Here is a 72,089-nt window from a genome sequence, read left to right as displayed (position 1 = left end):
AAAGAATTTAAATAATTTATAAAATAATTATTTTTGAAATATAAATTATTAATAAAAAATATATTTTTATGTATATTATTGATTAAAATATATAAAATTAAATGGATTTGGGTATTATTTGAATGATAATAATTAGATTTAGGATGAGTTCGGATAATTTAAGATAAATTTCAATCAAGTTTGAAATAAATTTAATTATGAAAAATAATAATCGAGTTCAGATTTGAGTATGGTGATTTTCATGAGCATTATACTTGTTGCTATCCCTAGGATTGAGTAGAGATGGATCATAAATAAAATTAAATTTAAACATTTTAATTTATTTTTTTAGTTGATTCAATTTGATTAATACTTTTACTAAATTGCATCCCATTTAATCAATTTTATCCTTAGAACATTGAGAAAAAAAAAAAAGAGGGCTAAATGGCTCTTATTCTTTTAAAATCCCTTATCCATTGTATCAAAATCCCTAACACTCTCTCAATAGCCAAAGCTGAGATGGTTATAATCAATGGGGTGCATCTATTTCGTATGCCAACTTCTTCCCCCAAGAATGTAAGGAAATTTTAGAAATTCCTTTAGGTTCTGCTCCTCGAGAAGATTCACGGGTATGGCACTTCTCCCATACTGGATCTCCATCAGTGAAATATGTCTACCGTCATCTAAAAGGTGCTCAAGCTGCTATCAGTCAAAACAAAGTCCTCTTCTAGTGTGATTCCTAATGAAGTGTGGAAATCTATTTGGCACCTGCAGGTTCCCCCTAAGCTTCAAATGTTTCTTTGGAGAGCTTGCAAAGATTCTTTAGTCACAAGCTCAAATTTATGGAAAAGGAAGTGCTGCTCATCTTCAATTTGCTTACTTTGTAACCGTACGGAAGAAACATCGAAGTACCTTTTTATTTTTCTGTGATCATGCCAAAGCTTCATGATTTGGGTCTAATCTGGATTTTTTTCCTCACGAGATTGGTTTTGTATCTTTAGCAGAGTGGTGGAGAGCTCCGTCAGATATGGCTTGGTCGGTAGACCAAATGCAACTAAAACTAGCCTGTCACATTTGCTGGAATATTTGGAAGACAGGGGACAAAGTTATTTTCGATTCTAGTTCTCCAAATCTAGCAATCACAATTGCTAAGCTCAGAATGAGTTTGAAGAGTTGCGTTCTTTGGCTATTCAATAACCTCATTCTCTGACTCTTTCATGGTTCTTCATCCAACATATCCTCTCATTGGTCTCCTCCAGCTGCAGGGGAAGTTAAAATCAATGTAAATGCATCTTTTGATAGGTTATCAAAATCAAATGGTTTTGGTATTGTTATTTGTTTGTTCTTCCCCCCTTGTGGCAGAAGGCTAAGGCCCCCAATTTTTTTTTAAAAAAAAATAGATATATTAATTGAGCCCAAAAATCTAATATTTTAAGCATAAAAATTTGTTTCTTACTATTTATTATAGTAATTATAAATTATTAATTTAAATATTAATAAAAATATCTATACATACACTTAAACTCTTAAAATTTAAATTTAATTTTTTTAATGAGACTTTAACTCTCAAATCCTAAATCAAAATCTTAATTTTCTAACCTACAGCTAAAAAAATAATTGGGGTAGAAGGCAGAGAGGTGCAACTATCTAAGTAGCCTTCAATCTCATCTCCTGTCCTACAAAAGAAGATTAATAGGTATGTTTTTTATTATAAGAATCCTCATATTGTTAATTTGTTATATAAGAATCAATGTCAATTTCTAATCCCAATGTTTACTATACACTACAAGATTTGCAACGGCTAACATGGAAGCTGTTCATGTATTTTTGAGGATTGATCAGAATTTGGTTAATTGATTTCAAATTGTAAATCTTCTTTATCTTAGGCTTCTAATGTGTATTTACTTTGGGTTAGGCAACAAATCAATAAAGTTGCTCACGCCTTATCAAGGGCAGTTTTATCACACGTTAGTTTTATATTTTGGGAAAAAGCCTCTGAGTTTCTCATGTTGTATTTTGTATTATAATATCTTTATACTGAGTTTTTGCCCTGAATATTTTACGTCCTAGATTAAGTACATGGGATGTGTCTGTTGACTTAAGTGTAGTATAGACTTTGTTATGTTTTTCTCAATTATTTAAAATTAGTAAAATATATGTCTTATAAAAAAAATGAATGTTAATTATTATTTGACAAAATTACACTTTATAAATTTTATTAATTATAATAATTATATTATTATTTAAATTTTAACTCTATATTTATTAAGATTCAACAAATCTCTCAAATCCTAGTAACGGTCATAGTAGAGCAGAGAAAGTTGCCTTCGTTAAGGTAGAAGAACTAAAGCCTAGCACCATCGGCTTAAGGGTCTATTTAATTTAACTGTTACATACAGTTAATAGCTGTTATTGTTAGCTGTTAGCTGATAACTGATAATGGCTGATTTATGTTAAGCGTTCGGTAAAATTATATTTAGCTGTTGACGTGTAACATGACTAATACAGTACATATTATATAATTTATTTTATTATTAAAATAAATATTATAAATTTATTATATTATATTATTTATTTTATTATTAAATTAAACATATAATTATTAATTTAATATATTATGTCATTTATTATATTATTAAAATAAATATATAGTTATTGATTTATTATATTATATCATTTATTTTATTATTAAAATAAAAAAATATGTTAAAATATAAATAAAAAAAAGACAAAAGTATTAATAATATTAATTCTAGCGTTAAATGAAAAAGATTAATATAGTTTAAATAAAAAATAAAATTAAATTAACCATTAATTGATGAGAAATAATTCTAAAAATAGAATTGATATAAATTATAGCTGATGTATATCATATTAATTATTCACCTATTATTAACTTTATTTTTATTAAAATTTATTAAATATTTCAATTCACTTATTTTGGTTATCTGTTAACTATTAACCCCACCTAATAAGTAAATCAAATACCCCTAAATCTCATCGTCTAGGTCATCGACTCCAAGGCTAGCCCTGTCCTTAAGTTTAGCCGTATCCCTATGTCTCCCTGTGAACATCCTGTCCTTGAGTTTTGCTTATCATTCAGTAGGAGATAATTGTACCATATATATATATATATATATATATATATATATATATATATATATATATATATATATATATATATATATATATATATATATAAAGAGAGTTTGCATTCCTGTGAATTTAAAATTATACTTTCATATTAGCATAGAAAAAGGTACGAATTCTAGAATTTGAAGATTCTATTATTAGGATAACTTAATTTTGTTGATGAAATATTAAATTTGAGCCTTTCTATTTATTATTAATTGTTTTCAGTAAAAATGTGATTATTTAAAAATAAGTGTTAGTTAGAGTTTATAATTATATTCCAATTAATATAATGTGTAATTAACATAAATTTAATTAAATATGTTTACAATTAAATTGGATAATTTATAAATTTATAATTTGTTAAAGATTGTATTATATGTAATATGTCATTATTTAAATTCTAACGAGCTAATTATTTTTAAAAATTTGTAAAGTATATTAAAAGAAAATTATATTATATGTGTAAAATGCACGTGCTATAAATACTAATGAATACAATAAAAAATACCTTGAAAAGCCTCAATGACAACTTCACAAGTCAAGTCACAATAACTAGCTATAAATTGGATGAGATAAAGGAGGATTAATTAGTTACAAAATTAAAAAGATAAGTGAATAATGAAGGCATTCTCACTCTTAACAATATATTTGGTATGAATTAATAAAGAATAATTATTATTCTTATAATTTAATTTTTAATCTGTTATTAATTTTATTTGTATGTTATAAGAGAATAAATTAATTTTTAATCTTCTTAACGTTTAATTCAGGTTAAATGTTAATCTTGAAGAATTAAGTTAATAAAAATTAATATTATTTAACAAATAAAATAACATCATATTTTTATTTAAATTTTTTTATTAACTACATCAAAGTATTATTAATTATTTTTTATTCTCTTAATAAATATTCTTTTAAAATTTACAAAAATAACATTTAATGCCTAATTTTTTAACATCTTATCAAACATTTCTTAAAAGAAATTATCATTGGAGTTTAGATTACACCAGAACCTAAAAAAACCCCTAAATCAAATCTTCCATTATGAGTTATTAAGAGCCTGTTTATTGTTGTTAAAAAAATTAATTTTTTAAATATACTAATTAGAGAGTATTAAATAAATAGTTTAAAATTAAATTTGATAAGTTTTAATTATAAAAATATTAAAATAATAAAATAATTTTTTTTTTAAAATTATTTTTTACAACAATATCTAAAATAGTACTTTTATAAAAAAACAGTTTCAATTTTTCAAACGTAATCAAACATATATTAATTTTATATAAAATTTCAAATCATATAATCGAATCTAAATAAAAAAATTCATAAATTTATGAAATTTGTGGCATTGTCCTTGCATTGGGATAATAAAATTTAATTTTTATTTTCACTTTTTTATTTTACTTGTATAATTTACTTTTATATAAGGATAATAATGAATTGGGCACTTACAATATTTGATATATTTAAATCATAATAAAATAAATTTATATAATATATAATTAAATTTGAAATGAATTTAGATTTAAAAAATAATATTTATGATGAATTCGATTCTGAATTTAAATTTTATAAATTAGATATTTAAATTTATTTATATAAATAATTAATTAACTATAAAATATATATTTTTTATAATAATGTTCATAAATTTTTATATATATTATATTTTAAATAAATAAATAAATTTTAAATAATTTATAAAATTATTAAATTTTAAAATATAAATTATTTATAAAAATTATTTTTATATAAATTATTAATTAAAATCTATAAAATTAAGATTTGAATAATTAAAAATAAAATTTAATAATAAATTTAAATATTAAAAATATTAATCAAATTTAAACTTGAATAAAGTGGTTTTCACCTGTAATCAATCCATTGCCGCTCTTATTTTTATCCCTTCGCTTCACAGCCGTGGATGCGCGGCGCTATGGAAGAGTTTAACTGCGGAGTGCGAAACCGAAGCTGTGGAAGACGATCATCAATCAGCCAAATTGAAAGGAGGATCCAGAAGCAGCAGAATAAATAAATAGATAAATAAAGACCAAGCGAAAAAAAAAAGCCCTTCGTCCAATTTGCCTGGTGAAAACCCAGGCAACCGCCTGGGCCGTCTAATAATGCAGCTCTCTTTATCCACGCCACAAAGGCAGCTTTTGCGCGGCACTATCACGTGAAGGGAAGGAAGGTTTTTCAACAGATATTGATAATTTCATCAGACATATAAAATAAGATATTAAGATAATGTGACCGCTAAACTGAAAATCTAATCAATCCAATTAATTCAAATTAAAATTAATAATTTTCTATATTTAATATTAATTATGATATAAAAATAATTATAAATTAAATACAAAATTTAAATTGAATAATACATTTTAAATTAATATATATATATATATTAAAAAAATATGTGTTTAAATTTATTTATTTATTATTGAATAATATATTTTAAATTAATATTTATTTTTTAATTTATATATGATAATATATATATATATTAAAAATTTAATAAGAGATTAATTATAAAATATTAAAAAAGCTGAAAAAAATATAAGAACTAAACCTAATCCACTTAATATAAAAATTAAATATATCAATTTGAATACTATCAAAATTGATTTTGTCAATTTAATTTTACGAAATATAGTGAAAAAATTCAAATTGATCCATATACAGTAATAGTGGCCACCTAGCAACATTAGCTACCACCACTCTCAGCCAGATCAATTTCCTCAAAGTTGAGGATTTTGAACCAAACTTACCCTAAGTATGCTCCCAAAAATTTCATTAGCCAAAGGTAGTGCTTAGAACCATAAACAACAATTTATATTTGAATACATTTTGACACCCACTAAATTACTCCATTCGGCTTTCTTACATGTACGCACAGTTCATGGTCAAACTCAAGTTATACCATTTCTAAGCTTGTCCAAATAGGCTGTGTCAAAAAAATATTATTTCAAATATTAAAATAAATTAATTAGTAAATTAATTTTTAATTAACAAATTTAAAAAACTTACATCTAAGAGGCATTTAATACATGATTAATAAGTGATAATTATTATACTTATAACTTTAATTTTTCATCCCATTAATATAAAATGTTAATAATATTTCACTTTAATTTTCTAACGTTTTAGTATGCTAATACGACGTCGTTTCTGTAATTGTTAACACGACGCTCCACATCACCTCACCGCTACCACTTCTCCAAGGGCAATTTTCCAAAGGGTGGTGATAAAAAAAAAAAAAATTTACTAAAAGAGAATGACTTCAAAATTACTTATTAAAAGGGGGTATTTTAGCTGATGTGAAGGAGAGAGAGCTGGTCGCTAGTATGGATAGCATTCTGTAAATAAAAAATTAAAAAAAATATATAATTATTGAAAAAGTAGCTGATCAATACTTAAAGTTGCGTTTGGCTATTAGACGCTACTTTAAGAAGCGTTTAACTATTTTTTAGTTTTTAAATATATATATATTAATTACTTTTGTAACACTCCTAATTTTTAAATAATTATTTTATATATAAATATTAATATTTTATTGTATTAAATATTATGAGAATTTATTTAGAATTTTTTTGAATTTTTAAAATCGGATTTGATTTTTAAAGACGATAAACTTTGTCAATCTCAAAAAAATTAAATTAAAGATTACGTGACAAAATTAAAAATATATTTTAACTCCAAAATTTTTTTAAAACTTTTTGAAAATTTTTTGAAATTTTTGGGCCTTGTTTTTTGTCTCAGGGTAGAGTAAAAATTCAATTTTGGATATCTTGAATCGAACTGACTGAATCAAACTGAACCAAATTAGACTGATCAAATCGGACTGGTCTTCTTTTTCTCCTCGTCCCTTCTCCCGTGTCGCGCTACCTTTCTCCCTTTCCCACTCATTTTCTCTCTCCTCTATTCTCTCCTTGCCAACCAGTCGCCGCCCCTCCCTCCTCATCTCGCTGGTGCACCTCCAGCTTCCCTCCCCGCTGCCAACTGTAACTTCAGTGGCCAAAAAAATGCGCTTGAAACTCCCTCCATGCGCGACACGACTGTTCAGCTTCCCAGCCAAAATTCGGTTGATTCGGCCACCAATTGGACCGGATCTTATCCCAAACACCTTATACTCCTCAAGAGCTTTCCATAGACACTAAGAACACCAATTTTATTGAGCGATTTGTTCAATTTTTATCTAAAAAGTTTTAACCCATTTTGACTTTTGAGCTAAATTTTTCCTAAATCGAGAATCTCATGGGAATTCCGAAAGTAACGACATGCTCTACACGACGAGAGTTTTGCGGTAATATAAATTTCAAAATTTTATAACATCCAAATTACAACGGTCAGACTCCAACCACTAGCGGAATTATCCGCTTTGGCCATAAGCCTAACGGTTTTGTCCCATAGGTGGAATGGAGAACTTCCCTAACTTCCCAGGAGGTCACCCATCCTAGGATTTCTCTCAAGTGATCACGCTTAACCCTAGAGTTCTTTCGACTCTCCAGGCCATTCTACTAAAAGGCACCTCTAGTGATTAGTTTCCCCATTTTATATATCAATACTTTCCACTCCCATTCCGATGTGGGATGTGTTTCCTATTTTTTAGGGAGCTTTTCGTCGCGTCCAACGGAATCACTGGGGCACTGCCTTAGGGCCTTGTGGCCCACCAGCTTCCACCACAAGTGTCCTCACTTGTCACACCGTACTGAGGGAGCTTTCGGCTCTGATACCAATTGTAACGGTCAGGCTCTAACCACTAAAGGAATTATTTGCTTCGGTCATAGGCTTCACGCTTTTGTCCCATAGGTGAAATGGAGAATTTCCTAGGAGATCACCCATCCTAGGATTTCTTTCAAGCGAGCACGCTTAACCCTGGAGTTCTTCTAACTTTTCAAGCCATTCCACCAAAAGGAGCCTCTAGTGATTAGTTCTCCCATTTTATATATTAATACTTTCCACTCCCATTCCAATGTAGGACGTGTTTCTCATCTTTCAGGGAGCTTTTCACCACATCCAACAGAATCACTGGGGCACTGCCTTAGGGCCTTGTGGCCCCATATAATGAATAACCTAAATAATGACAAGAAAAATTAAGGGAAAATTAAAAGAAATGAAATGGAGATAGATTAAATGAGCCGAAGCTCTAGCGATGGGTAACCCTAACAGGAAGAGACTGTGAAGACAGTTGGCAACCCTAGACTATGGAGAACCCTGTGAAATAATTATTTAGGACTTAATTAAAGGAATTTCTATCAATTTATAAATCAAGAAAATGAAAAGAAATAAGCACAAAGTAAAGGAATACAAGGAGTTATCGGGTATTACAGGAAAGACAGACATAAACCCGGTAAGAGCCAAACTTGGTCAATTAAATTTAAAGGTCCAATATTGACAAAAAAATGAGGGTTATTAATTTAATGAAGCTAGATTAATTTAATTAATTGAGATTATGAAAATTAAATAAAATTATTGAAAAGTCAAAATTTTAATGATTATAAACTTTAAAATAATTATAAAATTACCATTCTGTTTATTTAGAAATTTGCCATTTAAGATTTAATTAAGACATAAATCAATAATTGAGATCAAAATTCAAAATTGTCTTCTTCATTTGGCTAGCACCTTGCTCTCTCTCTCTTCTCTCTCAATTTTCCTCCATTGACACACTTACCCAAAGCTTGAAAACCCTAAGTTTAACCAAAATTTCCTTAGAAAATCCCCTAAACTAAAGCCTAAATTGAAGAAAGCTCCTAAGAAACCACAAGAATTTTGAAGTTAGAGCAAGAGAAAATTTTAGCCAAGAGGGTTCCAATAGGGGGAGTGAAGATTTGATTGAATGGAAGGTTGATTTAGGCTAAGGAGAGCTTGAAGACAAGGTTAGTGCCAGAAATTCTCTTGGAATTTAAAGTTTATGCAAAGTTGATTTAGGGTTTGCTGAAATTGGGGATTTTAATTGTTATGATCTAATTGATGTAATTATGCCTAAATTTAGTCAATTTGGCACACAATTATTGATATGTATTGATGAGATGACCAAACAACTGAATGGGAGCAATGTTGTGTATTGAGATAGAATCTGGATAGCTTGAGTCCAGTAGCTTGATTTGCTTATAACTTGAGCTAGGTAAATTCAATTAAGGTGAAACCAATTTCAAAATAAACCTAAGACATAATACTACAATTTTCATGTAGGGTACTTGACCTAGAAATGGCTGGAAAAGATTGGAATTGGGGCTAGAATTCGGAAGTGAAATTTTGGAATCCAGGAAAATGATCATACGAACAGTAAATGTTCAAATGGCCATACCTCACTGTAGGAAGGTTAGAATGACCTAATTTTTGAACTATTGGAAAGCTTAGATGTAGGAGAACATTTCCTATGAGGAACTTAGAGCCCAGTTCTGAACCTAACCTAATCAAATTGTTAACCAAAGTTAGTCCAACAAAACTGCTAGAACCAAACTGATCAAAAAATTCTGGACATTGACCATCCTGACCAGTTTTGGCAAAAATGCCATAGCTTGGTCTACAACACTGTAAATGAAGTGAAACTAAAGACAAAATTTTTATAAGACCTAGAACTACAAATTTGGTGTTCTGACCAAAACTCAGAACCTAATGGAACTAGGAGAAATTGCTAGGACAAGTTAGTATTCCAAATCCTGAAATTTAACCAAATAGACACTTGACCCAAGAATAGTATTTAGATCATATCTCTCACTAGGAAACTCCAATTGAGATGAGCCAAATTGCTCTAGAAACCTAAGAAATAGGACTCCAACCTTGATTTAGAAATCATCCTCAAATTTTGAGTGCAAGTACCCTAAAATGGGAACAAAAAATGCTAACTGGAACTTGAAATCCTGAAGGTATATGGTTTAGGAGTCTAGGTCAGTTAATTGGCTATAACTTACTCTGCATAACTAGAAAAATTATGATTTTTGAACCTGAGTGATCCTAAGACATAGGGTAACAACTCATATGAAGGATATTAGACCTAAAAATAATTGTAGCATGCCCAAATAATTAGACAAAATTGGACTCTAGAATCTACCTGGTTCTGGAACCAAAAAGAGTCAATGAACTAGTTATGGTAAATTGATCATAACTTGAGCTATAAAACTCCAAATGGAGTGATTCAAAAAGAGAATTAAATTAAAGACATTAGGGAACAACTTTGATGAAGAAAATTTAGTCAAAATCCCACTGTAGATTGGTTCAATGGAACAATAAACAAATGTGACAAAATCTGAAATTTTGGAAATAATTCTAGGAAGCTTTGAATTGCAATTGGCAACTAATGCCAACAAATTTAGAACCGAAAATGTGGTATGATCATGTGTTTAGAACTTATATACCTATTATTTATGAAATAGTCAAAATTTAAATGAATAGTAATGTGAATAGTAATCACAATGACATTAAATGCAAAGAACCATAACCTAAATTGCTAATGGTATCCCACTTAATTGACTTAATGAACACTTAAATAATGTGAATAGGTAGTTAAGACTTGTATTCCCATCATAAATAGAACTCATGATACATTATCAACATCACTTAAAATATGAATTATAATCACCATAAGTGAATTGCTGAATGTGTAAATGATGTAGAAATGTCATTTGGGACTTATGTTCCCATTATGAGTAAAAAAATGAGAACGTTAGATAAGCAATTGTAATTGTTAAATATATTATGTTGTAACGCCCTTACTTTAGCTAGTTCGTATATTCTACTGTTTCGATGACTAATGTCTGTTCAGACAGTTAAGATGTTTGAAACTACACTCAAACTAGAGTGAGGAGGCATAAATTGACCGAATAAAGACCATGAAAAATTAAGGAAAAATAAAAGAAATGAATTGCAAATGAGTTAAACGAATCGGGGTCACAGCGATGGGTGACCTCACCAGGAAGCGACTGCAGAGATAATTGCTGACCTCAGACCCGAGAAGAACCCCAGGGAAATAATTTTTAGGACCTAATTAAAGGTTTATTGAGGTATAAATGATATTAAAAATGTCAAAAAAAATTCAGAAAATTTATTAATCGGTGCAGATAAAAATAACCCGATAAGTATAATGAAGGGCATTTTGGTCATTTTAACTCTAGAGTTGAATTTTGACCTAAATGCCAAGTGAAATGAGAGAGAACAAAACTTTAAAAAATAAATTTAAAACATGAATTATTAAAGAAAGAAAAAGAAGAAATAAGAGAAGAAAAAGAAAATTTTTTTTATGACATAAGTAATGACATCATTAAAATTTGTGACCAATAAAATATTAACAAATGATTATAAAGGGATAAGAGGGGAGTAAAATGAGACAAAAATTTGACTAAAATTTCAGCTCATCTTCCTCACTCTTTCTCTCTCATTTGGCTGGCCACCATTAGAGCTTAACTCCTCCATTTTTATCAAGCTTTGAGCTTGATTTCCCTAAGTTCCTTACTTCAAAACCCTAATTTACCTTCACCAAAATTTACCCCCACACCAAGAGGAAGCTTTTGATTATCATAAAGTGAAGAAATTCCAAGGTTTATACAAGTGAAGAATTGAACTATAAGAGGTTAGTGCAATAATCACCCTATCTCTCGTCTTTAACTGTTGTAAGCATGTTGAAACAAGTTAGTATAATATAAAAATTGAAGAAAATAACAAGTATATGAGGAACTAAATTTTTGGCAGCCATGATGTGAAGAGGAAATTGATATTCTTAATTGATATAAATTAGCTTAGTGATATTGATTGATAAGTATATATACATTGCAAGTGAAATTACAATTAGTTGTACGGTGTTGGGAATATTGAGTTAGGGTTTTGACCTAATTTGGTACTTTTTCATTATGGCTTGAAATTGAGCATGTTGAGATGAATTGTTAATCATCTGAAGTGCTATGTATGCCAAATTGAAGTATGGGAGTTGGAGAAAATTGAAATTGGGAGTGTAATTTTCTTGCAAGAAATTCAGACATATAAGTCCAGTGTATTGTTTGTGCTATAACTGAAAGTGTGTGGCTCCAATTGGTATGAGGCCAATTGGAGGTGAAACTAGACCCATAACACTCCATTTTTCTATGAAGAAACCCTATCCAAATTTTGTCTATAAGTTGACCAATTTACTGTTCCAATCCAGATGCCCATACACTGAACCCAGGAAAATGACCATGTTTATTTGGCCATAACTTCCTCTAAACAGGTCCAAATGACCTGATTTTTGTAGCATTAAGACTACAACTTTTATGAAGAACACATAACCCAGAAATGTCTCTAACTAAATCAAATTGCTAGGATAAATTAGGTCAATAAAACTGTCCAGAACAATAATGTCCAAAAATTCTGGATTAAAGCTCACCCGACCAGTTTTGGCAAAATGACCATAACTTGGTCTATAAAAATTCAAATATAATGAAACTAATGGCAAAATTTTTATAAGACATAGGTCTACAATATTGGTCTTTTGACCAAAACCCAAAACCCAAAGGAACTAGGTCAAATGGTTAGAAGAAGTTAACACATCAAAATTTGGAGTTTGACCAAATTATATTTGACCCCATAATAGTTTTTATAGTATATCTTCCGCTAGAAAAATCTAATTGGGATAAGCCATACTGCTCTGGAACCCTAAGAAACAGGGCTCCAACTTTGTTTCAGACATTGTCCTCAAATTATGAACATAAGGACCCTAAAAGTTGAGTCAAATCTATTGACCTGAACTTGGATCCTGAAGACACAGGGTACCTGAGTCTAGGCCAGTGATTTGGTCATAATTAATTCTACAAAACTTGAAAAATTATAATTTAAATTTTTGAGTGACCATAAGACATAGGGTAATAATTTCTATGAAGAACACTAGGCCTAATTTTGGCTGTAACATATTTAATTAATTAGGTAAAGTGTAACTCTAAAATCTGCCTATTTAAGGAACCAGAATTAGGAAATGGACCAGTTATGGTTATTTGACCATAACTTGAGTTCTAAAACTTCAAATGACATGATTTAAAAGGGAAAAAAAAAAAACAAGACATAGAGGAACAACTTCCATGAAGGAAGTGTAGCCAAATAAGGGTCACATCTTAGCCAAATTGCTAGGTGAATCTAAGATACTAAACCTGGACCTTGAGAAAGGTTCATAATATGATTTGGCATATGAGATGAAATAAATTACAATAACTTGCTAAGCATGAAAATGACATGAATCAATGAAACTATGAGTATTAAATAACATTATTTTGCCCAAAGTATACCTAGACTCATTTATATAGCTTGGATCAATTGGTATACCAGTTAGGCACTACAGATTGCAGTACTGTCTACATGAATGATCATCGACAGACAACATATGTCTGAAATGGTTGTTCTACTGGCTTTATGCCTATCCGATGGCCATAGTGCCTATTATTATTGTTACTGGCTTATGCCTGCCTACTGGCCTAGTGCTTGACACGACCGTTGTATACTGAATAGACATACGAATGTCTAACTAGTATACTCCCGTGTATCAAGTCTTTATAGTCTATCATAGGTTACTTGGGCACAGATAGGAGTAACATATCTTAAATTTAAATAAGTACATGAAGAGATCACTGTCATGGATTTAATAAGACTGAATATGAAATATATGAATAAAAAGATCCCTATAATCTATTGCTTCTAAAGTTTCATAAATATGTAATTAATTCAAAAATTTAGTAAATTTTATATGGACAATTATTTTAATCATTTTGTTATTTTTATTTCAAATTATTGCACCACTGAGCAGAAATACTTAGCGCGTTAATTTTTCCATCGTGTAGGTACAGGAGAGCACCAGCATCCACAACAGTAGTAGGAGAGTACAGATAGAGAGGATCAAATCTGCTACAGGGTCGGTGTCACCTCATCAGTTCATTTTGGGTAGGGCCCATGTGTATTTAAATTTTGCATTTTGGATCACTGTACATAAGTAGATGTTGTAAATCATGTTGTGATATGTAATTAAATTTTGGATTGTAAATAATTATACATTATTGTATGTAATATTATATGAATGAAATGAAAATTTATTTCTTGAAAATTGAGATGAGTAATGAGAAATAATGTGATGAAATGGGTATAAATTGTTATTAACAGGTAAATAAGAAAACCCGTTATGCACTAATAAAACAGATGAGACTCTGTCTGGGTCTCCATAAAAATAAAATGGGATAAAAAAAAATTTTCTACACGTAAGATAATATAATTAAATAGACAATTAAATTAATTTTGTACACGACAAGAAAGGACAAGGTGCTTCGGCACTGAATGTAGCACGCCTTACTCGGCTACACTGTAGACGGGTGAGGGGTGTTACATATGTAGTTAGTAAATTGTGATTCGCAGGAATGAAATCCATGAATGTATGTATTATGTGAAAATGAAATTAGGCGTTGTGTTTCCGCTTATAATAGATTGAAAATACTATAAAATATAAATAGAACTTATAATTAAATACTGAAATATATGTACATTTAATGGTACTATTGTGCCCATGTATTGCCTAGACATGTGTGTCAGATTGGATAGATTGGCATGCTAATAGGGAATTGTTTGAGCAGTACTGCGTAAGGCTTTTATGCCTGTATTTATGGCTTTATGCCCGCATTCATGACTTGTATGCTCGATTATTTGTTATCATGGCTTTTTAGCCATATTAATTACATACGTGGTTGACGTTCTGTATTTCACATCCCATGGTATGACGGCCCGAGACACCACGGTGTCCAGTGCCAAGGACCTGCTTATCCAGTTTAGTCAGCCTGTCATAGATTACTTGAGCAGTGAAATTTATTAAGAATAATGAAAATTAAATAAATGAGTAAGAAGACCTGAAATAAATTAGATTAACTCTAAGAATTTATTTATTAGGAAGACCTGAAATGAACTAGATTAATATTAAAATTTATCTATTATGAAATAACTCTAAGAATTTTTAATTATTATGAAATGATCTAAGACAACCTAAAAAGTATTGAGGAAGTGATAAAAAGATTAGTAAAGGAATTATAACATAAATAAACATTGCAAATGTGTCTTACATAATAATATAAGCATAAATTTAACATTTTTAGATTATTTTTATATTGTATATTATTATTATAAATTTATGAACTAAGCATCTCTAATGAGGAATAAACAAATTTGGATAAAAGGTCACTTAGGCAAATCCCACATCGGCAAAGCACGGGAGAGATCCTGGACTTAAATTGGGTGGTCTTGGAACACTGGTTAGCGCGCTTTTGGGTGTAAAAGCCCAAGGGATAAATCTATGAGGCCTAGTATGGGTTGGGCCAAAGCGGACAATACTAGCTAGTGGGCCTGACCGTTACAATTGGTATCAGAGCACTTCGCGTGGCCTTTTGAGAGATGGTAGGGCAAACTTCGACGAGGATGCTGAGTCCCAAAAGGGGGGGGGGGGGGAGAAAGGTCCCTTAGGCAAATCCCACATTGACAAAGTACGAGAGAGATCCTGGACTTAAATTGGGTGGTCTTGGAACACTGGTTAGCGCTCTTTTGGGTGTAAAAGCCCGATGAATAAATCCGTGAGGCCTAGTATGGGCTGGGCCAAAGTAGACAATATTGGCAGTGGGCCGGGCAGTTACAAAAATTTTAGTGAGCCCCACAAACTTTGCAATGATTTTTGGAGCTTTAAATGAGCTTAAATAATTTTGTAAATATTTTATTCTAATCCCTTGTGTTGTGGTGTGTATATGGGTATGGGTAGAATGGATAGACGCGGTTGGAGCTTCACTCGCTGGGATCCAATCCTTATTATGGTTAAGTCAGGGTAGGCACGTTTTTTAGTTGATATCACTGGTTCTCACATTTGGATATTAAAAGAAAGTCCGACTTTGAGTTGATCTCGTTGGCAGATGTTAGAACTAAGAGAGCTGTATAAGGGATCAACTCTCATATATATGTGTGAGTATGGATGTTACACATGGGTGTGTGAGTACTCTAGATTGCCTTTGATGTGATTTTGACTTGATTTATTGGAAATGTGTGAAGATGTTGCATTTCATTCTTAGAGATGCACTAGACTTTGATAGTTATAAAAATTGTATGTAAAATCAATATTTTACTCCATGAGTCAAACGCTCACTCTTGTTTACCATATTTTTTTAGGCTACAGGAGGAGTTTTTTTCTAGAATAACCTGCTTCATTTCTCGCAGGTTTATTAGCAGTTATTTATTTGTATTATTATTTTCTAAAATTATAATCTAAAACTTCACATATGTTAGCACTAATGATAATATCGTAAAGTACTATGTAAATTTAAGTTTTGGTGTTTTAATAAATCCAAAATTTTTATAATATTTAACATGTTTGCAAATGGTGGTGTCAGGATTGGGCTGGGCTCCTCTGACTTTAATTTTTATATTTATCGAGTTGAGTTGACCCGAATAAAAATGTAATATTTTATTTTATTTTATTCATATGTTGAGCCTCAACTTTTGGCCTTGGTTATGGATTTGGGAACAATAAGGCTTACTATGAACCTCAGGGATTTTATGCTGGCCTAGGTCCTAGTGTTGGTTCAGTCCATGGGATCAGGTTGTGACAACTTTAAGGTCCCTAAAAATTTTTTTAATTACAAAACCATTCATATATTTTACAAAATAACCCTAAATATTATAACTATTTGCAAATAAGCCTTTATATTTTTGTAATTAATAAACAGATTAATTTGTAAAATTAAAAATTAATATTTATTGTATATAAAAAATTTGAAAATTGTACATAAAATTAATAACTATATAATATAAAAAATTTAAAAATACAAATATTATTTATATGTAAAAGAGCATTAATATTTAGTTAGCAAATTAATAAAATTAGTATAGTGAATGAATTATATTAAATATTTTATAAATATTTGAAAATTGGTATTATTTAGTTACTATTGATTTAACAAAATATTAAATTATGATAAATATTATTAATATGAATTAATAAAAAAATATGAATAAATAATTGTTTAAATAAAATAATTCAAAATAAATAAAATAATAAAAGATATATATATATATATTATTTCTTTAATTTATAATTTATCAAGTCTGGACAATATCACAATCTTATGGGGAGTCTGAATTATATAACAATTAAGAATTAAATAAATAAAATAAATTAAAAAATATAATCAAGTACCATAATTCGATTACTTTTTTACGTTATAGTGTGCAAAAACACCTTCTCACCTACTGTCTTAGTGATATTCTGTATGATATTATGGGTTTATTCAAATTATTTGTCTAACTTTTTTATATTTTTATTTAATTTTTTTTATAAATACTTTCTTATGTTAATTGTGTCACTTTATTTATTTGTTCAAAAAATAACTAAATCCTAATATATATCAAGATAATTAATGCAAATATTTATTTATATTATTTATATTTTATTATCTAATTATCAATTTTTTCTTCTCATATAATTTGTTAATTAATAATTATTAAAAACTATTTATTATATACTAATTTAATAATTTTTTAATTAATAATTATTAAAAACTATTTATTATATATTATTAAATTTTAAGTTATTAAATATTGAAACTATATTTAAAATATTTATGCATCACTATTTTACTTGTTTTTATTTTTTAATTTCATATTTCACAAATATTAATTTAATATTTATAAATTATTTTATTTATTTTTAAATAATTTATTTCAACAATTATTTACTCATATTTTTTATTAATTCACATTAATAATATTTATCATAATTTAATATTTTGTTAAATTAATAAATACTAAATAATACCAATTTTTAAATATTTATAAAATATTTGATATAATTCACTTACTATACTAATTTTATTAATTTGCTAAATAAATATTAATTTACTAAATACTAATTTGTATTTTTAAATTTTTTATATTATATAGTTATTAATTTTATGCACAATTTTTAAATTTTTTATATTTAATAAATATTAATTTTCTTAATTTTATAAATTAATTCTTATATATTTATTAATTACAAAAATATAACAACTTATTTATAAATAGTTATAATATTTTAAGTTATTTTATAAAATATATGAATAATTTTATAACTAAAAAGAAATTTTAAAAACCTTAAAATAATTGGTTCATATATTTAAGAATTAAAAAATAATTAAATACTTATTATAGAATCGAAATAGTCAAACGTAATTTTAAGTAACATCTAATTACTTTTCAGTAATTATATATATTTTTTAATTTTTTATTTATTAAATACTGCTCATAAGATGATATACTCTCTCTCTGTTACGTTAATCAAAACACTTTTTTTAATAAATAATTTTAAAATTATCCCCTTTTAGTAAAAATTTTTTCAATCGCCACCCTTTGCACAATTGCCCCTTCTCTAGGGCTTTTCATAAAAAGCGTAAACACTTGCCTAAACAACGTGATCCCGGAACACGGCCTTCAGTGGCATCCTCGTTATTTACTAATCTTTTCGTGGCCAAATTCCTAACCTCCCCGTATTTAGTTCACCTTCCCCAACCCACCTTGTCATTTAACTACTCCCACTTGATCACAAAAAAAACCGCCAAATCCCGGTTCGCTTTCGTACACACTTTTTGCTTATAGAGACAATTCTTCTACTCTTTCTTATCAAGAGCAGTTACCATCTGTTAAGCTTTCCCGGCTTTGTTGCAGTAGTACTGTTGAGGGAGCTTCGGAAAATGACGTTGGGAACGAGAATGCCGACGTGGAAGGAGAGAGAGAATAATAAGAGAAGAGAGAGGAGACGAAGAGCGATCGCCGCCAAGATCTACGCCGGACTCAGAATGTACGGAAATTACAAGCTCCCTAAGCACTGCGACAATAATGAAGTCCTTAAAGCTCTCTGCAACGAGGCCGGTTGGACAGTTGAAGAAGACGGCACCACTTACAGAAAGGTAAGTTCCAAAGTAACGATTATGTATCTGAACATTAACTGGTTTTAGCTTGCTGCAAGCTGGTGAGGATGGATCCGAACGTTAGATTTTTATTTGCTGGTTATTATTAACGCCGTTTTAGATACTTGAAGTAGATCTAATATTTGCATTTCTATTTGAAAAATATTTTCCGGTGACCTGAGCTGCGAAATCAATGTTTATTGGGGCTGCCATGGCTGCTGGCTTGTTTACCGTTGCTAACGTGTGCCGGGTTAATGGTGGCGTATAAAAGCGAAGGCAAGAATCATCGCCAGAAAAAGAAAGTAGCGCATACTGATGGACGGTTGGGATTGGTTTTGGTTAGTTCCGTATGACGTTAGATCGTATTGGTTCTACTTTTTGATTTTCTGTTTTTTGTCTTTTTCAAAGCGCGAAACACAATTTTCTTTCTTAAGATTCGGTCTGGATTCGATCCTTGTATACAAACACGGTAAACAGTAACTCAGACATGGCGCAGACACTTTTTTCAGACGAACATGTCCATTTCTCTCTCATCGGGAGGCACTAAGTTCAGTAAATTCAAGGGGCGGTTTCGTCATTGCAGAGCATAATCCATCTTCTTGATTGAACTTTGGCTTTGCATGCTTTAACGCAAGTCTGATGTTTCGTTTTTTGCTCTCTGCTTCAACTCCTGATCTTCTGACTTTGTTGCAATTTTTTGTGAATAATCTTTTTCTAGTTCTCTTTTGCTAATTATGAAATGCAATAGCCATTTTTGTCATTCTCATTCCATGAAAAATTGGGTGTAAATGTAATTTACCCCGATATTCCCGGCGTAATTTTAATAATTTATTTATTTTCACTGTTAGGGCAGGGCATATGACGTTTTTTGTGGTGATATAGTTGAAAATTTGTGGTCTAAGTTGAATGAATTATGGAGAAAAGAGTTTAGAGATCGAATCCTTGGATTCCCTTTTATGAAATACTCCAATTTGAGGAATATTTTAAAAGGAGTAAAGCGTGTGGGGAGAGTGTTTGATTAGCGTAGGAACATGTTGGGGGGAGATGGCATGTCGTGGGTGCAGTATTTTGATAACGCTAGTGTTTGACATTAATTATTGCTTTAACAAAGTTTTTGTCGGGTTTCAATTACCATATTGCCCTCCTTTCATTTTGTCCTTTGCTTTGATTAAGGGTACCATGGATCAAGCTTGTGGAAATGGTGGCTCAATGGGTCACGCAGTAGCACATGGTATGCCGTGTGATCAGTTCATATGGTTCCGCGTAATTTGCTTGGGCGAAAGGAAAAGGGTAAAAGATAGTAGGTTCGCATTGGTGTCCTATCATGAAAGGCTTTCATAGATTTAACTGTAATGGTAAATGGAGTTGAAGTAGCTATTATGTTAAATTCTTAAAGGTGGTTGTGGGATGTACCATGTCAAATTGAGAGGCATCATGAAACAACTATTTCAATGTTTATGTCGAGTGGGTCCATTACAGCAGATCATGACAATTATGTGTATGAGATAATTTCGGAGATCTGTTGACCATTGAAGAACTTGAATTGTGATGATGCCTGTTATTTGTCCCATTTGGGAGAAATTTTTAGGTGACATGATCTACCCTGAACTAAACTTACAAATGAGGTAGGACTCTCTTATGGGACTCAATAATTTGATAATTTTCGAGTCTGGTCCACTGTGGACAAGATGCACTTAAAAATTTCAGCTTAGTAGGTGACATCTAAATGCTAACTCTGCCCCATGGTTGATCTATTTCTAAGTCAAATTTGTTCCTTATAGAATATGTTTGTGGGATTGTATTTGAATCGCTTTCATGCACTTCAAAGCGCAGATAATGCATTTTGAGGCAACATCATTTTATTCTGTAAGTGGAGTGCATGAAAACCCAAACAATTACAATGGATGCTATGATTGTTCTGATTCCATTTTAATCAATTTTAGTTGACAAAAATGATGAGTTTTGAGAATTAAAGTTCCATCATAGATCATATTCATGCTAAGCTGAGTTCATTGTATAAGCCTAGCTAGAACCTAGAGTTGCACCACACTAAAACCTCCTAGTTGTAAAATGAAGGAATAACTTTCTCAATTAGAGTAAAAATTCTAAATTAATTAGCTCAATCTATGGTGATATGGCAAGAAAATTGCTACTGCCTACTGCTTTTTTTACTAGTTTTGCAAAAATGGGCATATCGCCCTTTATTTTGTTCTCTTAAGAAGTTTGAATAATTTTTCTTGTTCACTGTATTCATTTGTATAGGGCTGCAAACCTGTCGAACGTATGGACATTATGGGAGGGTCTGCGTCAGCAAGTCCGTGCTCATCATATCACCCAAGTCCATGTGCGTCTTATAATCCAAGTCCTGGATCATCTTCTTTCCCTAGTCCTGTTTCATCCCATTACACTGCCAACACTAATGGTAATGTTGATGCCCATTCCCTCATCCCATGGCTTAAAAACCTCTCATCTGGCTCATCATCAGCCTCATCCAAGCACCCTCACCATCTTTTCATTCACAGTGGTTCCATAAGTGCTCCAGTCACCCCTCCATTAAGCTCCCCAACTGCCCGAACTCCGCGCACCAAAAATGACTGGGATGACCCGGCTGTTGGTCCGTCCTGGGCAGGTAAGAATTATCCGTTCCTGCCCTTATCTATGCCATCATCTACCCCACCAAGTCCTGGCCGTCAGATCATGCCTGATTCAGGATGGCTAGCTGGCATTGAAATTCCCCAAAGTGAACCATCATCACCCACATTTAGCCTTGTGTCGCGGAACCCATTTGGCTTTAGAGATGAGCCTATGTCAGGTAACGGATCACTAATGTGGACTCCTGGGCAAAGCGGGACATGCTCTCCTGCTGTTCCTGCAGGTGTTGACCAGACAGCAGATGTTCCAATGCCAGAAAGTTTGGCAGGTGAGTTTGCATTTGGAAGTCACACAACATGGTTAGTGAAACCCTGGGAAGGAGAAAGGATCCATGAGGAATGTGTATCTGAGGATCTTGAGCTTACACTTGGAAACTCTAGGACCAGGTAAAATGGAATAAACCATAATAGAAAAATATAGCCTGTATTACACATCCTTCTAGCTCGTTTGTAATGATTTGATTTCTTGATGCAGGTAGGAGAGGACTGATAGAAAGGGTGAGAATTCAATTATCCTTGGATCTCTTGATTTGGCTTCTTTCTTTCCTTTATGCCTTTGTGTCAATGACTTTATTGTGCATGCTTCAGTTGGTAGGGAGCTGAGATAGAAGTACAGTGAGTAGAAGTACCGGTTCCTTTATTTTTTCTTTAGTTTTTATTTATTTCTTTTTTCAACAGAAGAGAGAACTGATAATAAATTATAAATAGTTCGTGGTGGTGGTGGTGACTTCGCCTCTTCAGTTCAATTTATTCTTCCTTTTTTTTTTTTTTTTTTTTTTTTTGGGAAGAGAAGTTCCCATTGCGACTTTGATATGTGTCTGGTGTGATTATTTGCCATTGAAAAGGAACCTTGAATTTCTGATCAACTGATTGGTTCTAATCATATTCTTGTATCTTTCTTTATCAGTGATCATGTGTTCTGCAATATTATTTTATCATTTGACCAGCACATCTGTGACTACAGCAACTAATCACGCAAGTATAGAAAGAGATAAGGCTCAGGCTGGAAAATTTTGTAGGGGATGCGCAATTCCACTATCCCGATGACTTTACGAACAGCAAATTATAACCACTGGAAGATTGTTGTATCGGCACAGCTATCATGAAGTTTATCAATGCATTGTCCAGAGTCTGCAAGTGCGGCTCTTTGTAAGAGCAAGATAAAAATTTTAAAAATGACTGAAAACATGTAACGAGTGCTGCATTCAGCAGTAAAATATTGTCCCACTGGTTTTAGGAACTTGCATATCAACTATAACTTATCAGTCGAAATCACTCCATTCTACGAGTTTTTTTTTAATATTTTTTAAAAAAATTTATTTGACTTTAATTTGAGTATCATTAAGGTTATTGTAACCGGTTATTACATGTTTCCAGGTTAATATGATAAGTCACTCAGTTTTAAGTGTTTTCAAGCATCTGACTTAACTTTAATATTTTTTTTTTCTTAAAACTCAAAACTCTATTTACTTTAATTTCAGTAAACTTAAAGTCCTTGTTACATATAATGAGAAGTTTATAAGTTACCATAAATAAAAAATGTAGACACTAATAAAATTTGTAATACAATTTATTTATAATTTTAATGAAAAAATTAAAATAATTAGTGGCAATATGTAGAAAATATAATTATTTCAATTTATTCCTTCAAATTACAAATAAGAAGCATTACACTAAATACACTCAAATTCAATAGTAAAAATTTAAACTTAACTTTTAAAATAAATCTTGAAATTTATTAAAAATTATTAAAATAATCAAGTTAATAAATTATTTATTTCTTAAATCTCTAGGGTATTATATGATGTGGTTAGTATAAATATATTTGAAATTTGTTAAATGTTTATTAATAAAAGTGAAATTATAAGAGATGTGAAGATATATATAAAAGAGTAATAGATATGCTCAAATTTAAATTGAGGGATGTTGTCCCAAAGAAAGTGACCAAGAGGAGGGTGAATTGGACACTTTAAGTAATTTTTCAGTCCTTGCTCAAGATTTAATGAAAAATTATGGCTTTGCACTTCTATGTATGTGTATAACTCTGTTTCTAGGATGTAATTTAAGTAATCAATCAAGTTATGCACAAATACCAGCTCATACACGAAATAATTACTTAATACCAAATGTATCTTCTCATATAAAAATCAGAGTTTGCAAGTTTAATTGTTCAACCTCAGTATTAACTCAACAAACAAATTGTCAACACATTCAATATATAATCAGAGAAATAAAGTGCTGAAAATTAAAGAGTTAAGGGAAGAAGAGAATCAAACACAATGTTTATAGTGGTTCGACTCTCTTAGCCTACATCCACTCTTCCCAAAGTCCCACTTTGAGAGTCACTCCACTATTTAATCTTTTCAACAGGCAAAATTCAAAGCCTTTACAATCTCAGCAAGCTTCCCAAGTGCTTGAGAGCCTTTACAACGTCTTTGCTTCCCACAAAAGACCACAAGCTTCACAAAGTGCTTGAAACCCTCCCACAAGCTTCACAAGGTGCTTGAAAACTTTCCACAAGTATGTCATCACACTTACACAACCTTAAATATGTTTTGGAGTAGATGAAATCACTCTCAATAACTCTCAGATACATAATTTAATGCTAAAAGATTGAGAGAGAAGATTTACCACTCAAGCTCAAGAGTATTTGAATGAAAGCTTTAAAAATGCCACAATAAATTCACTATGAATAAGAGCACTTTCATTAGTTAGAATTGTAGTAAATGATGCCTTTTATAGGTGCTTTTCATTGCCAAAAACGTCTGTTGGAGAGTATGTCTAACGACTCTTTAATTTTCAAAAAACTAGTCGTTATTACTTTGAAAGTCTTACAGCAGAGTTGTGTCAGGTCAGGTCAGGTCATGAAAATATTTAACTAAAATTTTCACTGGTTAAGTAGTTTTTTAAGACAAAGAATTTTAGATATCAAAACTAGTTAACTAATTTTCGCAACGGATTAACTAATTTCGCTAATGTCTGACTTAAATTTTGAAATTTTGAGTTTTTGAAGGAAGGCTGTAAAAATTATTTTGACCATTCAAAAACTTTAGAAATGATATAAAAACACTTTCTAAACTCTTCAATTTAAAAACAAAATTAATTTTAGGTCTTAAATGGCATAAATTCTCCAATCTTGTACAATGGACCTAAGAACTTAATTTCTATCCTATTTCTTCATGGACTTTGATTCGTCTTGTGTTATACAAGATGATAATCTCCTTTTATGTCAGCCATGTCAATAGAATAATCCTTTCATCAATGTCTTTGCATATCATGACCTATAAAATCACTTCAAATACTTATGCACAAATGGTTAATGTATATTTTATTAAGTTTTGTTATTATTAAAACCAAGCTCATTATAGCTTACGGGGCCTACAATTTCCCCCTTTTTGATAAAGTCAAAACTTAATGAATCTATGAAGATCATAAAAATTTAATTGTATAACTATTTACATATGTCATGTATGTAATAATTTGCTTTGAGACAAGCTCCTCCTATATGTATACACACAATTATTCAAAATGTAATAAAGTTGAGAAGCTACAAAATAGCTCCCCCTAAATCTGATATTCAAAGCATTTTGAAGATAACAATATAAGTAACATGTTAAACAATTTCCAAGATTAATTCATACTAGATCAATTCAATCATCATATATAAGATATATCAACCATAAGTCAATCATAAAAGATCATCATCATATCTTCAATAACTTTCCAAAATAAGTCCAAAATATCTATATCAGAATATAAACCATATAACCACTGAACAAAATTAGTTAACTAAAAATGTACCCAGTTAACTAACAATATTCTTTCAGTTAAAACATTTCTTATCTTCTCCTAATTTCTCCCCCTTTTTGACATAAAAAAAAAAAAGATAGACATTCTCTTATTTTATCCTATTTTCTCCCCTTTTTGAAAGAAAAACAAAATGACATAACTTTGAAAGTCATAGATCATATTTCAAAAATCTCAAGGTTTATCTTTGCTGCTAAGAATCCTACCACTTATCCTAAGGTGAGTAGGATTAACAGGTTTGGCTTGTTTCTTCTTCTTTGGGGGTTCTTTTTCAGGTATGGTTACTTGAATTTTTGGAGGAATGGGTAGTACTGATTTTCTAGCTTGTGTTTTGGTTCTTCTAGGGCCATATTGCATGGGTAAAGAGATGGTTGATTCAGGGACTGGTTGAGAGGCAGTAGGAACAGGGTTTGGTTGATAAGAGGATGGGTCTTGTGACTGCTCTTCTTTGTCAGGTTCTTGTTCTGTTTCTGATACCTCTTCTGTAGATTCTTCCTTCTCATCATTTTTCTCTACTTCTTCAACCTTAGATAGCTTACTTTCTTCTTTTTTTCTTTTCCTTTTCAGTAGCTTCTACATGCTCCTCTTCTTCTTCTTCCACTTCAGAAATTTTTACTCTACTTGGTCCAGCAGCCTTTGCATTGCTAGGACTAGCAGTACCCTGTGGGTAGCTTCCAAAATCTCCAAACTTCCCAAAAGATTCACCAAACAACATTTGAGCCATCTTCTTCATGAACCATTCTTGTCTATCCAATCTATTAATCAACATATTTGTCAAAATAAATTGTAAAGAGAGCGAAAATACCCGTTAGAAAGAAAGTAATTTTAAAACAGGCGCGTTTTCTCAAATGTACACAAAAGCAAAATTATTTAACTAATTTTGAAACCTAGTTGGCTAAATATTATACATGTATAAAACTAGACAACTGTAGTGAGAAAGTAGTTAACTAAAAATACATACATGCAGAATATAGCACTAACAACATATTTAACCAAATTATGCACCAAATTCATATCAAAAGCAACAAATATCATTCAATAGCTTCACTCTTGCCAAGTTCCCTTCTAATCCTACAAAAGTTTTCCTCATTTAGTGGTTTTGTAAAAATATCTGCAAGTTGTTGTTCTGTAGGAACAAACTCTAACTCAATGTCACCGTTTTGAACATGATCTCTAATAAAATGATGTCTAATTTCTATGTGCTTTGATCTAGAGTGTTGAACTAGATTTTTAGTTAGGTTGATGGCACTAGTGTTATCACACCTTATAGGAACATGATCAACTTTTATACCAAAATCTTCTAATTGTTGCTTCATCCATAGAATTTGAGCAACACAACTTCTTGCAGCAATATATTTTGCTTTAGCAATAGAAAGAGCTACAGAAGTTTGTTTCTTACTATGCCAAAACACTAAGGCATGACCTAGAAATTGGAAAGTACCCGAAGTATTATTTCTATCCAATCTACTTCTAGCAAAGTCAGAATCACTACATCCAACTAGATCAAATGTGTCGCATTTAGGATACCATAAACCAATTGAGTGTGTGCCAATGAGGTATTTGAAAATCCTTTTAACAACAATTAGATGAGATTCCTTAGGACATGAATGAAACCAAGCACACAAATACACACTAAAATGAATGTCAGGTCTAGATGCAGTTAAATATAAAAGTGAGCCAATCATGCCTCTAAATAGCTTTTGATCAACATCTTTACCTTTTTCATCCTTTTTCAACTTGATGGTGGAGCTCATAGGAGTTCCAATACTTTTCAAATTATCCATCTTGAATTTCTTTAGCGTATCTTTGATGTACTTGGATTGATTAATAAAGATGCCACCATTGAGTTGCTTAATTTGTAGTCCAAGGAAAAAGGTAAGTTCACCCATCATGCTCATCTCAAATTCATTTTGCATCATCTTAGAGAAGCTTTTGCATAGAGAAGCATTAGTAGCACCAAAAATAATGTCATCAACATAAATTTGAACAATAAGCATATCATGTTTGTGTGTTTTTGTGAAGAGTGTGTTGTCTACTTTTCTTCTTTGAAAACCATTATCTAAAAGAAACTTACTAAGCCTCTCATACCAAGCTCTAGGGGCTTGCTTCAATCCATATAAGGCCTTAGTGAGTTTATAAACATGATTAGGAAATTCATAGTTTTCAAAACCTAGTAGTTATTCAACATAAACTTCTTCATCAATATAACCATTCAAGAATGCACTCTTAACATCCATTTGATATAGCATAAAATTTTTATAATATGCAAATGCACACAATATTCTAATAGCTTCAATTCTAGCAGTCGAAGTAAAAGTCTCATCAAAATCAATACCTTCATCATGATTATATCCTTGAGCTACTAATCTAGCCTTATTTCTAATGACATGCCGTTTATCATCCATCTTGTTCCTAAAAACCCACTTGGTACCAATGATAGAATGATTTCTAGGCCTAGGAACAATTTTTCATACTTTATTTCTCTCAAATTGATTGAGTTCTTCTTGCATAGCAAGAATCCAACTCTCATAACTTTGAGCTTCATTATAAGTCTTTGGTTCAAGTTGAGAAACAAATGCAACATTAATAATGTATTTTCGAAGTTGAGCTCTTGTCATCATCTTTTGTGAAGGGCTATCAATTATGTCCTCCTTTGGATGATCTCTATGATATCTCCATTCTTGAGGTAGGTCATCATGATGTGGTTCATCAATTTGGAGTTCTTCAATATTGGGCAATACTTCTTGATCACCTTCTTGATCTTTCTCATTAGCATTTTCATTGACAACATCATTCCCAATTGCACTTTGGGCTCAATAGGTTGACTTTGTTGCTTTTGAGTCTCATCCCTTTTTCTTCCAAAAATTTTACCTAGTTCATCATCATCACAAACAATCTTTCTTTCTAAGAAGTTGTTAGTTTCATCAAATATAACATGAATGGTTTCCTCAACTAACAAAGTTCTCCTATTAAAGACTCTATAAGCTTTGCTATGCATTGAATATCCTAGAAAATACCTTCATCTGATTTTACATCAAACTTTTTGAGGTTATCCTTCTTGTTGTTCAAAATGTAACACTTACAACCAAATGCACGAAAGGAAGAAATGTTAGGCTTCCTCCCTTTCCATAATTCATAAGAGGTTTTCTTTAAGATTGGCCTAATCATTGCTTTATTCAAGATATAGCAAGCAGTGTTTATGGCTTCTGCCCAAAAGTATTTTGGAAGACTGTGTTCACTAACCATTGTTCTTGTCATTTCTTATAAATTTATATTTTTCCTCTCTACAACTCCATTTTGTTGTGGGGTTCTATGATGAGGAACCGGTTGCACCAATTCCACACCAAGGGCCAATAACTAGAGCAATGGCTAAGAAGCTTCAAGGCTTGGTGCATAAGCACATCACCAAGTCCAACCTCTTGCAAGTATTCAGTTTGGACTTGGAAGAGGGAAGCCAACCTTGCTGTACATTCCTTTGCATATTTAAGGAGCCAAGAGACCAAGTGCCATCCGTCCAAGTTGGCATACATGTGGCAGCCATCTCAGCAAGTCCATCCTAGTTGGCATCCAATGTGGCGTCCAGGTGGAGTGCCTAGGTGGCAGAACAATTGGCAGCCCATCTCCACCAACTTTTTGAAGATGCTTTTGTCCATTTTGCAAAGATTGGAAGCCATAACTTTGTCCAAGAGCTCCAACCATGCTTCAACTATTTATAGAAAAAGCAAAGTTACTACTTTCAGCTTTAAGATAAAACATCTCTTTTCAGATTGTCTCTCATTTGTAGCCTTCCAAATCTGACTTTTCTATTAATGTTTGAACTTTGTATCTATTTTTAGGAGAGATTGGTGTATTAACCAAGACTTGCACATGTCCCATGGTTGTTGAAATGTCTTGGCAGAATACACCAACCCATATTAGCCTTCTTTTGTTTCATTTTGGGAACAGAATTCAGATGGTAATTTTTTTGAACAAAATTGCTGGAGCTTTGCTTCAAAGTTCTTCTTAGAACTCTCTCCATTTTTCTTAGCAAATTCTTGCCTTGATTTGTTAAGTTTTATTATATGTTCAAGGTTGTTCATCAGCATAGGTGAATTGGTCTTGTTCTTGGCTGTCTTTCTTGGGAATTATATTTTCAGTTCTCCATCTTCAAGGTGAAAGGTTGAAGGTTCAAAGGAGTTTCTTGGCTTGTTTTAAAGACGGTCCTTTGGTCTTTCTTCTTAGTGAAATCAGCTACTAAGGGTAGAGACCGTATCATTTGGTATCAGAGCTTAGGCTCTCTTCAAAATAGGTTGGTCATCCATTTTGTTGTGTTCTTGTTTTTTCCTTTCTCCTTTTTTTTTTTTTTCTTCCTTGTGTTTTAGCCTTGAAGGTTCTTCAAGTCCTTGTGTTTTTTGGTGTTTTTAAGAAAATCTGAACATATTCTGGGCTTAGTAGTGAGTTAACACTCAATACTACTAATCTTAGGGTATATTAGAGTCTTTCTTGCATCTGTCCTTGTTTCCCAAGTTTTGTCACATTTGTGTTGTTTTCTACCTTAAACCTTTTCTTCACAACCTAGTTATTTGCATCTTTGTGGCTTGTGAAGTGTGTTGTTGAAGTGTTTAGTGCTGGATGTGTTGAGTGTATCTGTTGTGTGGTTACATGATATAAAAAAAAAAGAACAAAAAGAAAGAAGAAAAAAAAAAGGGTTTAAAAAAAGGGTGCTAAAGTGCATATTTGAGAGCTAGAATATTATAAGTTCAACATTTCTATTTGGTGGCTGTTTTGGAGGAGGTATAACCAAACCAACCCAGAAAATTCTAAAACTTCACAGGGGTGCTTTGTAGATGAAATTAAGCCTAGAAATCAAATTTGGTGTAAAAATTCTACCGTTTACTTGGTGAATCAAATTTAGCACCTGTTAGGCCAATTTGGAGTCCAAAACTTCAAGGTGCTTTCTGGAACCTCTAGACTTGATTTTCCCTACTAAAACTATGTCTTGTTACTGCTCGTAAAACAGTTTTACAAAATTCCAACTTTGCCTTTTTTTCGGGGAGAGGCAAAAATAGCAAGCTAATTTCGACTCCTATTTCACTTTATTGCTCTAGAGCTTGGTGTCTTCATTTCTTGCTTCAAGTGTCATAACAAACACTTATTCCACACGTTTTGCTTGAGTTTGTGCTTGAACATATATTAAAACTTGATTTAAACTTGCTGGAATTGCATTAGTTCTGACAAGAACTTGGTAAGCAAGCTTGAGTGGAAAAAGGCATCTAGTGGCAAGAACTCCAAGAGGGTAAAAGCCTATAAACTGAGTACAAACACTTGAGAGTGAAATTGTGAGGTTGTTTTCTGTTTTACTAACTTTTTGTGCAGGTGTTAAAAATGTCACAAGAATAAACTAGTGGACTTAATATGGATAATCCTTTTTACCAACAAGCACTTGTTCAACATTTGGAAAGAATTGGTAGACAATTGAGCAACCTAGCTGACCGAATTGAAAGAATTGAGCAGAATAGTGGGAATGGTAGACAAAACACAAATGAGGGGAAGAATAGGGCTAGGGGATCTAGAGTGAACAATGCACCACCTACAAATGATTGGAGGAAGCAAGAGGGAGAGGGAGAGTGGATGGTAACATTAGTGGGATCAAGATGAAAATTCCACCATTCTAAGGCAAAGCCAATCCGGATGCATATTTGGAGTGGGAGAGGAAGGTGGATCTCATTTTTTATTGTCACAATTATAGTGAGGAAAAGAAGGTGAAGCTTGCAGTAGTTGAGTTTACAGATTATGCCATAGTTTGGTGGGATTAATTGCTCACTAAAAGAAGGAGAAATGGGATGAGGGGTGTTGAAACTTGGGATGAGATGAAGCAAATCATGAGGGATAGATTTGTACCTCAATATTACTATAGGGAGTTGCACCAAAGGTTGCAAGGGCTGGTGCAAGGAAACAAAAGTGTGGAAGAGTATTTCAAGGAGATGGAGATGGCTATGATAAGAGCCAATGTAGAGGAGGATTGGGAAGCCACTATGGCTAGGTTCCTAAAGGGGCTGAATCTTGATATTGCCAACATAGTGGAGCTACAACACTATGTAGAGCTTGATGACATGTTAAATATGGCAATCAAGATAGAAAAACAACTAAAGAAGAAGAAAGCATTCAAGATGGGTGTAGGTATGAATTCGAGCAACAATGCTCCATGGAAATCGAATTGGAAGAAGGGTGAAACTTATGATTCCAAGGCTATTTCTAAGGAAAAGAAAGAGGGGACTAGGGGTGGAGAAAAGCCTAGTGTGACTGAGAAAGGCAAGGGACAGAATAGCTCTAGTGGAAGAACTAGGGATATCCAATGTTTTAGGTGCCTAGGGAAGGGACATTATGCATCTCAATGTCCTAACAAGAGGGTGATGGTGATGAGGCAGAATGGGGAGATCGAATCAGAAGATGATGATGTTGATGATGATGATGCTAGTGAGAGTATGCCTCCTTTGGAGGAAGCTAGTGACGTAGAGCATGCCGTGGGAGGTAATATTATGGTGGTTAGGCATGCACTAAGTGCACAAGCAAAGGAAGAAGAGGGAGATGCACTACAAAGGGAAAATATTTTCCACACTAGATGCTTGGTGAATGGTAAAACTTGTAGCATGATTGTAGATAGTGGTAGTTGTGTGAATGTTGCCAGCACAATCATGGTTGCGAAGCTTGGCATGCGCACCATGAAGCATCCTAGACCATACAAGTTGCAATGGCTAAATGAATGTGGGGAAATTAAGGTGAACAAGCAAGTGATGTTGGCTTTTTCTATTGGAAGGTATAAGGATGAGGTGTTGTGTGATGTGGTGCCAATGCATGCTGGACATATTTTGCTAGGGAGACCATGGAAATATGATAGGAAGGTAGTGCATGATGGATTTAGGAATAGGTACTCCTTTGATCATGATGGAGGAAGGGTTACTTTAGCAGCATTATCACCCGCACAAGCTTTTGAAGATCAATTAAGGATAAAACAGACCATGAATGAGCAACAAAAAAGAGAGGCCGAGCTAAGAGTGCAAAAAGAGAAAGAAAGAAAAGAAAGAGAGGAAAAAGTAAGAGGGAAAAATGAGGAAGAGAAAGAGAAGAGGGAAAATTCAAAAAGAGTGAAACCAAAAGAAAAGGGCTCGGGGCAAAAGAAGAGTTGTGAGAAGAGTGGAGAGAATAAAGTCAGTTTGCTAGCAAAAGCCAAGGATGTGAGAACTGCATATTTTTCTAGTATGCCAATGGCTTTGCTAATTTGTAAGGAAGCTTACACCAATGTTTCTAACCTTGACCCATCCATTCCTAGTTGTGCTTTGCCCTTGTTGCAGGAGTTTGAGGATGTCTTCCCTGAAGAAATACCTAATGGGCGACCACCCATTAGAGGCATAGAGCACCAAATAGTTTTTGTGCCTGGAGCTGTAATCCCAAATAGGCTAGCCTATAGGACCAATCCGGAAGAGGCTAAGGAACTTCAAAGACAAGTGGAGAAGCTTCTTGCAAAAGGCCATGTTAGGGAGAGCATGAGCCCATGTGCCGTACCTGTTCTTTTGGTGCCAAAAAAAGATGGGAGCATGCGCATGTGTGTGCATTGTAGAGCAATCAACAAAATCACTGTAAAGTATAGACATCCCATACCTAGACTTGATGATATGCTTGATGAGTTGCATGGTGCATGCATATTTTCTAAAATTGACTTAAAGAGTGGTTATCACCAAATTCGCATGAAATTAGGAGATGAATGGAAAACTGCCTTTAAGACTCAATATGGACTATATGAATGGTTAGTCATGCCATTTGGTTTGACCAATGCACCTAGTACATTTATGAGGATTATGAACCATGTGTTGCGTGCTTTCCTAGGAAAATTTATTGTAGTGTATTTTGATGATATCCTAGTATATAGCCAAAATATGCATGATCATTTGCTGCACTTGAGACAAGTCTTTGAGGTGTTGAGAAAAGAGCACTTGTAAAGAAATGCACTTTCTGTATGGACAAAGTTATTTTCTTAGGATTTGTGGTGAGTGGCAAGGGAATTGAGGTTGATGAGGACAAGGTAAGAGCCATTAGAGAGTGGCCTACACCTAAGTCCGTAAGTGATGTGAGGAGCTTTCATGGGTTGGCTAGTTTTTATAGGAGATTTGTAAAGGACTTCAGTACCATTGCCTCACCCTTGAATGAAGTTGTAAAAAAGAATGTGGGATTCAAGTGGGGGGAAGAACAAGAGCATGCATTTAATTCACTGAAGGAGAAATTGTGTTCTACACCTTTACTTGCTTTACCTGATTTTTCAAAAACTTTTGAGATTGAATGTGATTCCTCTGGAGTGGGTATTGGAGCTGTTTTGAAGCAAGAAAGGAGATTGATTGCCTACTTCAGTGAGAAGCTAAGTGGGGCTACATTGAACTACTCCACTTATGACAAAGAGATGTATGCTCTGGTGCGTGCACTTGAGACTTGGCAACACTACTTGTGGGCGAAAGAGTTTGTCATTCATAGTGACCATGAGTCACTCAAGTACTTGAAGGGGCAGAACAAGCTCAACAAGCACCATGCCAAGTGGAGTGAATTCATTGAAGGTTTCCCATATGTGATTCAATACAAGCAAGGCAAAGAGAATGTGGTGGCTGATGCACTTTCAAGGAGGTACACTTTACTTTCCATGCTTGACACTAGACTTTTAGGCTTCGAACATGTGAAAGAAATGTATGCTAATGATGATGACTTTGGAAAAGTGTTTGCCTTTTGTGAACATGCTGCATATGATAAATTCTATAGGCATAATGGTTTCTTGTTTAGGGAAAATAAATTATGTGTGCCTAAATGCTCAATTAGAGAGTTGCTTGTTAAAGAATCACATGCTGGTGGTTTAATGGGACATTTTGGGGTTGCAAAGACCTTAGAAATTTTAAAGAAACATTTTTATTGGCCACACATGAAGAGGGATGTAGAGAGAGTGTGTGCTAGATGTGTGACTTGCATGAAGGCAAAGTCTAAAGTAAGGCCGCATGGTCTATACATGCCATTGAGTGTTCCTAGTGAACCTTGGGTAGATTTATCCATGGATTTCATTTTGGGTTTACCTAGGACAAAGAAAGGCCATGATAGTATTTTTGTTGTTGTTGATCGTTTTTCCAAGATGGCTCATTTCATACCATGTCACAAGACCGACGATGCATCTTACATTGCTTCTTTGTTCTTTAGGGAGATAGTTAGATTGCATGGCATTCCTAGAACAATTGTTAGCGATAGGGATGTGAAATTTCTAATCCATTTTTGGAAAGTCTTGTGGAGAAAATTAGGAACCAAACTTTGTTTCTCCACCACTTGCCATCCACAAACGGATGGGCAAATAGAAGTTGTCAATAGGACCGTGGGCACTCTTCTATGTGCAATGATTAAACAAAACTTGAAAGCTTAGGAGGAGTGCATACCATTCATAGAATTTGCATACAACAGGTCTATGCATTCATCTACTGGTTATTCACCCTTTGAACTTGTATATGGTTTTAACCCACTAACTCCTTTAGATTTGTTGCCATTGCCTACTAATGAGCTTGCTAGTTTAGATGGCAAAAGGAAAGCTGAAATGGTGAAACAAATGCATTAAAAAGCAAAGCAACAAATGGAGAAAGTGAATGAGAGGAGGGCAGCCTAAGCTAACAAGGGGAGAAAGAAGATGGTGTTCCAACCTGGTGATCTTGTATGGGTTCACTTGCGAAAGGAGAGGTTTCCTACACAAAGGAAATAAAAACTTCAGCCTAGGAGTGATGGACCTTTTGAAGTGCTAGAGAGAATTAATGACAATGCATACAAGATAAACTTTCCAGGTGAGTATGGTGTAAGTGCTACATTTAATGTGACTGATCTTGCTCCTTTCTATGCAGATGATGACAATTCGAGGACGAATTCTTTTGAAGAGGGAGAGGATGATGAGGAACCGGTTGCACCAATTCCACACCAAGGGCCAATAACTAGAGCAATGGTTAAGAAGCTTTAAGGCTTGGTGCATAAGCACATCACCAAGTCCAACCTCTTGCAAGTATTCGGTTTGGACTTGGAAGAGGGAAGCCAACCTTGCTGTACATTCCTTTACATATTTGAGGAGCCAAGAGACCAAGTGCCATCCGTCCAAGTTGGCATACATGTGGCAGCCACCTCAGCAAGTCCATCCTAGTTGGCATCCAATGTGGCATCCAGGTGGAGTGCCTAGGTGGCAGAACAATTGGCAGCCCATCTCCACCAACTTTTTGAAGATGCTTTTGTCCATTTTGCAAAGATTGGAAGCCATAACTTTGTCTAAGAGCTCCAGCCATGCTTCAACTATTTATAGGAAAAGCAAAGTTACTACTTTCAGCTTCAAGACAAAACATCTCTTTTCAGATTGTCTCTCATTTGTAGCTTGCCAAATCTGACTTTTCTATTAATGTTTGAACTTTGTATCTATTTTTAGGAGAGATTGGTGTATTAACCAAGACTTGTACATGTCCCATGGTTGTTGAAATGTCTTGGCAGAATACACCAACCCATATTCGCCTTCTTTTGTTTCATTTTGGGAACATAATTCAGATGGTAATTTTTTTGAGCAAAATTGCTGGAGCTTTGCTTTAAAGTTCTTCTTAGAACTCTCTCTATTTTTCTTAGCAAATTCTTGCTTTGATTTGTTAAGTTTTATTATATGTTCAAGGTTGTTCATCAGCATAGGTGAATTGGTCTTGTCCTTGGCTGTCTTTCTTGGGAATTATATTTTTAGTTCTCCATCTTCAAGGTGAAGGGTTGAAGGTTCAAAGGAGTTTCTTGGCTTGTTTTGAAGACGGTCCTTTGGTCTTTCTTCTTAGTGGAATCAGCTACTAAGGGTAGAAACCGTATCATTCTAGGAGCTAAAAAGTTATGAAAAATGCCATTGTTTGAACAAAATTCATCAAAAGATTGGTTTTCAAACTCTCTCCCATGATCACTTCTAATGGAGGAAATGGGTACGCCTTTTTTACTTTGTACTTTCTTACAAAAAGATATAAATACACTAAAAGTTTCATCCTTATGTGCAAGAAAATATGTCCATGTATACCTAGTGTAATCATCTACTATGACCAAAGTATACGCTTTACCACCAAGACTTATAGGTGTAATAGGACCAAACAAATCAAGATGTAATAACTCAAGAGGTCTAGATATTGAAACAACATTTTTTTTATTTAAAAGAAACTTTGGTTTGTTTCCCAAGACAACAAGGCTTGCAAACATGATCTTTTTCAAAGTTAATTTTTGGCAAACCTTTAACAAGGTCATATCTTAAAAGTTTTGAAATCACATGCATACTAGCATGACCAAGTCTTCTATTCCACAACCAACTATCTTCTTCAAGAGATACAAGACATCTTTCATTTCCATTTTCAATAACATTTAAGTCAAGCAAATATACATTTTCACTTCTAGGTGCAATGAATAATGTGTGATCAATATGCAAACTTCTAACCTCACGATGTGTAGAATTATAAATAACTTTGTAACCTTTATCACATAGTTGACTTACACTAAGAAGATTGAATTTCAAACCTTCAACTAATGCAACATCCTTTATGCTTGGATTTTTCCCAATAGAGCCACTTCCAATGATGTAAGCTTTGCCTTTGTCACCAAATCTCACATGTCCACCACTTTTCAAGGTAAGATTTGAGAATTTTTCTTTGTCTCCAATTATGTGTCTCGAGCAAGCACTATCAACATACCATTGTTCACACTCTTGCTTGCTTCTAAGACATACCTGAAATTAATTGACTATTTCTTAAGTACCCAAGCAAGTTTGGGTCCTTAGGGGTTAGAGACATTAGGAATTGTTCCTTTAGGTACCCAAATCCTTTTTACTTTTGAGGAACCTTTTTCTTATGGGACAATGACTAACCATATGACCATTTTGGTTACAATAGAAGCAAATAACATTTGGTAATGAATGAGATGAAGCTTTCACAAGGAAATTTTTGTATTTTCCATAGAGCATGAATCCATCATAACCAAGACCAGATTTTTTATTTGATAATCTTTAAGAACCAAGTAAAGTATCAAGAATTTGTGTGCCATTTGTGAATTTAGCTAAATCATTTGTCAAAGATTCCACCTTAGTTTCTAAAATCCTATTTTTCACAAGTAGTTTTTGAATCTTCTAACTCCTTATTGAACTCATCAAACAAGAGCATTTGATTTTTATAAAACTTATTTTCTTGAACAATAATGCTCATAGAATCATTTTCAGCTCTTAAGGAAGCAATTTCTTTGTTTAAAGCAGAACATTTTTTCTTATAAACTTTGTATTTTTCATATAATTTGGCAAATGCATCTTCATAATCTTCAATACTAAGAGAGTCAGATTTATTTACCTCAGTGTTGATTTCTCTTTGTTGGGAGCTTTCTCGTTTATCCTCTTCTAGAGCCATGAGACAAATGTGTACAACCTCTTTATCACTAGAGTTATCACTTGAGGAATCATCACTGTCCATCCAGCTAGCAACCAAAGCTTTCTTGCTCTTGTCCTTTGAATTCTTCTTTTTCAGTTTAGGACAATTTGGCTTGATATGGCCAGGTTTGTTGCATTCAAAACATTTAATCTCACTTTGATCCTTGCTTGTTTCACCTTTGGGAGAATACTTCTTTAGGAATTTCTTATAGTTCGAACCTCCCTTTTTAAATGCTTTCTTGAATCTTCTTGTAATCATGGCAAGATCATCTTCATCACTTGAACCATTGAAGCTGTCAATTGAGGCAGCCTTAAAAGCTATAGTTTTCCTTAATTCATCCTCTTACCTTGACTTCAAGGCAATTCCTCTCTTTTTCTTTTCATTATCTACATTGCTTTTGCTCTTGTCATATAACATTTCATGAGTAATAAGAGAACCAATCAGATCATCATAAGTGAATTTGGAGAAGTCTTTGGTGTCAAAGATCACTGTCACTTTTGTTTCCCATGATTTAGGTAGTGACCTCAAGACTTTCTGGACTAACTCTTCTTCAGTGAATTCTTTTTCAAGAGCTTTGAGAACATTCACCAGATTAGTAAATCTTGTGCTCATTTCTAAAATGGTTTCTCCAGGTTTCATCTCAAATAGCTCATATTCCCAAACAAGCCTATTTGCTTTTGATTCCTTCACTTGATTAGTCCCTTCATATGTGACTTCAAGTTTATCCCACACTTCTTTTGCAGATGTGCAACCTGAAATGCGATTATACTCAGTTGCATCAAGTGCACAATGAAGAATGTTTAAAGCTTTAGCATTTGAAGAAACTTTCTTCCAATCAAGTTCATTATATTCATCTTCTAGTTTTTCTCTATAACCATCAGCATGCAATTCTAATGGAATTTCAGGACCTTTAACAATTCTTTGCCATGCTTCAATATCAACATATTGAATAAAGTTTCTCATCCTAACTTTCCAGAAAGAATAATTAGAACCATAAAACAAATGTGGTCTGGTGATAGAGTGTCCTTCAACTAAAGGTGCAGGGATACCAACTGTGTTAGATGTGCCAGCCATTGTAGGATCTCTCTAAGGTGTTTAAACCTCAAGCAAGAGAGACAGGCTCTGATACCAATTTGTTGTCCCAAAGAAAGTGACCAAGAGGGGGGTGAATTGGATACTTTAGGCAATTTTTCAGTCCTTACTTAAGACTTAATGAAAAACTGTGGCTTTGCACTTCTATGTATGTGTATAACTCTGTTTCTAGGATGTAATTTAAGTAATCAATCAAGTTATGCACAAATAGCAGCTCATACACAAAATAATTACTTAATACCAAGTGTATCTTCTCACATAAAAATCAGAGTTTGCAAGTTTAATTGTTCAACCTCAGTATTAACTCAACAAACAAATTCTCAACACATTTAATAAATAATTGGAGAAATAAAGTGATGAAAATTAAAGAGTTAAGGGAAGAAGAGAATCAAACACAATGTTTATAGTGGTTCTACTCTCTTAGCCTACATCCACTCTTCCCAAAGTCCCACTTTGAGAGTCACTCCACTATTTAATCTTTTCAACAAGCAATATTCAAAGCCTTTACAATCTCAGCAAGCTTCCCAGGTGCTTGAGAACCTTTACAACGTCTTTGCTTCCCACAAAAGACCACAAGCTTCACAATGTGCTTGAAAACCTCCTACAAGCTTCACAAGGTGCTTAAAAACCTTTCACAAGTTTGTCCTCACACTTACACAACCTTAAATAGGTTTTGGAGTAGATGAAATCACTCTCAATAACTCTCAGATACAGAATTTAATGCTAAAAGATTGAGAGAGAAGATTTGCCACTCAAGCTTAAGAGTATTTGAATGAAAGCTTTAAAAATACCACAATAAATTCACTATGAATAAGAGCACTTTCATTAGTTAGAATTATAGTAAATGATGCCTTTTATAGGTGCTTTTCATTGCCAAAAACATCTGCTGGAGAATGTATCTAACGGCTCTTTAATTTTCAAAAAAGTAGCCGTTATCACTTTGAAAGTCGTGCAGCAGAGTTGTGTCAGGTCAGATCATGAAAATAGTTAATTAAAATTTTCACCGGTTAAATAGTTTTTTGAGACAGAAAATTTTAGACATCAAAACTAATTAACTAATTTTCGCAACGGGTTAACTAATTTCGCTACTATCTGACTTAAATTTTAAAATTTTGAGTTTTTGAAGGAAGGTTGTAAAAATTATTTTGACCATTCAAAAACCTCAAAAATGATATAAAAACACTTTCTAAACTCTTAAATCTACAAACAAAATTGATTTTAGGTCTTAAATGACATAAACTCTCCAATCTTCTACAATGGACCTAAGAACTTAATTTATATCCTATTTCTTCATGAACTTTGATTCGTTCTGTATTATACTAGATGATAATCTCCTTTTATGTTAGCCATGTCAATAGAATAGTCCTTTCATCAATGTCTTTGCATATCATAACCTACAAAATCACTTCAAATACTTATGCATACAGGGTTAATGTATATTTTATTAAGTTTTGTTATCATCAAAACCAAGCTCATTATAGCTTATTGGACCTACAAGGGAGTTTTGAATTTTAAGAAAGAAATTGAAGTAGAGTGACTAAGTGAAAAATTAGCCATATTAACCTGCAACTTGTAATAGCTGGTCATAGTAACTTTAATGATATTTAAATTAAAGTTGAAAAACTTTTATAAAATAACTCATAAAGTTAAGTGATTTTGAGTGATAATTACCCTCTGTATAGGTGATAATCAGTAGCATGAATTATAGGTGTACAAGTTTTATTTATGTGATGATGATGACTACTTTTATATAGCCAAGGGGTAATTTTTATAGTTAAACTTTGCCCTATGTTTCACTTATATACTTAAACTTCAATTTGTTACTAAAAAATCCTTAAACTTTAATTTGTTTTACAAAAAAATCCTCTAACCTGCAATAGCAGATTATTAGGTTATAAAAATTTATATAAACTATAGTGTGATATTTATAAATACAGTTTTAACACTTTCTAGTGAAGGATAAATTCTCTTCCTTTCTAAAAAGCAGATTATTGTGATAGCATTGATACTTTTATAATAGGTCTAGATGATAATTGAAATGACCGGTTTTTCTCACTGTGAGAGGAAATGAGGTATTAAGATAATTTGATATTTTTTTTAACTTGTAAATCTATTTGATAGTGTTTGATATAAATGAATTTTACAAAATTTTATAGAATTTATTTATAAATATAAAATTTTAATATTTGATTTAAATAAAAATTTATTTGAAATTCTTAATAATCAATTCCATGAAATTTATTATAACTAAATCAAATTCTTTCAAAATTGATAGAATTTACAACTGAATTTTAAACTTAAAATCATATATATTTCAAGTGACAAAATTATCCTCTTATTATATATCATTTTATTTTATTTTATTTATTCTAAATACAAAATTCATTTCATTTGAAATGAATTTCATATTTAATATAAAATCTATCAAACAAAAAAATTCATTTGTAAATGAATTATATTATGAAATTCATTTGTAAATAAAATAAATTTTATCATAAAATTGTACCAAACAGGATCTCCTAGTTAATTAGAGAAATTTTTGTAAAACAAAATTAAAATTTAAAAGTATTTTAAATGACAAATTGAAGTTAAGAAACAGTGAAATACAAGGCAAAGTTCAAAAAAAAGACTATAGAAATCACCCTTGAAAAGGAGATGATGTATTTTTCTTTTCATATTCATTTTTTTAGTAAAAGGGGGCAGAGCTAGAAATTGAATGTTAAATTTCTTGCACTGAGAAGCAGAAGTACGAAATTCAACTCTTTACTGGTTACTAGGTAGAGGTACTTTCCAAGAATTTGAAGTAGGCTTGATGGTTAATGAAAGTCGATGTTGATCTTCAAAACTCCCCGAGCAAGCATTCATACAATTCATTTACATTGTGATTTCATTCGATACATGACCACAGTAACAGTAGAGATGGTTCAGAAACGATGCGTGATGTAAGGAATTTAACAGTGTTATAAAGTTGTTTTTGAAATGACGATGACAATGGGTAGGCAACTGCAAAAACTACATAATTCAAATTTAATTAATATTTTTAAAATTTAAATTCTTCTCTTGATTATTGTTACTTAAAAATATTTATATTCATTTATTTTATATATTTTAATAATAATTTATATAAAAAATTATTTTCTATTAATAATTTAATATTTTCATAAAATATTTAAAATTTATTTTATTTTAAATAAAAAAAATTATAAATATTATTATAAAAAATATATTTTATATTTAATTAAATATTTATATAAATAAATTCAGATAATAAATATTTAACATGCAAAATCCAAAATCATCCAAAATCTGATTATATATTATCCAAATCCATCCTATCGAATATCTACAAAAACACAATCCGATCCTTACTATGGCTTTCGGTGTCTTTGGCTGCAGAACACATTTTGAGATGCCTGTGCTTCTAAACTGTTTCCAACTCACTGTACCCAGCAATCAATCCTGTTTCTATCTATCAATCCGTTTTATTCAATGGATTTTCACTTGATGTTTGATTTTAGACCTGCAAATTGAAAATCTTCACAAGATTGCAGGCATTTCAACAATTTCTCCTTTTTCTTGCCTTGAAATAATTTTTAAATTTGTTCGTGGAATTGAAAGTATTGTATTTACATCCAGAAATCTCCAAGGCTGTTCATCCACTGTATGTCATCAGGAGAAAATCAAATCTGATTGCATAAGCTCTCCATGCCAATCATTTTATAAACAACTTCAACTTCACTTGGGCAAAGAATGGTCGTGAAGAAACCTTATGTACAAACAATTAACAGGTGAGATTGATACTGAACCCCAGTGAATCACCTATCAAGCTTCTGAGATAGGTCTGCAAGTGCACGATAAAGAATTGATGCAGCAGGTGGCCTTGGTAATGAGCCAAGAAGTATATCAGATGCAGTTATTGACTGGCTCCCATAGAATCTGGAATTCTCTTTCGACCGAGTGGTGACAACACTCCCTTCAAGTGAACATCCAACAAATGCTCCTACATATTCGACAATTAACATGTAAGCTTTAACAGCAGTATCATAAGCTGAAATGAGATCCATTTCAAAAGAGAGGAAAGATTTAGGTGAGCCGCCAATGTTAATAAGAGGAAGGAAAAAACAAAAGCCAAAAAAGAATGTATAAGGTTTTATGTTCTTTCCATAAAATGCCAACAGAACACGTAATATACTCGTGACTGAAATTAAAAACAAAAGACTATACTCGAGTTTAATATCATTACATCCTGAAATATAAAAAAAAGTCCCTGTTTTAACTAACAAAATATTAACTGAGAAGTTACAAATATTAGTAATAAGCCCTAGAGCATATCATGAAATTGTATTTTATATTTATTCCCTTTTTAATGGCATATATCTTTTACCCTTTAAATTTAAATGGTTTAAATTTAATTGAAAATATCTTTTAGTAACTTGTCAGATGTTTTATTGTTAAAGTGTTAAGAATATGAGTGACGAAATATTCTGACACAAGTACTATAAATCATGGTTTACAGTTTTGGATACTTCATAGAATAATATTTATCTATATAGACTGTCAATTTTGTTTGTTCTCATTGATTAGTACGAGATACTAATGATATGGAATGGTGAGTCTCGTGCCATATAACAAACAAAATGGACACTTATAAGATAAGTAAGCCAAACCAATGACGTAAGATGATATGTACATGGAGTTTCTAAGGATATAACAGCCCATAAAGAACTACTGTCAACATTCCAATCCATAGTTGAATCTTATGGGATAATGTTATCAGAAAAGAAGAGCTCATTAGCCCAGACTGACATCGACTTTCTTGGAATGCACTTCAAAGAAGTAAAATATCAAACAGGTCCACACATAACGGAGGAATTATTGAAATTCTCTGATAAATACTTAACGACAAAGCAGCTACAACAACTTTTGGGAATTGTCAATTATATCAGAAAGTTTATTCCTCATGTTGCAACACACGTCAGCCACCTTTCCAAGATGCTAAAAAAGACCACAGCACCTTGTGGTCCGGACTAGACCAGTGCAGTCAAACTCTAAAAGAAGTGGCTCTAACTCCGCCACCTCTGATTCCCAGTTCGGGGCACCACATTATCCAGACAGATGCTAGTGACACTCACTGGGGCGTTATCCTGATTGAAGAAATACAAGAAGAAAAGCACATCTGTGGCCACGCAAGAGGTGAGTTCCCATATGCTCAAAGACATTACCATTATGTTTACAAGGAGATCTTAGCCATAAAAAAAGGAATCAAACGGTTTGAATTTCACCTTATCGGACATCACTTTACTGTTCTTATGGACGGCTCATCTTTTCCGAGAATTTTGGACTTTTAAGAATAAAACTCTTCCTAAATTACAGCTGTTAAGGCTTAAAAATTAATTCACAAAATATAAATTCACAGCCCAACACATCAAAGGAAAACACAACCTAATTCCACATCTGTTATCCAAAACCAAAGATCTTCATCTTGTGAACTCTTCACTCCACTTTCCCCTTAATACTAATGGCTTCATCTTCTTCAGCCAACACTCTTGAGTTCTTTATCCCTACACCAGACAGCTTTCCTCCAGTATGTTCTCCGAACATGCCTATTCTAGAAATTGTCAGATTCGCCAGCAATCACTTATTCCACCACCAAAGTGCTAGAAATACTCTTAGAGGTTTAATCCCCTCTACTTCTCATTTCCTGCCAGACAGTCCTTTCTTAACCTGTTTCAGTATTCATCCTGAAAGGGATCTCATTTTTGAAGAATTGTGGTTCCTCTCATGTATGGTAATCCTGTATTCTACAGCTGTGGAATTTCCTCTACTAGCTGTTTATCAGTACACCCTCACGACCGACAGAAGGACTCTCTTGTTAAGATTCCTTGAAAGATTCAAGCCCATAACCACATGGCAATATAGTCTTTGAAGACTTATAGAAACCCACGGTATTGATGAAAGGCCCATAAGAATACAACCCACAATCAAGTCCATGTTTATCATGCACAGGCCTTTCTTTAAAAGGCCCGATGGACTCTTATAGTCACAAAATTCAGTATATGAATGAAGGACATATGACGGTATTTTAACAGATAAAGATGTTATGGGACAACTCAGAAGATAGCTGGCCAAGTACCTCTGCGAAATTAACAATTACCAGTCTCCTATACCTCCACATGTGACATGTACCTCCCTTGGACCCATCCATTCCCCAGAGCAAATGCCCATTGACTGGATCGATCCTCTTTGGCAGGACTCACAAGACCCCATGGACGTTGAAACACGTGAAGCAATCCAAAGTGCTGCACCACTATCTCCTGAGGAACGTGGGCCATGATATCAATCTTTCTATGGGGATATAGACTCTGATGATTCTGACCACAAGAATTACAACCTTTCAAGGTCACCATGACAAGAGTGTCGGCCACCTACAATAATAATTGTACCTTTTACTTTTAACAGTGTGTTCCTTTAAGCTTTAATAATTGTGTTCTGTAAGTGTCGGTAGCTAGTTGCCTACCCGGTAGCTTGTAAGAGTGATAGTCTCTCCCCTATATAAGGAGGCTTATTTTTTGTTTGTAATCAGAGTTTGTCTTCAGAAATAAAACCTTTGTTTCTCTCACATATGGCTTTCTAAGTTTCTCTCCTTTTCTTCTGAAAACCATAGAAGGTGTATTATACTTGTATGGCCAGTGACACGTATGCTCTATACTTGCCTCTAGTGAGGATTTTGTGTATCAGAAATGTCTTTGTTATGGTATTAGTTGCGATGGTCCCTTTGTTCTACATACATGCTTAATACAAAAGGGCTCCCAGCCTGAGAGTACCTATGGAGAGGGAAGTGGCATTGAGCATGAGTATGATGTATGACAAGGGGCTCCCGACCTCAATTGGTATCAGAGCCTAAGATACATATATAATACATTATTCAAAGGTGAGTAAGGAGAAATATTTTCCATAAAATGTCTTGCAGAACTCATACGCCATCCGTATAAATCGTAGTTGAACAACCTACCCTTGCTGAAATAATAAATCTAACATTTTCACTTTCTTTTTCTTCTTCTCTTAAAAGAACCCTATCATCCCATATAGATAAACTTATTGAGATTGCTTCTCTACCTGAATATGCTCAGGTTAGAGAATCTCTTCTTCCACTTCTTAGTCCTTATAACATCTACAGACGATCTGGTTCTCTTACTAGGAGTATTAGATCACTCATCTCCTCCCGGAGATCTCTTCCAAAAGAATATGTCCAAGTCTCCAAAATGGATCAATGTTCTCTCCAAAGCTCCACTGCTAAACAGTACGTCACCTTGGAGATTCCTCCTCCATTAATTCCTAAATGGAGATGGGAAGGATACTCTCACCTACATTTTGGAGCAGTCAGACTCATCATTAGCCTCCACGACAGAAGAGGAATACCAGTTACTGCCCGAGTCTCATTATTAGACACCTGCTTTTTACAGTATGAACACGCTGTCATAGGGACATGTTTGACTACCCTACATGCTGGAAGTGTAGTACTTACATTTTTCCCTAACTACAATCTCTCCCTCAGAGACCCACACCTTTGTACTTCTTTGAAAGTACAAGTACAACTCACTGGAGCTGAGCAGGTGACTTCATCCATAATGGCTACTCTTCACCACCAGATCATGCACCGATTGCAAGATCATGCTGTAGATCTTTCACAAGCCTCTGTGTCCAATGATGCCTTGTTAGTAGTAGCTGATACTGAGACGACTCCTACGATCGTCCAGATTCCCAGACAGCTCCCAAGAAATGAGCTTGAGCAACTCATTCCAAAGGTTTGGTTAACAAATTATGAGAAACTGCACGCCACTTCACAGCCTATCCAAATCACTGAATCCTCTTTCAGAAGAAATACAGAGGGAACGGTGCAGACCACGTTCCAGCCTCCAAGACACTCTACAGGTTCATTACCTGTATTTCAAACCATGATGATCTAGCCATTAGCAAAAGAAGAGAAGCATTATCCCATCAGAGCAGTCACTCCTGATAATCATTATATCTAACCCATGAGGATAGATGGTCACTGTCCCTAGGATCTCCCAGAATCAGGAATGTATGATCCCGATTGTGATTGCTGTGACAATTTTTGGAAAAATGAGTACGACCATCTCCTTTCAGAAAAGAATTGGAGAAAACTGAAGAAATATAGCACAGTTTCTTGCAAGCCTATGCAGCCTTTCAGACAAGACCATCCAAATGGTGACCCTTGGATAGGAATTCATGAAGAAACTAAGTGAAAGAAACCCTTTCCTATTTATGAGCTTGCACTGGAGATGCTCAGAAAGGAAGAACAATATACTGATATTGGGCCATGGGTATGCCATATGCGGTTTTGGACTTATCTGCGGGCTGGATACCCAATTGCCAGAAACCTGCTTTAAGGTCAAATTTTGAAAATATGTGGGCTTCATGGCCTCTCAATCACTTCCTACAAGACAACAAGTTCCCTTTGCCAAAGCCTGAGGTTTTATTCACTCAACTTCATGAAGCCCACATATTCTCAAAATTTGACCTTAAAGCAGGTTTCTGGCAGTTAGGTATCCAGCCCGCAGATAGGCCCAAAACCGCATTCTGCATACCCACGGCCCAATATCAGTGAACTGTTCTTCCTTTCGGCCTTAAAACGTCTCAGTATCAGCTAATACTAACAAGGCATCATTGGACACAGAGGCTTGTGAAAGATCTACAGCATGATCTTGCAGTCGGTAGATGATATGATGGTGAAGAGTAGCCATCACGGATGAAGTCACCTGCTCAGCTCCAGTGAGTTGTACTTGTACTTTCAAAGCAGTACAAAGGTATGGGTCTCTGAGGGAGCGATTATAGTTAGGGAAAAATGTAAGTACTACACTTCCAGCATATAGGATAGTCAAACACGTCCCTATGACAGCGTGTTCATACTGTAAAAAGCGGGTGTCTAATAATGAGACTCGGGCAGTAACTAGTAGTCATCTTCTGCCGTGGAGGCTAAATATGAGTCTGATTGCTCCAAAATGTAGGTGAGAGTATCCTTCCCGTTTCCATTTAGGAATTAATGGAGGAAGAATCTCCAAGGTGACATAATGTTTAGCAGTGGAGCTTTGGAGAGAACATTGATCCATTCTGGAAGTTTAGACAAATTCTTTTAGAAGAGATCTCCAGGAGGAGATGAGTGATCTAATACTCCTAGTAAGAGAACCAGATCTTCTGTAGATGTTATAAGGACTAAGAAGTAGAAGAAGAGATTCTCCAACCTGAGCATCTTCAGGTAGAGTAGCAATCTCAACAAGGTTATCTATACGGGATGATAGGGTTCTTCTAAGAGAAGAAGAAAAAGAAAGTGAAGATGTTAGATTTATTATTTCAGTAGGGGTAGGTTGTTCAACTACGGTTTGTACGGATGACGTATGAGTTCTGCAAGATATTTTATGGAAAAGATTTCTCCTTACTCACCTTTGAATAATGTATTATACATGTATCTTAGGCTCTGATACCAATTGAGACTGGGAGCCCCTTGTCATACATAAATACATCATACTCATGCTCAGTGCTGCTTCCCTCTCCATAGATACTCTCAGGCTGAAAGCCCTTTTGTATTAAGCATGTATGTATAATAAAGGAACCATCGCAACTAATACCATAATAAAGACATTTCTGATACATAGGATCCTCACTAGAGGCAAGTTTAGAGCATACGTGTCACTGGCTATACAAGTATAATTCACCTTCAAGGGTTTTCAGAAGAAAATGAGAGAAACTTAGAAAGCCATATATGAGAGAAACAAATGTTTTATTTCTAAAGGCAAACTATGATTACAAACAGAAAATGAGTCTCCTTATATAGAGGGGAGACTATCACTCTTACAAGCTACCGAGTAGGCAACTGGCTACCGACGCTTACAGAACACAATTATTAAAGCTTAAAGAAACACACTGTCAAAAGTAAAAGGTACAATTATTATTGTAGGTGGCCGATACTCTTTTGTCATGGTGACCTTGACAGGTTGTAATTCCCTTGATCAGAATCATCAGAGTCTACATCCCCATAAAAAGATTGATATCATGGCCCATGTTCCTCAGGAGATAGTGGTGCAGTTTGGATTGCTTCACATGTTTCAACGTCCATAGGGTCTTGTGAGTCCTGCAAAAAAGGATCGGTCCAGTCAATGGGCTCTTGCTCTGAGGAATGGACGGGTCCAAGGGAGGTACATGTCACATGTGGAGGTACAGGAGACTGGTAATTGTTAATTTCGCAGAGGTAATTGGCCAGCTGTCTTCTGAGTGGTCTCATAACATCTTTATCTGTTATAGTACCATCATATGTCCTCCATTCATATGCTGAATTCTGTGACCATAAGAGTCCATTGGGCCTTTTAAAGAAAGGCCTGTGCATGATAAACATAGACCTGATTGTGGGTTGTGTTCTTATGGGCCTTTTATCAATACCGTGGGTTTCTATAAGTCTTCAAAAACTATATTGCCATGTGGTTATGGGCTTGAACCATTCAAGGAATCTTGACAAGAGAGTCCTTCTGTCGGTAGTGAGGGTGTACTGATAAACAGCTTGTAGAGAAAATTCAATAGCTGTAGAATATAGGGTTACCATGCACCAGAGGAACCACAGTTCTTCAAGAATGAGATCCCTTTCAGGATGAATACTGAAACAGGTTAAGAAAAGACTGTCTGGCAGGAAATAAGAAATAGAGGGGATTAAACCTCTAAGAGTATTTCTAGCACTTTGGTAGTGGAATAAGTGATTTCTGGCGAACCTGATAATTTCTGGAATAGCCATGTTTGGAGAACATCCTGGAGGAAAGTTGTCTGGTGTAGGGATAAGGAACTCAGGAGTGTTGGCTGAAAAAGATGAAGTCATTAGTATTAAGGGGAAGGTGGAGTGAGAGTTCACAAGATGAAGATCTTTGAGTCTGGATAAAAGATCTGGAATTAGATTGTGTTTCCCTTTGATGTGTTGGACTGTGAATTTATATTTTGCGAACCAATCTTTAAGCCTTAACAGCTGTGGTTCAGGAAGAGTTTTGTTCTTAAAGTCCAAAAATTCTCAGAAATGATGAGCTGTCCATAAGAACAATAAAGTGATGTCCGATAAAGTGAAACTCAAACCGTTTGATCTCATTTTTTACGGCTAAGATCTCCTTGCAAACAAAATGGTAATGTTTTTGAGCATCTGGAAACTCACCACTTGCGTGGCCACAGATGTGCTTTTCTCCTTGTATGTCTTCAATCAGGATAGCGCCCCAATGAGTGTCACTAGCATCTGTCTGGATAATGCAGTGCCCCGAACTGGGAATCTTAAGAGGTGGCGGAGTTAGAGCCACTTCTTTTAAAGTTTTGACTGTATTGGTCTGGTCCGAACCCCAAGGTGGTGCGGTCTTTTTTAGCATCTTGGAAAGGTGGCTGACATGTATAGCGATATGAGGAACAAACTTTTTGATATAATTGACAATTCCCAAAAATTGCTGTAGCTGCTTTGTCGTTAAGTCTTTGTCAGGGAATTTCAATAATTCCTACGCTATGTATGGACCTGGTTGATATTTTTCTTCTTTGAAGCGCATTCCAAGAAAATCGATGTTAGTCTGGGCTAATGAGCTCTTCTTTTCTGATAACATTATCCCATAAGATTCAACTATGGATTGGAATGTTGACAGTAATTCTTTATGGGCTGTTACATCCTTAGAAAAAAGAAAGATGTCATCAATATATACGAGTGCACTGTGGAGTATGGGCTCGAATATCCTGATCATGACTTTTTGAAAAAAGGATGGAGCCGTTTTAAGGCCGAAAGGAAGAACAGTCCCCTGATATTGGGCCGTGGGTATGCAGAATGCGGTTTTGGGCCTGTTTGCGGGCTGGATACCCAACTGCCAGAAACCTGCTTTAAGATCAAATTTTGAAAATATGTGGGTTTCATGAAGTTGAGTGAATAAAACCTCAGGCTTTGGCAAAGGAAACTTGTTGTCTTGTAGGAAGTGATTGAGAGGCTTGTAATCAATCGCAAGCCTCTTCTTGCCTTTTAACTTCTCAGACCTCTTTTCTACATAGAAAGCCTAGCAAGCCCATGGGAGAGTAGTTGGCTCAATCAAGACCTGTCGGAGAAGTTGCTTGCATTCTTCTTGGACTAGAACCAAATCTGCGGGATTCATCCTCGGATGAGAGGCTTTAGTAGGATTTACATCTTCATTTAACTTGAATGGCAGATGGACAAAGAATTCTGAGTTCTTCCATAATGGTAGAGGATGATGGAACTGTGAATGTGAATCAGCACAGGATTTGAGAAGAAGTTTCTTGTGCTCTTGAAAATCTGATGAGGCATCCGTCAAGGAGTACAATTTAGGAATGACGGTAAAAGGTTGAAATTGCCTTTTATACTTTAATCCTCTAGATAGGATCTTCAGGTGCTTTGCTTGTTAGTATAGATCAAAACCAATCAAAAGATCCTTATCTGGAAGGTCAAAACCAATGATTTTGATCCAAAAGATGCAGGTCGGGAAGAACTGAATACCAATTGGATGCTTAGTAATCAGGTTTGTTTTGAAAATGTTTCCGTCTGCATCCTTAAAGTACTCCGTATGTGGAACTCAACTTTCTGGAGGGAGAATGGCAGGGTTCATCATACTCTTATGGGCTCCTATATATTAATGAGCCGCTCATACTTGCTGGGCAGGATGTGCAAAGAGACCAAAGGTATAGGAATAGTATTCGAGCTATGAGTGGAGTGATTGGACTGGATGTTTTGGGCTAGGTAAAAAGGGTAATTGGCCTCATAACCAGAATCAGACTCTGAGTCTTCTGAAGATAGAGACTGGAGTTGGTCAAAGTCAACATTATCTGTTCCAAGGGCAAACACAGTTTCTTCATCTGACCCTTCCTGTTTTGAGAACAGGGATTCAACATCATCAACATCTAGAGATATGTGGAAAGCTTGTTGAATGTACAGGATGAGTTTCACTGCCTTATTTGGATTCTTAGGGCAATTCTTCGCATAGTGGCCTCGATTGCTACAAATATAACACCGATCAGACTTTCGAGTGCCCTGTCGTTTCTTTCGAAAATACTGGACCGGTTTCTTTCCTTTTTGGTGTTTGGAAGAGTATTTTGGACTTGGGCGGCTTGGATACTTTTGACGATGACTCTTTTTCTTTGTTTTGCACACAGTTTTTCTCTTTGCATTTGATACCCAAATGAAACTTTTGACAAACATGCTTTAAAGTTTTCCTGTTCTCGATAATGTCCCTGAATAACTTCTGCTGCTCACACATTTTTCTAGGCAAGCCAATGTCATTTTGTGAATTTCACCAATTGAGATGGTATTCATATCCTTTCTGGTTGCTGCAAGAGACCGGTGCAATTCTGGCTATAATTCTTCTGGAAGAGAGGCAATGTATGTGTGCCAGAGATTAATGTCATTAAATCCATTAAGTAGATAATAACGTTGAACCATTCTTTGGTAATGTCTTTCAATATCAGCTCTTTTAAGAGAACAGCAGCGCATATCAAAAAACTCCTGGCATAATTGTTTGTTGTACAATGAGGCATCTCCCAGGAATTCAGAGAAAATAGCATTAATTGCTTGTAGAATAGTTAAGTGACAAAATTGGGCCTGTTGATAATCTCCAAGAGACGCAAACCAGTCTTGAAGAGATCCAATTGCTCTGGAAATGAATTCTTTCAAAACAACATGTGAATCAGCTCATTCTCAGAGCATCTGTATGTCTAACCATGCCTTAAACTCAGCAAGGCGATCTCTCCATTTAGATGGAGGGATATCATCTAAAGTGAACCATGGAGCAGAGCTAGGTTTAGTCTGTTGCTAAGTATTTGGGAGATCAAAATTCAATTCCACTGGTTCATCATCTGGAACTTCTACTTGGGGTCCCTGGGCAGGAGTAGGACCTGTAGTTGTACCACTAGTGGAATCTGTAGTAGGGGCGGATCAACCATGAGTAAAGCTATAATATCCATATTTCCAATGTCACTATCATTACTGGAAGAATCATCATCGTCATCATCGGAGGAACTATCATCAGATTCATGTGGTTCAGAAATTAAGTCTTCTTCTGGTGTTTTGGAGAGAGTCATCAGAGGAAGATAAGCTGCTGGATTCAAATCTGGTAAGTGTAGGAGGAGGCACTAGTTTGTGAAACAGAGGTGATGGGGTGTATGGTATGGGTGTTGGTTCAAAAGCAAAACTAAATGGGGAGTAAACTGGGGCAGGAGTTGCTATGAATGGATTTTGTATCTTTTGTGAAGAGAATGAGCTATAAGGAGCAGGTGTCTCAATTGGTCTATGAAGATCAGCTTCAACCTGGGCTAGCTGTTTCTTTAGCCTCTTTATCTCTGCTTCTTTCTGGTTAAATTCCATACAAACTTCCTTTGTTGAATCAAGGATCGAAGATCCTTATCCAATTGGGTGATTTTCACTTGTAAATCTCTGTACATATTCTGGGCAAACAATGTAAATGAATCCACCTTTTGATTAAGAGTGTGAATTCTAGTGAGGACTTGATCAATTTTAGAATCAATACGCTGCAGTGTCTTGTTTTGTACTGCTGCGTTCTTTGTCTGCCAGTTTAAGACTTCTTCTTGGGTTATTGGGACTAGTTGGCCATCAGCAACAATTTTGGCTATTTGCACAAAAGGTCTCATAGAGATCTTAATCTGCTGATCTGTTTATTGTGTTAATGGAGGAAAATCTGCCTCATATGAAGCAGGAGATAACATCATACATGGTTGCATGACTGGAAGTGCAGGAGGTGGAGTAGGTTTCAAAACAGGAGGAGGAGGACAAGAAAGTCCTTCCTTTCTGAGTATTTCCAGTGCAAGTTCATAGATAGGAAGGAGTTTCTTTTGCTTAGTTTCTTCATGAATTCCTATCCAAGGGTCACCATTTGGATGGTCTTGTTTGAAAGACTGCATAAGCTTGCAAGAAACTCTGCTGTGTTTCTTCAGTTTTCTCCAATTCTTTTCTGAAAGGGAATGGTCGTACTCATTTTCCCAAAAATTGTCACAACAATCACAATCGAGATCACACATTCCTGATCCTCGGAGATCCCAAGCATAGTGACCATCTATCCTCATGGGGTAGATATAATGATTATCAGGAGTAGTCGATGGGATAATACTTCTCTTCTTTTGCTAATGGCTGGATCATCATGGTTTGAAATACAGGTAATGAACCTGTAGAGTGTCTTGGAGGCTGAAACGTGGTCTACACCGTTCCATTTGTATTTCTTCTAAAAGAGGATTCAGTGATCTAGATAGGCTGCGAAGTGGCATGAAATTTCTCATAATTCGTTAACCAAACCTTTCGAATGACTGCTCTGATGGGATAATACTTCTCTTCTTTTGCTAATGACTGAATCATAATGGTTTGAAATACAGGTAATAAACATGTAGAGTGTCTTGGAGGCTGAAATGTGGTCTGCACCGTTCCATCTGTATTTCTTCTGAAAGAGGATTCAGTGATCTAGATAGGCTACGAAGTGGCATGATATTTCTCATAATTTACTAACCAAACCTTTCGAATGAGTTGCTCAAGCTCATTTCTTGGGAGCTGTCTGAGAATCTGGACGATCGTAGGAGTCGTCTCAGTATCAGCTAATACTAACAAGGCATCTTGATCATAATAGTGCATATAATCCCTTGACCTGAGATAACACGGTTATCTTGCATATAGGTGGTTTAAATTTGATACTGTTTTCATGCTTGCACTAGGTATGAGTATATGGGTATGAATTGGCTCCGACTAGTTATATATGAAGATAGGTGTTAGTCAAGATAGAATCCATTACCCTAAGTAAATTCTATAAAATCCTATATTCATTTAAATTGTTCTTGATAAGTTAAGTTCTTGACCAGAACAGATAGATTTAGTCAGAAAAGAGTTTCTGATTGGATAATCTTATTAATCAAGAATTAGAATTAAAATGAAGTCATATAATTCTAAGTGTCAAGAGTTTAATATAAACCATTACTCTAGCTAGAATCGGAATTTTGTAACAGAGAGATTTTAGTGTATAGTATATATGATCAATGTTCATGAGTTACAGATTAATTCATAACTAATTGGGTAGTCATAATATATTATGCTAGATGTCAACCATGATTTATGAGAACTTAAAATAAAAATGGAATTTCATTTTAAGAATGAAATAGTTTCAATAATATTAAAAAGTTAATATTATTTTCACTGCCAGTTAGTCATGAACCTAATAAGTCACACACATAAGAACAATATGACCAAAGTAAAATTAATTTAATTAATTGATTAAATGGTTTAGTTAATTAATCAAATTAAAATATTTAGCTTGCAATTACATTACATAGTCCCTGGCATGAATTAAAACTAAATTGTTCAATGAAAGTATGCAAGTTATTATTTAAAGTGTTTAAATATAAACTTGATTAATTAAGCATAAGGTAGAAAATTAATTTTGGCCAATTTGACTAATTTTGACTTGATCAAAGGAGAGAGAAAGTGTAGATTAATTAGTATTTTTCTTATATACTAATTAATTGAAATTTTAATTTCTTAATTACTTTAAGTTGACAAGTGAACTAATTAAAATTAGAAAATACATTTAATTGTTGAATTAAGTGTGAACATTTGTAAGCGTAATTTTAATTAAGGAAATTAAAATAAATAAAAAGGAGAGAAAGAAAAAAAAAAGTGATCTTCTTCTTCCTCTCAATATTGCTGTCCACTTTCTCTCTCTCTCTCTCTCTCTCTCTCATAACCAAGTTTTCTTCCTTTTTTGCTTAATTCAAGAGAGATTAATTGTTATAACTTTTAAATTAGAGGTTGGAAAAGTGTTTCTTTTCACTTCCATAAAGCTAAAAACCTAAAAGCCCTAAAAATTACTCTCTCTTGTCCTTGACCGAATCAAAGGAGGAATCTAAAGGGTTTTAGTTCAATCAAAAGAGTTCGGTCATCTTGTTTGAATGGACAAGCTAGAGGATCAACAATTGGTGATCTCACTACCCGGATTAGGTAGTTGAATTTGATTATGCGCTTAAGGGGTAAATTTCTCTAAACTTTGACTTGTTAATTTTAGGGTTTTTGTTTCCTAATGGCAATTAGGCTTGTTAGCAATTAAAACATAATTTGTTATTACTAAATTATGTGTTTTACAATAGTATAAATTGTATGTATGTTACATGAACACTAGGGTTAAGAAAATTTTATAATTGTTAACTTTGCACCCTTACGTGCATTAATCCTTCAACAAATACCTTTACTGCAGCTGTATGTATAACAAGCAGCATAACCGCCATCGCCAGCTCTCAGATCAGCTTCAACTGCCCGTCCAACAACACCAACTGCTGCACTTAAACCAGCACCCACTGAAACATGTGCATTGCCACAAAATGTATTGACAGCATCATTTGTTCTCAATACAATTATGAAATCTGTCAATTCACCTCCAGCCTGCACACAAATAAACCCTTTAAAAATAGTACCAAACACCCTCCTAACAGAATTCCTAAAATATTCCATTGAGTTGAGATATAAAAAAAAAAAAAAAATCATCAGGCACTTTCTTACATAAATAATTGGAAACTAAACCAAAAATCAAACCTAAGAAAATTCTCCGACAAGTATCAACTACGTGACTAAAGTACTCAACAATCTGCCAAGATCTGAGTAAAAAAGTGACCATTGATCATGTTCATCTATTGGTAAAAATCTAGAAACATGGAAGAACCAACTAATTTAAAAATTAAAGTGAAACAGCAATAAAATGGTTTCCATTTTCAATTACATTGAACATACTGTTTATACATTTTCATCAATGTTAAATAGAGACTTATAACCTGAGCTCCCCAACCCATGCCAAATGAAGATATGGCAGAAGGTGGAGACCATGAACCATCTTCTCTGCAAGCAATTACAAGCCCAGTTCCAACATTATAAGTTACCATCATCCCAACTTTGACAACTGTGATTATTGCAAGGCCTTTTGCATGTCGTAGAATGGCATCTGGAATTGATTTCTCAGGTTTTAGACAAACTGCCTGACAATGGAAACACATCAAGTCAGAATTCAACAAAGCTACCAAAGTTATTGCAGTAAAGCTCTATGGCTGCACATATCACCTGCAACTTTCTTCCTTTTAACATTTTCCCTGCCCCTTAAAGAGTATATGATAAAAAAGGAGAAAAGTAGATTCTTTGGACCAACACAACCAGATCCTAAATAATCAACTTTCTTGATTGAATTCCAATTGAACAGGAGTGTCTAGTGGAAAACTCTTAACTAATAGCCTATCCAATTAATGACTTCTAAGGAATTTTGTAAGCAACAAAAATGAGAGAATAAAAAAAGGGTCATGAGATCTAAAGCCTCACCTTGTTATAACCCTGAATTGCGTTTGTTGCCTTATAAATCTCATATTCCATGGATTGTCCCCATGGAAAATTAACCCAGGACCTCAGAGTACTAAGGTCTGTCAAGTCATGGGTTGGCAATTGAGCAGCATGGCTTACTTGGTCCATCAGGTATGGCTGGACAGTCTCAAGCCGAACGCAACAAACGTCACAGACTCGTTGAGGATCTGCAATACAGAACTTTACTGGCAACAAACTCCTTCCTTTAGAGCACTCGCCACAAAATATTCCTCCGCAAAACCTGCAGTGATGCCTGGAGCACATGATTGGATGAAACCGTACACCACATAGCATGCAAGCAGAGGCAGCACTATCAGCTAACCATTTTTGAGGCTCGGCTTCAAGAATCTCCCTCACATGACCAAAATTGGCTTCTGTAAGAGTTTGAGCCATTTCTTGCCAAGCTTGTTCTAATAGATGGCTTGACATCCATGAAAAATTACAACTATGAATATCACCTGAAGCAATAGCACTCACTTTTCCACGAGCTGCAAGTAACATTTCCACTATTACATCCCACATGGTCAAATCCTTCTCTTTTCCAAGGAACTGGTTCCAATCCAAGTCACCCTCAGGAAAATAACCACCATTCAAATGAAAACCTCTGCTCCACTCTTCATGATCATTTTCCAACATGGGAGGAACAGAAACAGGTATCCAAACCCCAGTTTCTTCAGAAAGTGGTGAGTCATAAAAGAAGTATTTCCCTAGCTTTTGCTCACTGGCTTTAGTTTCTTTCTTCTCATTGTTCCTATGATCATTTTCTCCAGAGGTAGGAATTCTATAGGTCCCAAGTCCAATGGTGGCTGCAGAATTATAGAAATCTGTAGAACTTTCAAGTCCCCCATTATCCTGCTATCAGAATATAAATAAAGCAAATCATCAATTAATAAGATGAAGAAAGGGACATGTATAATTGCAAGCAGGAGATAATAACATATCATATCAAGTCTTTTTCTTTTCAATTGTCTTCTCATTATCAGGCACCACTATTCTAGTTTCTGCTAAGTAAATGAACAGCATTTATTCACACATAGATGAAGAGTCTCAAATTTATATGAAAATCGCTGAAATAAATTACAAAGTTGATTTTATTGATTGTGTGATTAAGGTCCAACATTGCTTTCACAGCCATAATCAGCTCAAAATTATCACCAAAAAAATCCAAATTTGACGTAAGCAGCCGATAAATGATCATACCTCTCAGCAGAAAGAAAACAAAAATCTGAAATCATTCAAATCAATCCTAAAACACAAAAGCAAGCAACCAACCAAAGAAAAATAAACATTCAATTCAAAATTTAATCCAACAGCAGATGAGACTCACCGGGAGAGAATCGGAAACCCTAGTCTCCAAATTCTCAATTCCTTCAACTTCAAGAAGAGGTTTGAAATTTGGAGAGTTACCCTCCATATCGTTCAGGGAAAGGAGTAAAATTCGGCATATAAGAAAAGAAAAGCAATAATAAAAAAGATATTGTGAAGAGAAATTTGAAGATAAAGAAGAAGGCAGTAGAGATTTAGTTGATGAAGGGAATTGGGTTTGAGGGGGTAAAACGCGTCTTCTTTGGTCTATTGGAGTTTTGGCGTTGTTTACAGATAATCTAATTGCTTTTATTGATTCATTAATATAAAATATGGTTGATTTGGCTTTGAAGTAAATTAAACTTAAGAGTAGAAATTACAAATAAATTAATATTTAATTTAATTTAATTTATAAATTATATACAGTGTAAATAAAATTTATAAAGTCTTATAAAATTTATTTATAAATATAAAATTTTAATGTTTGTTTTAAATAAAAATTTAATTATAAATTTTAATAATTAATTTTATAAAATTTATTATAATTAAGATAAATTTCATTAAAATTAATAAAATTTAAAAATAAATTTTCAGTTATATATATTTTAATTAATAAAATTATCTTTTTATTATATATTATTTTATTTTATTTATTTTAAATATAAAATTCATTATATTTTGAAATGGACTATATATTTAATATAAAATATATTAAATAAAAAATTTTATTTTTAAATAAATTTTATTAAAAAATTTATTTATAAATGAAATAAAATTTATTATAAAGTTGACTAAAAAGATATAAAATTAAGTGTTGTAGTTATTAAAATAGGATAATGTTGATGTTTTTAAAATTTTAAAGATAATACACCAATTAAAATTAATTATAAAAAATTAAAATTTATTAATTAAGCATCATATAAAATATTAATTTAATTTAATTAAAAATAATAATATATAAGAAATGCTTATTTTTTATACTTCATTTTATATCCATTGAAATTATATAATTATATTTTGATAAAATTTTTATCTCTTTTAAGAGTAACATAATTAAACAAAACTATCTCATTTTCTTAATCTTCCTTACATGATTAAACAAAACTATCTCATTTTCTTAATCTCCCTTGTTTAATAATAATATTTATATTTAATTCAAGAGATTATTTAAACTAGATAATTTAGTTTCTAGTGTTTAATTTACTTATAAGTCGATCAAATTTACTTATAAGTAAAAAATCATAATATTAGTATTTGATTTATCTTATAAATTAAAAAATTATTTATAATAAGTCAAAAGTTATAAATAGGATACTCCTTACTTATCACTTTTAGATAATGAGAGTATATTTTTAAACTATATTTTAATCAAGTAAAAGACCATATTATCTTAATAGTTTTTTAAAATATCAATATTATTTTCATTTTAACAACTACAATACTCAATAATATATTATTTTTTTATTATTTTGACAAATTAAATTATTTTTAGGTATCTTTTAATTAAATATTTAAATTATTTAAAAATTAATTTTAATAGTTTTATTAAATAATTAATTATTTATTTTTAAATTACTTGTTTTAAATTAATTTATAAATTAAAAATTTATAAGCAAGCAGTCAAGTTATAATCAATTAGAAAGCACGTGAAAATGGTCCCATAAATTGAAATTCTCCATCTCACCTGGAAGGTCCACTCTCACATAGATCCCTGAAATTGAAAATTAGGGACCAAAAATTAAAATTAAATTGGTATGGTTTCAATTCTTAAAATTAGGGACCTAAAATTAATAAGTAGGTTCCTCTATTTTTAGTTTCGATTAAAATCCAATGATTGAAATTTTATTTAAAAAAAATTAATTTCAATCATTTATATTTTAATCTCAAACACGTCTGTATTTCTCATATAAGAATATTATAGAATACATTTGGTAGATACAAAAGTAATACTCCATCTCTTACAAAAATAAAAATTCTATTGTAATATAAAAAGTGAATCTCACATAATTATGCAAGATAATGTATGTGTACTGAATGCACTTAATAATCTCTCTATTAGATAAGTAGTCGTGAAAATTCTTGATAGATCTTTATACTTTATTAGGAGATTTAAAATTAATTAAGTAATGAGTTTAAGGTTTAGGTTATATTTAAGCATTTGACTAATAAATATGGTAAATTCTACCATACATATGGAATCGTGTGCTTTTCCATTCTCATAAATTGGGACTATTTTTTATAATTTGCGGAAAAACTCACATTTATATGAGTGTAAGGATTCAAAATATTAAAATTTAGTATTTGGGGTATAATTTTTTTGGAAAATAATAGTGCATTTGATATATATACATTTTTCATTCACAAAGATGTGCATTTCATTTTTCAAAATTTATCTTTTGAATGAATTGAGAGAAATGAAGGGAGAAAAAAAAGTGATTTCTCAAAATATTTTTTGTTTAAATAAGATAAAAAAAAAAGAGAATTGAGGAGAAATAAAATGACGACAAATAGAGAAAATTAAATATTATTTATATTAAAGTTACATAGTTTAGCTTATCAATTAAGAGTTCTCAAAGTATTGAGTGACGGTGACGATGATGACGACAGAGAGTGACGAGGACAATGGATTTAATCTGAGCACGGAAAAGTGACGTTTATAGGAATAAATTGATTTTTTTACTCTCATCTTTTAATTCCCTTATTAAATTTGAGAATGCTGATTCTCTTAATTACAGAAATGATATTCCCTAACTTATCAAACACTAAAAAAGGAAATTCTTATTTCCATTCCTATTACTGAATAAAAAATCTTCTAACTAAACAAGCCTTTCATCTTTTCTCACAATCAAGGCTCTTATGCCACTTTTTAATTTCTGTATATTAAAACAAATTCAGTGCACTATGTACAGTGCATCAGTTATATTCTATAATTTTTCATAAATTTAGGACTTTTATGGATAAAATAAAACAATTAATGTAGAAAAGGCTTTGAACAAACTTTTTATTTTTGCTTTTTTTTTAAGGCAAACTTTATACTAAATTACTAATCTAGTAAACTGTGGGCATATACCAATGGTGGAGCGACTGCAGCAACTCATCACCTCCTCTTTGCATCTGATCGCAACGGCGAAGGGAACTAATCTCTGCTCAAAACAAGACGAAGGAGACTGCAAAGCCTTCTGGACCCCAAATTTTGCTCAAATTGGAAAGTCCAATTTTGTCCAATCGGAATCAAATTGCCATCTTTTATATCTCAACATGGTAGCAATCCACTCTACCATCTCCTTCCCCGTCCTCCTTATCTTCCTTGCATTTATACTCCAGTCTTCATCGTCCTACACTACAACTAACAAATACCCATTACCATTTTCTTCGCATCGCTCCCTATTAGCTGCACAGAGAGACTCTCGTCGGCAGATCCCCATTTGCAATGAGATGGTATCGGGATCTCTCTGTTCCCGGAACCCCAATTGCCGGTGGTGTAAGAGTGAGGCGCTTGATGATATGTGCTTTAGCAAGGCTGAGGCCTGGAGGCTTCCCCAACAGGTCTTTGTTTGCGATTGATCAAGTATCTCTCTCATTTTAGAGATTTTGGTAGGTATGGAACGTATATGAAATTGGAGAGCTTCGTGTTATTGTTGTTGCTGCTTAGTGTATTGGGTTTCTCTGTAGTTCCTTAATGTTTCAGGGATTAGAAAGATTGGCAAGTCCATTAAAGAAATTCTTGTTTATGTTGATTTTGTTCTTGTTTATTAACATCAAACAGAGTGATTTTTTTTTTTGATGTATATTGATCTGGTGGCAACTAAACTTTTCTTCCAGTATTTCTTCTTCATTTGGTAAATGTGTAGGAATAGAAAGAAGTTGGGTTTGGATCCAAGAAGGAAGTCTTGTGTTTTAGTTCAATAATTGAGTAAACTGATTGAATTTTAATCTCCTTTTAAAACATGTTTCTTTAAGCGAACCAACCATATGATTCCTGAAGGAAAATAATAATGAGAATGTCCTGTTACATGAGCTTCTAAAGTTGAGTGCAGCTGCCTTTTGCTTAGCTTTCTTGCTCGCCATGTGTATTATATTGATGAGGATAATGATATTGGCTGGAGGTTGAGGTTCTGAAATTTGTGCTGCTTTTTTATATGATCAATACAGATAATTTAGCTATGATCAATGCATGTAAATTGTAGCTATTGACAATACAGAAAATGTAGCTATCATCAATATATATAAGTTTGTAGCTCTAATGAATACAGAAAATGGTTCTTTTTTACATGTAAGTTGTGGCTATGATCAATATATGTAATTGTTGGTATGATCAACACAGAGAATGGTTCACTCGAATTAGTGATAATTATGATGATAATACAGAAAATGTGTCTATGATCAATATATGCAAGTTGTAGCCATGATCAGTGATGCTACAACCACCAAAATAGTACCCGAAGGTGAGTAACTGGTAACCTAGTCGAGTCTAAACTCTCAAGTTTTTGGCAGTGACCAAATTGAGGTTTTGGTTTCTGTCAATGGCATAACCTTGATTCTTAGAGAAGTACTCTTCATGTTATTTATGTTGTTCTTGGTCCTGTCTGATTTATTTAACAAAACTTGCATCATGAACCTATTGTTTCTTATAGGGGTGTGCAAACGGTCAGTTCGGTTCGGTTCCGAACCGAACCGATAAAACCGAAAATCGAAAATAAAAAATTTTAAAAACCGAACCGAACTGATTGATAAGAGAAAACCAAACCGAATCGAACCGATAAATATCGGTTCGGTTCGGTTTTAAACCGATCAAACCGAAATTTATAAAATTTCATATTTTTAACATTAAATCTAAATAATAAAAACATAAAGACAAAAAAAATTAGAAATCAAAACTCAAAAATCTTAAGGTTCGGTTCGGTTTTCTTTGATTTCAATTCGGTTCGATTCAATTTGATTCGATTTTTTTGATTTCCTATATATATTAATAATTTCGGTTCGGTTCGGTTTTTTTGATTTTTTATGAAAATAATCGAACCGAACCGATTAACCCAATTATCAAAATTTTAAAACCGAACCGAACCGATTTAATTGAATTAATCGGTTCGGTTTGGTTTTTCGGTTTAAACCGAAAACTGCTCTCCCCTAGTTTCTTATGCCTGTCAGTTTAAGTGAAGAATGGTTATGAGGATTAGGGAGGCAATATGAACTAGTGGAGAGGAAATAAAAAGAACCAGTACACTCAGATATTGTTCAGTTTGCCGGTTTTTCAATAGGAGGTCATTCATTCTGGGGATGAAAGATATCTCTGTCTATGCTCTGGAACTCTTTTCACAAGTCACACACTTAAAAATTCTGGAGGTTTTAATTCACAAGATTCTGTAGACTGCACCTGAGTTGGATGTTTCCACCTCATCATCGGTTTGGCCAACAGATCAAGATAATTCTAGATATGATCCTGCTGTTATTTGAGAATGGAAATCTCTCATTTCACACCATTGATAGATAAGAACATTAACTACAGAGTTGAAAAAACAGAACAAATACTGCAGAAATCAAAAGCAGATATCCGGTCTACCATGACCCCAAACACAAATGAAGGATCTATGCATTTCATAAATGAATCTCACCATACATGCTGTGTCTTAGGTTCACGGTGAACTGGGTCTAGGCATATTTAATAGATGGGTATGGATCTAGGTTCATGGTGGACCAGTAACCAGTACTAGTGGCTTTTGAAATTGGAGCATCTACTGCCGCATTGAAAAATCAAACATCTAGACAAGATTGCACAATTTTACAACTTTTATTTGTATCATCTCCAAGAATTCAGAGATTACTTGGACTTGAGCAACAAGAAAAACTTGCACGACTATGGATTTTATTCACGCCTGTCATCTTTCCTGTACGAACCATTAAAAAACTTGCACGATTATGGACAATTGCAAATCTGATTCTTTCCCTCAGGCAAATTATAGATAAATACAGAAGTATGAGAGGCAAGCTGAGGCAAAGGCCTAGTTAGGTCCCCGGGAACTTCAGCAGCAAAAACCAAGGAGTTTGAGACGTAATTACAGTCATAGCAAGAGCGATATATAATTCTGAAATTAAATTACCTAATGGGAGATTGTAAACTTGCTGGTGCTGCAGAAATCTTACTGTTAAACCAAGCGCAACATGTAATCAAAGATCAAAAATTGAATAAGAAATAAATAAAATGCTGTTATTTTCATCTGAGTTTCTTCTTTCATTTGGGATTGAACAATTTTTTGTTCAACTCAGTCATTTCGCGAACAAGAAACCTAACAAAATACAAAAGAGAAAATCCTACATTAATACATTTATCTTTGTATCGTCCCTTTCCCAAACATACTGCTTCACAGCATCTCTCAGATCCTCGAAACTATCACACCCTTCAAAAAATTTAACCAACTTCCTCAACTCCCCATCACCAAGATCATCAATGAAAGGCCTCACCGGAACTGCATTTTCCGGCTGGAAAATGTAGCAGTTAGGATTATCATCAACCATCACTACCCTATTCAAGTCCCTACCCATCCCAGACAAGTCCTTAACATACTTCCCATCAACTTCCTTGCATGAATCCCGATATAGACGGTGTGAAATTAACCCCTTCACGTCTAGCTTGTCAAGAACCAACGATGCGTATTCCTTTAATCCGGCAGTGAACACCACCAACTCGTACTTTGCAGCCAGTGCCTCCAAGAAAGCATCAACTCCCGGCCGCTTCAACACATAAAAATTCATAAATTCTCCATCAATATTTGGCCTCACTATGAAATCAAACACTTGAGGTGGTGGGTCTGGTTTGGAATGCACCAAGGTCTCATCAAGATCAAGAAAGATGGTCCTTCTGGTGGGAGAAATCAAGGGCGGTAATTGTTCGTAAAAGAAAAGCGCACGGCAAATGTTATCTCTTTCAAGGTCGTATTCCTGTTGGAGTTCTTGTCTCTGGTCCTTGAATCCTTTCTTCAAGATTTTGTAGCCTTTATAGCGGCTATTTGGGGTGCTAATGCGGGCCAATTTGTAGAAGATCTTGGCGAGGCGGCGCTTGCATGAGTATATGGTTTTGTTGATGGATGTGAGGATGACAGAAGAGGCAGCAACCGGCTCAATCTTAACTGGAGATTTCTTGCGCTGGCGGCGGCGGCTGCCCCGGTGATCTCTAATTGACTTTGTTGGGGTTCTCTTGAGGGCCTTGCACACCATTTTTGGTTCTATAGAAATCAGAGAGAGAGAGAGAGAGAGAGAGAGATTGGTTTTGGGCTTTTGTGTGTTTGGGGGAGAGATTGGAAATGAGCAGGGGACACAGGGTGTGAGGTTGGATTTTAAATTTTGGTTCGTTGCAACGGTAATGAAATGGTTCGGAGCCGAAGCAAGAGACAGCAGTTAAAAAAGATGATCGTAGGTTTCCGTTGGCGTTTGTGCTTAAAAGCAGAAGGTTAACAACGGTGCTTTGAGGACGCAAGAGCAGTTAAAAAGTAAAAGTTGATTTTGGAGGGTGGTTTATTTTGGTTGGTAAATGTGGGTTTTGGGTAAAATTTAGAAAAGTGACCGTTAGATGGAGAACACAGTAGGCCCGTGTCTCCCACTCCCAGCTTGGCTTCAACTGTATTTTAAACTTGCATAATATGTAACAGGCTTCTGCCAATGATATTATAACTTTTTATATTTAGATAAAAACTTTACACCCAAATAAAATAGAAAATCGCAAGATATCTATGAAATCATACATTAAAATATAAACCTAATTTAAGCAAGAAAAAGGACAAGAAGTATTTTTAAGCATCTCAATTATTTGAGAAAAGGAGAGATTACCAAAATAGTGTTATGTATTTATTGCATTTTTAAATCAGGATCTAAGGTTAATTTTGTAAAAAAGCGATACCATGTGATTATGTATCATTAGCAAAGAGAGAATTTTGTACAATGGCATTATATAAATGCTGATGTGGAATTATTTTTTAATTTTTTAAATTTTAATATTATTTTATTTTATAAATTACAAATAAAGAATAATATTATTTCTCTCCTCATATCCTACTCTGCAACACCAGTGGCAAAGACCAACGGGGAAAGCCCCTTCGACTTACTTTCGCCAACCGAATTCTATGACCACCACCGCATCACCAACTCCTCTGAGTACATAACAAACTCCTGCAGCCTCAAGCTCTTCATCTAATGGTGGGCCTTACTCTCTCTAAACTGAAGGAGCGGAAACATGAAAAACACAAATTTATATCATTGAATTCAAAAAATTTTACCTAGGGTCACTTGCATCATGTAAGATTTATTTTTATCTATTAGATTTCAATAATAAATAACATATTAAAACTCTTTTAATATTTTTTTGGATCTGTTTTTGCCATTTAAGATTTTAGAATTAATCAGATTAATTTTAGAATCCTAGATTAGATCAAGAACAAGTGCACTAACCTCTTGATGCACTGTAGTGTGTTTGGCACCTTCGGGATGCATCTTTAAGATACCAGATGTTGTTCCTCTAGCTTATCTACACCAAGATCACCTATGGTAGTCCTTAAACAGCTTCTAAAGCTTTTTCTATTAATTAAAAAATCAAGTTTTACCTTTTAAGAGATTAAAGAAGTAAATAGGACACTAGAAATGATTTTTAGTATTTTCAATTCAAGAGATTGTTTGCTAATCTCTTAGAATAGATGAGAGATAAAGAAGAAGAAAGAATGAGAGCCTCAAGGGTGGCGGCACAAAGGAGGCAGCAGCTGGTTGTTATTTTTTTTCTTTTCATAACAACACTTATATAACTAGGTCACCACTTAAAACTTTTGTCACATTTCACCTTCTGATTGGCTCTAGGTTTAATTGACCCAATCACATTATGCCAAGTGTCAAACTTATATTTAATCTTGATTTTAATCATCTTACATGATTAAAAGACATTTGGCAAGCTTATGTGTAGTGCTATGTGTCACCATCTCATGGTGCCACATGTCACCATCTCATAGTGCCACATGTCACCTGTGAAATGACCAAATGCCCATGTATTTTAATTTTGAGTTCTCAACCCAAAATAATTATTTCTCTTCTTCTAATCAATTTATATCAAATATAAATTAATTAATTAATCTCTATTAATTAATTTCTCATTAATTAAATTCATATTTAAACACTTTAAATATAAATTTAACTTATACTATACATTCAATAATCTAGATTTGGTTTCAAGTCATGCTAGGGACTTTGCAATCTAATTGCAAACCAAACCTATTTAATTAATCAATTAAATTTTTTAATTAATTAATTAAATAATATTTAATTTGGTGATTACTTGTGTATGTGTGTGACTTACCAGGCTCATCAATAATTGGCAATGAGATATGATATCAACTCTTAATATCATCAGAACTCTTTCTTATCATAAATGATTTCTCTAAATCATTTTATGCACCTCATAGACCATGGTTAACACCTAGCATAGCATCCCATGGCCACCCAATTAGTAATAAGGTTTATCTTAAATGAACCTATAATCATATGTTACTATACACTAGAATCTCTCTGTTACAAAATCCCAACTCAAGCTAGAGTCATGGTTTATGTCAAACCCCATGTGCTATGAATATTATGTTCTCTTTTAATTCCAGTTCTTGATTAAAAAGATTTTCTCATCAGAAACTCTTTTCTGATTAAATCTATCTGTCCTGGCCAGGAACTTGAAACATCAAGAACAATTAAATGAACATAGGATTTTATCCCTATTTACTTAGAGGAACAGATTCCATCTTGATCAACACCTACCTCCATATATAACTAGTAGGAGCCAACACATGCCCATATACCCATACATAGTACAAGTATGAAATCAGTATCAAACTCAAACCACCTATATACAAGATAACTTTGCTATCTCAGGTCTAAAGATTATATGCACTGATATGATTTATGACAATACATTGACAAGAGTAAACTCCATGCGCTTGTCATAAGTGTCACTGGTTCGGCCTATCATGTTTGTTATATGGCATGAGACTCACCATTCCATCTTATTTATATCTCATATAAATTGTAACACCCCTATGTTCGGTAGTGCATTCTACTGTTCCGGTGACAGTGTCTGTCCGGACAGCTAGGATGCTTGGAATTATATTTAAATATTAGTGTGAAGATATAAGGTAGTGAAATACAATAGAGGAAAATATAAGAAAAGCAAAGGAAAAATAATAGCAATGAAATGAAACTAAGTTAAACGAACCAGCACTGCAGCGATGGGTGACTGCATGGGGAAGTTACAGCGCAGGCAATAGCCGACCCCTAGATTGCAGGGAACCCTCGAAATTTAATTTTGAGACATAATTAAAGACTTATTGAAGTAAAAATGTCATTAGAAATATCAAAGAAAAATTAATTAATTAGTACAAAGAAAAATAAGAAATCGAGAAAATGACAAAACTCGGTGTTACTGAAAAATCGAAAATGCAACCCGAATAGGGGCATTGTGGTTATTTGATACCTAGAGTTGCCTTTTGACCTAAATGTCCATTAAAAATAAATGATATTACACTTTGAAAACGTCATGAAATATAAAAATGTGGTACATTATTTAAATAGTGAAAGAAATGAGGCAAATGTGCAAATTATGGAACTTTAACTAATTAAATCATTAATTTATGGTTAGTGCTCCACCACTAAGTAGGATTAGTGGACATATAAAACACAGTAGACAACATGCAAATTCACTTTCTTCCTCATTTTTTTTCACTTTGCTGAATTGTTTTCTCAAGTTCTTCCATGGCCAATTGTTCTTCCAAGCTTCCTCCATGGCCATTCATGTATAAGCTCAAATCTACCATGATTCAAGCCATATTTTTTCAAACTTCCTTCATTAAAAGTGGTCTCCACACCATGGGCAGTATGTGGGCAGCAAAAAAAAGAGGAAATTCCATGGATTTGTGAAGCTCAAGTTGAGGTTAGTGCTTAATCTTTCCATTTACCTTCACTAATCCTTGTGTTGAGCTTTGGGTAAGTTGAATTGCTAAGAAAAATTGAGGAAATGATGAGTATTGGTGAACCTTAGTTTTGGCAGCCATGAAAATGCATGGTTAGTGACTTATTCTTATATGTATTTGATGGGAATTAAGGTTGATTAACTCAAATAGAAGTGGTAGTAGTTTAATGTCCAAGTATGTGCATGTTAGTGCTTGAATTAAGGGTTTGAAATGGGACCTTGATGTTTTGGCAAACTGCCATGTTTGGCAGCCTATAATATCATGAATTTGTGTGTGTGAATATGAAGTTTATTAATGAAATATGATGGTGTTGAATTGTGGGCAGTTTATATAATTGCCATGGAAGTGTATATGTAAAATAAGTGTTAATGTACATTGAAGTTGGGTGGATGTGAATGTTGGACTTTAATGGTGAATTGTGTACATTGAGTACTTGAGTGTTCTGCCCAATATGCTTGTTGGAATTGTGTTTAGTATTTGCAGAAGTGCTATGAATAAATAATGAAGTCATGAGGAGGAGGAGAAATGTCAAATTGGAAGTGTAATTGTCTTGTGCAGGTTGTATATGTTGGCAGCACCTAAATTAGGTCATAAGTGCAAAACTGTGAATCCAATTGGTATGAGGCCAATGGGGGGTGAAACTAGACACAAAATAGGCCAACTTTCATGTAGAAATGTTGTCAAAATTATGCCTAGAAACTGACCTTAAAAATGACCAAATCCGAATTAGTGACTTGAAAGCCTGAAAATTGACCATTTGGGCAGTAGTTAGTGTTTTGGCTATAACTCACTCAAAACATATCCAAATGACCTAAAATTTTTACCATGAATAGTTTAGACATATATCTACAATTCTTATGAAGACACCAAAGCCTAGAAATGGCCAGAACCAAGCCAAATAGCTTACACAAGTTCAGGCACTAAAACTGGCCGAACCAAAAGTGACCTAAAAATGACCTAAAGTTACCATTTTGGTGCATTCTGTCCAGCATTGGTAAATTGACCATAACTTGGTCTACACAACTCAGAATGACCTGAAATTTTGCCCCACGTGCAATAAGACATAGACCTACAAGTTTGTAGTTTGGACCGAAACCCGAAAACCGAGGGAACTAGGTCGTCCGGCTAGGTCAAAATAGTACACTGAAATCCGGTAAATTGCAATAAAATGCAATACACTTGAAAATGAATTTGATAACATATACCAACACTAAAGGGCTATAAAATGTGACATATTGGTAACATTGGAATTGACTCACTTAGAGTGCATCAAGGGTTAACATTATAAGTTGACTAATGAAATAAATTGAAGGGAATAGTACCAAGAAAATTTAGATATTGGATTTTATGGTTAGAAACAAATTCATTGAGTATGGAAACACTTTAAATTGTGTGTTTCAGTTGATAAGGATATTGAGAAGCATAAAGAACATTGAGTCAAGGCCTAGGAGTGACTCAAATCAGGTTTGTGCACAATTAGTTTTTAACTGATTTTGTTCTGAATATTTCATATGATTAAATGACATATTTTTCTTATGTATTATGTTTAACAAGCATTGGATTTAATTCAATGATTATTGAAATTGTTATAGTATATATGAATTTAGCTTTGTGAAATGGTATTTCCATAAGTATTAATCATTGTTGTGGATTGAATAAATTATATTTTGAAAAATTGTGATAGAACATATTTTGAATTGTGATGGGCAATTTGCATGGAAAAATGCAAATTTATGATTTGAATTGTGATGAGCATAAAAAAATTATTGGATATTAGAATTGACTTTGAATCGAATTGTATTGTGATTTATGCTCACTAAAAGGATTGTGATACTTTTTTATATCTCACTATAGATGCTTGACTAGGTTATTACCCGTCTCTCTCATTTGTTGAGAAGACAATGGAGTTATTTGTGTTTTGATTACCATGGTACGTGTACAGGCTTAGATTCTCCTCTTATTAGAGGTTAGATCTAAGTTTTTTTTTTTTTTTTATTTATTTATTTATTTTATGTTATGGCCCTTTCGAATGATTCATTATTGTGATGTGTACTGTGTACGATGATTCGACCTCCCCGACCATAGGGAGTTAGAATCTGATTCGACCTCCCCGACCATAGGGAGTTAGAATCACCCCGAAGATGGCCCTTTCGGATTAGTCTTGCATAGTTAGTGAGATAAAGAATGGTTTTTGAGATAAAGAATGGCTTTTGAAATAAAGGATGGTTTTCGAGATAAAGAATGGTTTTTGAGATAAAGAATGGCTTTTGAAATAAAGGATGGTTTTCGAGATAAAGAATGGTTTTTGAGATAAAGAATGGCTTTTGAGATAAAGAATGGTT

The 72,089-nt window shown here is 33.5% G+C and overlaps 4 protein-coding genes across 9 annotated transcripts; 1 reads left to right on the top strand and 3 right to left on the bottom strand.

The window, feature by feature from the left end:
* Positions 1–18,531: 18,531 nt before the first annotated feature.
* On the top strand, positions 18,532–22,981 carry LOC110657168 (BES1/BZR1 homolog protein 4). 5 transcript variants are annotated; one of them, XM_021814271.2, is made up of 4 exons: positions 18,532–19,034; positions 21,297–22,072; positions 22,161–22,183; positions 22,650–22,981. In XM_021814271.2, the coding sequence occupies exons 1-3, from the start codon at positions 18,819–18,821 to the stop codon at positions 22,162–22,164; spliced, it is 996 nt and encodes a 331-aa protein (XP_021669963.2). In that variant the 5' UTR covers positions 18,532–18,818; the 3' UTR covers positions 22,165–22,183; positions 22,650–22,981. The 5 variants fall into 5 exon arrangements, with proteins under 5 accessions (XP_021669963.2, XP_021669964.2, XP_021669965.2 ...); XM_021814272.2 differs by having other exon boundaries at positions 22,593–22,981; XM_058130176.1 differs by lacking the exon at positions 22,650–22,981 and having other exon boundaries at positions 18,537–19,034; positions 22,161–22,588.
* Positions 22,982–34,975: 11,994 nt separating this feature from the next.
* On the bottom strand, positions 34,976–39,021 carry LOC131170279 (uncharacterized). Its single transcript, XM_058129338.1, has 5 exons — positions 38,294–39,021; positions 37,661–38,239; positions 37,398–37,533; positions 36,770–37,259; positions 34,976–35,079 (listed from the first exon to the last, which is right to left on the bottom strand). Exons 1-5 carry the CDS (start codon positions 39,019–39,021, stop codon positions 34,976–34,978), a joined length of 2,037 nt encoding a protein of 678 aa, XP_057985321.1.
* A 3,480-nt stretch (positions 39,022–42,501) lies between these two features.
* On the bottom strand, positions 42,502–59,059 carry LOC110657167 (uncharacterized). Of its 2 annotated transcripts, none has more exons than XM_021814267.2 (5): positions 58,782–59,059; positions 57,416–58,309; positions 56,881–57,081; positions 56,299–56,494; positions 42,502–43,039 (listed from the first exon to the last, which is right to left on the bottom strand). In XM_021814267.2, exons 1-5 carry the CDS (start codon positions 58,866–58,868, stop codon positions 42,855–42,857), a joined length of 1,563 nt encoding a protein of 520 aa, XP_021669959.2. In that variant the 5' UTR covers positions 58,869–59,059; the 3' UTR covers positions 42,502–42,854. The 2 variants fall into 2 exon arrangements, with proteins under 2 accessions (XP_021669959.2, XP_021669960.2); XM_021814268.2 differs by having other exon boundaries at positions 57,416–58,306.
* A 5,879-nt stretch (positions 59,060–64,938) lies between these two features.
* On the bottom strand, positions 64,939–66,242 carry LOC110657165 (uncharacterized). The gene has a single exon (XM_021814265.2). The coding sequence runs from the start codon at positions 65,969–65,971 to the stop codon at positions 65,069–65,071; it is 903 nt and encodes a 300-aa protein (XP_021669957.2). The 5' UTR covers positions 65,972–66,242; the 3' UTR covers positions 64,939–65,068.
* Between the last annotated feature and the right edge of the window lie 5,847 nt (positions 66,243–72,089).

Source organism: Hevea brasiliensis, chromosome 11 (assembly GCF_030052815.1).
Source record: "Hevea brasiliensis isolate MT/VB/25A 57/8 chromosome 11, ASM3005281v1, whole genome shotgun sequence".
Lineage (NCBI taxonomy): Eukaryota > Viridiplantae > Streptophyta > Magnoliopsida > Malpighiales > Euphorbiaceae > Hevea > Hevea brasiliensis.
The sequence above is the reverse complement of the archived record's forward strand: the minus strand, read 5'-3'. Positions and strand labels throughout refer to the sequence as shown.

What these genes read in the sequence shown, in the direction of transcription:
- LOC110657165 (XM_021814265.2), bottom strand. Translation starts at nt 65,971, where the DNA reads ATGGTGTGCAAGGCCCTCAAGAGAACCCCAACAAAGTCAATTAGAGAT.
- LOC110657167 (XM_021814267.2), bottom strand. Translation starts at nt 58,868, where the DNA reads ATGGAGGGTAACTCTCCAAATTTCAAACCTCTTCTTGAAGTTGAAGGA. An exon ending in GCATGGGTTGGGGAGCTCAG is followed by an intron (nt 56,495 to 56,880) that starts GTTATAAGTCTC and finishes ATTTGTGTGCAG; the next exon opens with GCTGGAGGTGAATTGACAGA. An exon ending in TACATACAGCTGCAGTAAAG is followed by an intron (nt 43,040 to 56,298) that starts GTATTTGTTGAA and finishes TCGAATATGTAG; the next exon opens with GAGCATTTGTTGGATGTTCA.
- LOC131170279 (XM_058129338.1), bottom strand. Translation starts at nt 39,021, where the DNA reads ATGGCTGGCACATCTAACACAGTTGGTATCCCTGCACCTTTAGTTGAA. An exon ending in TTTGATGAGTTCAATAAGGA is followed by an intron (nt 37,534 to 37,660) that starts GTTAGAAGATTC and finishes TGGTTCTTAAAG; the next exon opens with ATTATCAAATAAAAAATCTG. An exon ending in GTAACCAAAATGGTCATATG is followed by an intron (nt 37,260 to 37,397) that starts GTTAGTCATTGT and finishes AATTAATTTCAG; the next exon opens with GTATGTCTTAGAAGCAAGCA.
- LOC110657168 (XM_021814271.2), top strand. Translation starts at nt 18,819, where the DNA reads ATGACGTTGGGAACGAGAATGCCGACGTGGAAGGAGAGAGAGAATAAT. An exon ending in ACGGCACCACTTACAGAAAG is followed by an intron (nt 19,035 to 21,296) that starts GTAAGTTCCAAA and finishes TCATTTGTATAG; the next exon opens with GGCTGCAAACCTGTCGAACG.